This window comes from Zosterops lateralis (genome assembly GCF_965231275.1).
Source record: "Zosterops lateralis genome assembly, chromosome: 13".
Taxonomy (NCBI): Eukaryota; Metazoa; Chordata; class Aves; order Passeriformes; family Zosteropidae; genus Zosterops; species Zosterops lateralis.
Genome location: NC_139773.1, coordinates 7,323,376 through 7,376,323, shown reverse-complemented (window position 1 = coordinate 7,376,323; position 52,948 = coordinate 7,323,376). Strand labels below are relative to the sequence as shown.

At 39.7% G+C, this 52,948-nt stretch overlaps 2 protein-coding genes across 2 annotated transcripts; one reads left to right on the top strand and one right to left on the bottom strand.

Moving 5' to 3' along the window:
- The first annotated feature begins 22,605 nt into the window (after positions 1 to 22,605).
- On the top strand, positions 22,606 to 35,458 carry TEX9 (testis expressed 9). The gene is made up of 7 exons (XM_083871139.1): positions 22,606 to 22,730; positions 22,846 to 23,024; positions 26,846 to 26,928; positions 29,201 to 29,374; positions 32,440 to 32,574; positions 33,054 to 33,188; positions 34,847 to 35,458. The coding sequence occupies exons 1-7, from the start codon at positions 22,708 to 22,710 to the stop codon at positions 34,922 to 34,924; spliced, it is 807 nt and encodes a 268-aa protein (XP_083727265.1). The 5' UTR covers positions 22,606 to 22,707; the 3' UTR covers positions 34,925 to 35,458.
- Positions 34,222 to 42,135, bottom strand: MNS1 (meiosis specific nuclear structural 1). The gene is made up of 10 exons (XM_083871138.1): positions 42,063 to 42,135; positions 41,719 to 41,846; positions 41,143 to 41,245; positions 40,088 to 40,317; positions 39,157 to 39,373; positions 38,973 to 39,080; positions 37,958 to 38,215; positions 36,916 to 37,041; positions 36,420 to 36,492; positions 34,222 to 34,536 (listed from the first exon to the last, which is right to left on the bottom strand). Exons 1-10 carry the CDS (start codon positions 42,099 to 42,101, stop codon positions 34,415 to 34,417), a joined length of 1,404 nt encoding a protein of 467 aa, XP_083727264.1. The 5' UTR covers positions 42,102 to 42,135; the 3' UTR covers positions 34,222 to 34,414.
- Between the last annotated feature and the right edge of the window lie 10,813 nt (positions 42,136 to 52,948).

Below are 52,948 nucleotides of genomic sequence, written 5' to 3'. Positions count from 1 at the left end.
CTGAGACACTTATGGATGACACAATCTTAGCATCAAATCATTGCCAAGTGTGCACAGGCCTCTTCCCAGAAGATCTGGCCCGAGGGTGAATAATGTACTTGGTGCATTTGCAACACAATTACAAGGCAGAGCACAGAGCATGCATTGCCCTGCTCTTCTGTTTGCCTCAATTCAGACACTCTTACTCGAGCTACTCGGGTAGAAGAGGCAGCTTTACAATTTTTCCCACAGTACACTTTCCTCCTAAAAATCTCCCACACAAGCATTCTTACTCCTGCAGCCCCACCAATGCTAGAACATGTGGGAGGGCTGGCATTTTTGGTACAAGAACATTTGGACCCTCTCTACAGTGTCTGCTATGCTCCCCTGAATACATTTGCACTTAATCAGAGCAACATATGACAAAGGGTGGTCTGCTGTGAAAGGTACCCAGTGCACTTGGGCATAATATCCCCTCATTTCATGTGGATAATGATGCTCTTTCTTCCCCCCAGATTCCCTCTTTTCCTCAAAACTGCTGAGCAAGGAAGACTAGAAGTTCCGTCTGAGGAAGCTGAAAACAATAAAAGCTCTGGTCTACTTAGGAAAAGTGCTGTAAAAGAGCCAGGCTTCATGTTGTTATACTGTCAAATAGATTGTAATAAAATATTATTAAAATTGAAGCAGTTGAGTTAATTTTCAAAAAGATGATGTGTGGAGATAAATTTTCTTCAGATAATTCTCATTAGTATTTTACATATGTTATCCTGGTTTTCATATAAACATTGTATGATCTTATGTGGTATGTAGTCAAATAGCTGGAATCCATTAAAAGCATGCTCCAGCTGTGCAATCACTGTCCTCACAAAGATATATTTTTACATGTGGTTAATGCCAGAAAGAATCTACATCTTCAATTATGAGAACATCAAAATATGTTGTTTATTGCAGAAAAAAAAGCATTTGCAGCAGTTTAAAATATCCAGTCAACACCACATTGCTAAATCTAGATAATAGAAATCCCAGAGAAATTTGAGCTAAATCTGTCTGGATTATAGCCGTGGGATTATCTGAATGCTAAATTACTGTATATGTTTAACTCACAAACATGAGCACAGACAGTATAGGAATATGGATGACTATGCAGATCACAATAAAACCCATCCCCAAGGGACTTTTTCATACACTAGGTAAACAATCCCTCTCAATTTATCAAGCATTCTGGATTGAATTGATGCTGTCATTTACTTTGCTGTTGCTGTGTAGAGGAATATGGTTTAATATGAACAGATTTAGCACTAGAAAAATAACAAAGGTTTTCTCTGTGTACCCTTCACGACACAGAGTGCAGGAATATTAATTGGCTACTGTGTTTGTGTAACCGAATTAAAGAAAATACAACTGTTGTTTAGTGTATAATCAGAAAACCAAATTACATGCAATATTGAAAGAAAAGATTAACCCTGATTGTCTTATTAAACCTTCCTTTCCCCTCCCCCCTTGTTTACACACCAGTGTTTCTGGCTTTCTGAGGATAAACAGTGAATGAACCTGGACTGACCTGACACACAGCATCTCTCAAACTTTCCCCTTGGATGATTCACACACATGTGAGCTGGGACCAAACAAAGCAATGAGAAAAATGCAGGATACTGTACAAGCTGAGCAAATTTGGAAGAGGCGAGACTGTCCAAGTGTGCCATGCCCAAGTCCCTCCTCCACTGCAAGTGCACAGCTACTGATTACAAACACACATTCCTTCCCTTGCCAGTTTAGCTTGGTTTGACAACCACACGTGAAATCAGCTTCAGTCCTGTTCATGCAGGAATTATTGTCATTCTTATTAATCTACACCCCAAACTAGTTATTAGTGCTCTCTGGTGCTTTATTTGCTATTTTGTGTGGCCATGCTGTGTGCCAGTGCACGGCGCAGCTCCGTGGTACGGGAAGCAGTCGGGAGGGCTTTCCCAGGGAAGAAGGCTAGACACTAATTGAATTCACTCTGCTTCCTGTGAACAGCCAGCAGCTGATGTAGATATGGCCACTTTCATTTCCCTCTTTCTCTCTCAAATAATATATGTAGCTCTGTAAACAGATTAAATACAATTTTGGATCCTGGGAAATCATCAATGTAATCCTTTGGTCAAAGTACAAACAAACAAAGAGACCGGTCTTAGACAGGGAGTTCAGCTGAATCCAGATTTTAAGATACATAGTTTTCGGCAGGAAACAAAGTCTGAAAAGTCACCAAAACCTTGCATTTACACTGAGAAAGAGGGATTATTATGAATAAATGCTATGGAAATTTGGGCATGATAGCTGTTATTGTCAGACTGTGCGCATGTGCCAACACATCGCAATGTCAGCACTCTCTGGTGTTTGAGATAATGAAACGCCCGTTCCGTTCTTCAGTTTTTCTCCCTCTACCAAAGGAGCAATTTCTCACTATTTCTGCCACTATTCTGTCTGCTTTAGTGATGAATGTCTGAACACCAGCTGACCTACAACACAAAAGTTTGGTTGTTACATGAACTGTCTGTGGACTAAAGCTCTCATGAAGCTGAACCAACGGCAGCAACAACGAGATATTTTAAGAGTAAAAGCTTAAAGTCACCTAGACACAAACATCACAGCATGAATGCAAAGCTGAGTTAATGTGCTCAGGTCTACCCTGTGTGAATGACTGCAATATGCATTGCAAAGACTCCAGATCACACAGCACCAGTCCCAAAGTGGGTCTCTGCATCTTAGTCTCTGCCAGAAAAATTATATACAGAATAGCAAAACTTGAGAAATAGATAAGGCAAGTGAAGGAGTGCAGGTAGAAAACAGCTCATATGAACACTTTTTAAAATAGAGATAAACTCATATAAAAAAGTAAATTCTAAAAGAACTTGGAAAAAGACAGTACTGTTTACTTTTGAGTTAGTAACTTTACCATGTTACTAACTCAAAGGATAAATCATTAGACAAACTGAAGCATTAGGAACAGATTTAAAGCAAAAGAAGAAATAATTTTTAATTTCAAACAGTACAGCATAGCCATAGTTAAGATAATAAAACAGGGTGCCTTATATTACTTGCAGGAACTACATATGCTTCTCCCATCTCTCACATATTCACTACAAATTTGTTCTACAGTAGCCCAGACACAATTTAAACTATTCCCTCTGCCAGGAGAAATCAAACTTTAAAGGCAAATATTAACTCAACTAGCATGGCTTTCTGGGAAAATAAATATATTTTGATTAGCATGAGCAGTATTTCAGAAGATGGATCAATTTCCAGTCAAAAAGAGATGAGACAAATCTGATCAGCAATCTAGTTAGGTAACAGCTAACATGCTTATTACTATATATGAGCCTAACCACTTTGCTGAAACAGAGTTCCAACATTAGAATGAATATCCAACAAAACTTAAATCTTTAGATTTAATGAGATGAGATCTACAAAAGTGTTACGCAAGTTGGGAAAAATATGCTTTCAGATTTACACAAGTATTGGTTTCTTCAGCACAGCCCCTTCAGGTGGACAACTGCCCTTGTCACTCAGGTAGCTTTGTAAAACTCTCCTGACACAAGCCTGGGTGCTGCTCTGTGAAACACTGAATCCTCAGACACACAAGTGCCTGGCACATATTAAAAGAACTTACAAAGAGTTGTTCAGCCCAGAAAAGAGGAAGTTAATTTTCATTCCCTGTTGGACAGCTGACCACATAAGGAAAAACACAATTATACATAACATGGAATAACATCACATGCAGCTTCATGGTTAATGTCAACACAGTTGGAAAGGGTGGAAAATAAACCACAACCTTAATGGAGGTGGTTTCTCTACTACAGGCCAGCACTAGGTCATGGTGCCAGAGGAGCACAGGGAAAGGAGGCACGATTGCTGTTCATGCTATACTGACTTCAAAAAATAAAAAGGAAAAATGAACTTATTTTTCACTGCCATTACCTGTTTTTTTCCTCTTTCACAAGCAATACATTACAAAGACTTTTGAAGTCCTCTATTTTCCACTGTGTGCTGGTGAAGTGATTTCTTCTCTTCATGTGCTTGATTTGAAAGAGTCATCAGGCAAACCTCCACTAACTGCTCATTGCTACTCACAACTTATGTGCTCAAATCCTAGCAGCTCTCTTTGCTGTCCCAGCCTGGCTTTGGAGACCCTTTCTTTAGATCATTCACCAAGGCTAAATGAGCTCTGACAACCTTTTCTGGGGATCTGTTTTTCTTTTGCTCAGTTCTTGTGATCTCTAGCATCATCCCCCAAATCAGCCAGAGAAAGTTCCTTCTCTCATTTCCTCTGTGCATGGGACAGACAGTGTTGTACTGTGCCCCAGGCCAGTGGATGGAGCAGAACACAGGAGTTACTCAGGCCCACTGCAGAGATGTTACACAGCAAGAGAACAGAAACCAGGGATGCTGTGAGCAAACCACTGTCTGCTACTGTCTCAAAAACTCCCCTTCTAAGTTGGGTTGTTACAATATATTAAGATGATTTTATTGTGTTCAGTATCTCCTTAACCTGATTTTAGTTTAAAACTACTCCACTTCTACTTGAACTAATCTTATAATATTAAAAAGAAGAGAAAGATTTATAAATAACTTCAGCAACTTTCCATGACCAGCATCACACATTGCTTTTACCTAGCTAGTTCCTAGGAAAAGTCTCAATGTTTGTTGCCACTAACACATTAAAATTCAGGTCAGAGATAATGATTTCCTCTACAAACAGTGCCCTTACAGTGAGTACAGTAGCTTTTCATGCTTCACAATATCAGCTGTGTGAGGTTTTAGTGCACTTTTGGACTAATTTTGCATTAAGGCTATCTTCTGCAATATAGCTGTTAGTTCAGCCTGGTTAAGAAATTATAGGCAGGTGATCTTCACAGAAGTCATTGTTCTGGAGGTATCAGTTTATGACAATCTCAGTCCAGCATTTATTCATTTAAGTTTTAATTCTACCTAAGTATCTTTTAAGACTCAATTTACAATGAAAAGAAGTACTACAGAATTATGGTTATACTCAGAGCCGTTTAACATTCATTAAAAAAATTACTAAATGCAATTTAACACTTAATGTTAAGGGTCAATTTTTCAATTTATTGATACAAGCAACAATTTTACAATTAATATTTTCACTCTTCAAATTATCTCTTTATAGTAAAAATTCAACTTTTCTTTGATAGCAAACAGTTGCTTTTATCTCTACATTCCACTTGCTGCTTCTTATGCAGTGGCATGATCTTGCAAAATCTGAGCTGCCAACACCTAAGAAGAATGCCCAAATCTAAGTAAACAAAATAGTTGTTCCAATGGATCTTTTTCTTTTGATCAGGTTTTACAGAAAAGAACCCACAACCTAGTCTCTGAATTTCAACACCTTTGGAGTGCTCTTTTCACTCAGGACAGCAAAAGGTGTAAGAGCTGAATTCATCAAAAATTAACTTCAGACAGGTTTTGATTCCCTCCTACCTTCTTAAATAAAGATTCAGAACATTTGAACACAGACATTCACTTAATAATGCTAATTAACCAGTTGACAATAAATTTTAAAGGATTGAATAGTCATTTATCTGTTACTACATTGCTTGTATATCTGTTTCTATAACAGCCAATGAATATACAACACCTAAGTAAAGTAGGAATTCATCTTTGTTTGAGAAAGAAAACAGTAAGGTGTGATGGGATGAAAGTAAGGTAGTTTTCCCATTTTATTTGCAATTTGCAATTTTGTATTTATGTACTTGTTTTTGTTAGGATTTGAAATCTTAAGTGCTTTGGGGTTTAGGTATTTCTTTTTACAGAAGACTTTCTCTATTAACTGTTACCTCACGAGACACAAATCCTGGGAATACCTTTGTTGCAATGTTTTTTTTGACCACAGAACAGAAATCTTTAAAGCTCTGTCAGATGGGCCTAGCCTGGGAATTGAGCTCAGTGTTCAGTCTCGGGTTATTTTTGCCATAGATAGTTTTTTCATAGGACAGATGTTTCCCTGTGCCTGAATGTCCTACAGTGGTTATGCTGCAATCTTACCTCTGCATTCCACCTCACAAAGGAACTCCCATTAGAGAAATCCTTTAGTGTAAGCTAACTAACTTTAGTGTAAGCATCTTACTACTAAGTCTGACTGCTGAGGTGGTAACTTGGCAAGTTTATGAACACATTCAATATATATACCTTCCAAAAGACTCAGTCCAATTTGTGTTCATGTATACACAACAAAGCCTTTGTGTTTTTCCTGGTGACTGTGCTCACATCAGAGATGTTCCTAATGCTGTACTTAGATCTTAAATCTGAGGGACTCCTTAGAGTGCTCTGGGGCATCTGCAGCAAAAGCTGACTTCAATAGAAATTATGGGGCTCAGCATGCCTGAAAACTAGGCCTTGTATTTTTAAAAGCTATCAAACATTCTGTTGTTAAAATAACATCTCTTTTTTAGTGTGGCAGTACAACAAAAAGAAACCCCCTATGAATTTCTGCTGGCTCTGCAAAAACAACAATTGCCGTCGGCATTTGTTTATGAAAACAGGCAAAAGATAACAAACCAGCATTCTCCCTCAGCTGACAGGGAGCTACACATCTTTTCCTCCAGCTAGTGAAAAAGCTCCTATCTCCTCTAAGCCAAAATAACTTTTCAGTGCAGTTTAATACACAAACAAGTCATGTGTGCTCATACTGGAGGTCTACACAGGGGCTCAGAGCTTGACTTTTAATTCCTTTTCTTACACTGGCACAAGCTTCTCACAGAGCGCAGACATTGTCAGGGAGGCCAAGGGCTGAACTGGGACTACAGACTCAATGAGCATTTCTTTTATCAAGTAACACAGTATACACAGAAACATGTATTTATGCTGTGTAGCAGAACATAACCTTCCAAGTAAAGAGGAACTGGATGCAAGTGATGACACACCTATGCAGATAAAATATTCACAATGCGCACAAGAGGATTTGGCTCTTTCAGGCTCTGTGGTTTTAGTTCTAAATACCCAGTTGGATTTCTTACTGACAATGGCAGGGACAAGAACAATAAACGCAGCCCAGCAATGAAAGCTGGAATGAATAGGAATAGCATGGAATAGCTCTTGCTCCTGTTATAACTCCAGGGCCCTGCATCTAGGTGACAAGATTGTTTCTTTTTCCAAACCTGCCCTGTTAATTGAAAGCCTCTCCATTGAAAATGAGTGATTTCTCAAAAACACCTTGGTAGCTCTCTTTAAGTCAGGTGAGGTTGTCTTCCTTAGACAGAAATCTAACACACCAAGTAACAGTCTTTTAGAATCCCAGTGTTCAAATATAGTGGGAAATACTCAGTTTAACTTTATTGCTAGTTTGCAATAAGTAAAAATGAAATTTGTAGAGCAGGAGTCACTGTTTTGTTTCAATTTATGTAGCCTTTGTTTAAAACAGGACAAGGACATTACCACATTTAGGGAAAAACTGTATCCTTCCAGAGCAGACCAAGGAACATCTAACAAAACTAGCTGGTAGGAGAGTCTAAGAAAGAGATTTTGGTCCACGGGTGACATGCAAGATTCCTTCCTTCTATGTAACTTCACACATGACAGTATTTCAGGCAGGAAGTGGCATAAGATTTCCATTTGCAGTGAAATGAAAGGTCACTCTGTGGCTTTGGGAACAAGCTCGGAAAAGCCTCTGTGTATGTTGCAGCTGCCCTCTGAGGGTACCCTCCATTAGAAAGGTTGTCTCTCACATAGTAGGAGGAATTTCCATCATCAGTGAAAGATATTTCTCCTTTACTTTGACATTGCCATGTTCTCAAATCCTCTGAACCTCTATACTGGAGGACAACATGCTTTTTTTTTTTTAAATTTTCAGTGTGGCAGACCAATGCATTGATAAACTAATTTCTCTGTTTTTTCCAAAAATACCAGCTACCACAAAAAAAAAAAAAAAAAAAAAAATCATACAATTGTCATAACAACCTGGTAATATTACAGTGGCCACTTTGAAGAGTGGTCTGAAGTGTATTTGCCAAACCTTTTGATCCCAAGTAATCAGAACAGAAGTGCCCAAAATCCAGAGATTAAAGGATTAGGCCTCAAGAAAGACTTGTGGTATTTCAAGAAAATGTGACTGATGCTCACCACTTATTTTTTACAGTGCTGATGAGATTTAGTGTTTAAGGTCCTTTCCTGTTCAGACATAAAAGCTGCTGTAATCAGAGTATTACTAGGGAAAACTACTCTGGTTGGGGATTCAATATGTTTAAATTGTTGAGCCAAGGTTATTGTTTGGATTAGGTTAGGAAGGATGACACTGAAATAAGTAAGCCCCAATAGTGCAGTGAAGCAGAGAAGAACAAAGAAAAATGCTTATATTTGTAAACAGGAATCTGGATAGCACAAGGATGCTGGTTATAGCTATATATATAAAAAAATAACCTAGACCAGCCTAGAAATTAGGTGTTGTATATGTCTACGTAACTACTAGACATAGAAAAAAAATATTTCCATGGCACTGAAATCTATATGAAAGCAAAACTGGAAACTCTGGAGATAGAAGAGACTTAATAGGTCAGTCTGCCCATCCCCAGCTCTGCTGTCCCTCAAAATCTGTGTACATGGCTCCCACACACCTCCCTGAGTTCTGCCCCACACGACTTGGCATACACCACTGACACCCATCAGGGTTATCCTGCCAGGAAACAAAAGATACCAGGGTATAGTGGTGCTAAACCAGCTTAGGATGTCTGTCACAAAGGGCTAAAGAACTTGTATAGACTTCATGTATTCAAACAGCAGCTTTTTCACAGGAGATCCATGGCTATGAACAATACTTGTTTGTCTTCATATTTTACGGAGCCATTAGAGATGCAGGAGAAAATATCAGCACAAAAATACCTTCCAATATAAAATCATGCCATTTCAAACACTACTGGATTATTATTACTGATTAGGGGAAATATCCAACAGCTGTCTGGGGAATTCCCTCAATGTCTGGATTATTGATTTAATAGCTACATATTGTCTAGATCCTACTATCCCACTAATGTCTGAAAATGCTGTACACAGGTCTGTTGGGTTTTTTCTTATGATTGCACAATAATAATGTATTTTAGTCTGATTTTTAGGTGAACTCAAGATTAGCCGTTATACACTCCATACAACAGAAATATGAAATAGCAATTTTATCTTTTAAAGTAAGAAACAAGATAAGCATTTAAAGCTAACAACAAACAAAAAAAAACAAACACCACCACCCCCCCAAAGCCCAACCAAAACAAACCCAAAAATACCAACCCATCCAACTTTCCAGAATTCTGCTAAGTACTAAATCCCACTTAAAATTCATTCCAGAATTCTGCTCTTCCCTTTCTCCCCTCCAGGAAACTGGAACCGGAAAAATGAAGGAGAAATTTAAGGTAGGGAAACCATTGAAGTGTGAAGTGGCTGTAATGGTTTCAGTTGCTTAGGTTACAGTGCTATGCCTTGGATTTACGTTTGCCATCCTCCCTGGCACATTCAGAATAAGTAAGTAAACAAACAACTGCCTGCTAGGTTGACATTATTGGCTTCCGTGTGCGAGTGCTGCAGTCAGCCCGTGTGTGTTTCCCTTCCCCGCGGCCGGGCGGGGTTGGTGCGGCGGGAGGCTCCCCTGCATGCCCCGCTCGGGGAGGAGGAGGATGCTCGGAGAGCAGCTCACGTCACACCGCGCACAGACGTGGCAGCGATGCAATGGAGCGGCCTCGTGGTAACACACACACACAGAGAGCACTGCGGTGCTGCAGGCTCTGCTCCGGAGCCCCTGCCTTGCCTGCCTGCCTGCCTGCCTGCCTCAGAGAGGGGATGTGGTGTGCGGGAAACAGCCCCTCTGGGGCTGCCTGAGCCACAGCAGGGGAATCGAGGCGGTAGAAAAGGCCCTGGGCAAACAAACTTGCTGACAAGGAAGCATCAACATTCTGAGTCTTACTGCCTTGGTGAAGCATCCCTCTTCCCTAGGATGGAGGTATGGCAGACAGCTGCAAGGCCTGTGAAAGACTTCTTTTCTTCTAGAGGTGGAATCAACAGATGTATAAATGAGAGAGGCCTGTAGTAACAGCAGGTTAATCAAATTTAGCTCTACTACATACCAAAGACAATATATAGCCCTTAACATGATTCTTGATCTAAAAATAGTAAACACTTGTGGCATCTATATGTGCTATTTATTTGTTTACAGTGGGCCTTACTATAAAAAAACCCCCACAAAAGCAAAAAGCTTGACCCAGTGTATCAGCTGTTATCTCTTTGCAATGATACATTTGCAATGATTTTTATGGAAGAAAACACTGTCAAACCACTACTGTTCCTCTGTTTCTGACAAGTAATGTGATAGACAGTGAAATCCTATCCCTTTCCCTTGATAGCTTTCTAGATCTCTACTAAACATCATAACTTTTATGAAAAGAGAGGAAAATTCTGTATAATAATTAAATCTTTAAGTAAAAAAAGAAGATATTATGAACAAAAAATTGTGTCTAAAAGCATGAAGATAATAGGCTCATATAAAAATCTCATGCCCAATATTTTTATTGAGGGAGGAAAGAGAGATCACAAAATTTGTGCCTATAGAAGAAAGAGGGCCATGGGTAACAACTAAATAATGCATGTGCTTTGGTTTAATCAAAAGTAAACACTGTATATCGATCCTCAGCAGTCTTCTGCAGTAAAATATTCTAACATCCCAGCAGCTACACACCCTTCTGTCCCAAACCACTCCCAACAGCTGTACTGAGGGAGCTCCTCTGTTCTCTGACCTACCTCCTCCTCTGCTGGAAGAAAACCAAAGGCAACACAGTGCCTTCAACTTCATTTTGAATTTAACGTTTCTGTTGGAGGAATTTAATTCCCTGATCTTAAAATCCTCAGAAATCAAAAATTGAAACACTTCAAAAATATAGAATGATGATATACTACTCTAAACACAGAGGTTCCTAGAAAGAGGTCCCAAGTACAGCTCGTTATGACCACAAATATCACTCTGGTTAAAACCTGTCTCTAACCTGCTGTACACTTCACCTCAAAATGACAAAAACATTTTCCTTTTACAGTCACTAAGTTTGAGTCAACCCTTAAAAAATGATGAAATGGAAAATGGGAGTTTGCTAACAAATTGTTGGCTAAATTTTATACCATATACCAATATTATGCTTTCAAATGCCTTCCTCCGCCCCACCCCAGATAAACACTGAGATAAATTTTCCTATCTCCTTATGTATCTCCCTATTGGTTGGGGTCTCTAATATAAGCCTATTCTCTACCCAGTTACCAAGTATGTATTAGAGAATTAACCACAACTGTTAAGGTCACATCAGGTCAACTTTAAAGTGATAAAACCTTAATGGAGTAAGGGATCAAGAATGTAAGAAAATCCCTTATTTTTTCTAATTTTGTTTTTGACATCTCTGGACAAATACTTTAAAGTTCACTAAGTAATACTTCTCCAAATATACTGATCTTTTAATATTATTTCAACTATGGGTAGTTGAATTCTAAGTCCAATTAATATAATATTTCAAAAAATGAATCATATTAAATAAATAATGTTGTGGATCTTAGAAATATTGTGCAAATTTGCAATCTCAATATGTACAAATGTTATTAATCCCAGGGGGTTTTAAACAAAAAGAACCTTGTGTTGCTGTGTTTATTAACATATTTAATAATTTATGATATAATAAATTACCCCTCTTTTGTTTATTAAGTCTTAGCTAAAAGCTGGCTAGAAAACCAGTTGCTCTAATCTCTCTAATCTCAACCAGTGATTTTGTTGCCTCAGTATCTAACTAGTAGAGATCTTCTAGCTAATACTTTTGGCATTTTAAGGTGTTATGCTCATAGGTATTTTGTACAAGAACTTTAAAATCAGTAAAAATATTAGTAAGACAATATTTTAGTTCTGCAAAAAGAAATAGTACTTTTGGGGAAAAAAGTTCCTGTTCAGAAAGAGCATATTTCTCCTCTTAGCTTTCATCCTACCAACCTTTCTTTCCTTCTCTAGTTCCCTTGTTTCTCTTAAAATCCCCCAGGATGTCACTAGAGATATTTCTAAAATGTGACTTTGGTTACAATGTGTTAATGTCTCATAGAATCTACAGTTTATTTCTTAACAAAATCTGTTCCCCGTGGAGGTTTGATCTCTACTATTGACCACACCCCTTTTGTTTCTCCAAACCAAAAGCGCAAATGGTGGAGTTAAATTCTGGTGGAGTTTGTTTTTTTTAAATGCCACCATTAACCTCTTCCTATTCTTATTAGTAAAAACACAAAAATTATGGAAGAGGACTGACCTCTTGATGGATTTTTTTTTTTCGAAATCCCCATAACATTTTTCACTGGCTCACTCTCTTCCCTCTGTGTGTCAATACTTTTGATTCAACATTAGTACTAAGCACTTTCATTTTCTCTATTGACATTTCTATTTTTTTGCCTTACAGTAATCACATTTGTCCTCTCATTTCACCTTATTTATCCCATTACATTGCCTGTTGCAATGCTCAAAATCTTCAAGTATTTCTTCTATTTCACAAGCAATACTTCTGCAGAAATCCTTCAGCACAGACCTTCTACTTCCAGCCAGCTAAGCCCTTCTGATTTCCCTTGTGCAAATCTGTTAATTAAAATTATATAGAGCCCACATAATTCAGTATAGAACCATGTTATTCTTGCTCTATAGATGGATACCTGGTGCAGGACAGTTGGGCTGTTGTTACACACAGGGGCACAATCTGCTGGGAAGTTGGGAAAGGAGATGGGAGTGAATGAGCAGGTGAGTGGGTAAATAATCCACAACCTACTGGGTGGCGTTGAGCAATGGGACACGAGGCAAGGGGCAGGAACTGAGAAAGTTCCAGCTGAATGGAGGAAGAATTCTTTACTGTGCAGTGAGAGCACAGAACAGGCTGCCCAGAGGGCGGGGAGTCCCCTCACTGGAGAGATTCCAGAACCATCTGGACACAATCCTGTGCCCTGTGCTCAGGGATGGCCTGATGGAGCTGATGGAGCTGGGAGGGGGGACCAGGTGACCCCGCTGTGGTCCCTCCCAGCCCGACCGCTCTGTGTCTCGGACTTTGTGACAGAGCAGAGCGGGAACAGGCTATGGGGGACCGGAAAGAGAAATTCAGCAAATTCAAACTGTGTGCGGGCGAGGGACCAAAATAACAGAGGTATTCGAACAAGTGGTGGAGGACAAGGCTAAAACCAGGCCAGAATCACAGACATGTGCGCACAGGAAATGCAGAGGGAGGCACAGGGCACCGAGGAGCCGCACAGAGGGCGGCACAGTCGCCTCACGCCGCAAACAGGACTTTATAATGCACTGACATGAGGGGACGCTGGCAGGACAACGTGTAGCACGGCCAGAAGGGCTGTAATAAATATTTATTACACTAACGACTGTAATGGCCCCTCAGCCCTTTTCCCCTGGCCCCCACTGAACCCAGAGCACCCAGCGCCAGCCGGTGCCCGCTGCTCCCTGAGCCCGGCCTGACCCGGACGGAGGGGAGGAGAGAGGAGGAGGAGGGAAGGAGCGAGGGCGGGGGCCGCCGGTTGCCGGGGCGAAGGCGACGCCACAGCGGCCTCGGCGCGGACAAAATGTCGGCGGTCGGCGCGGCCCGGCGGGGCGGGGACGTGCCCGGGGTAAGGCGGCGGCCCGGGCCGGGCTCGGATCGGGGCAGCGGGGCCGTGCCGGGCCCGGCCCGCCCTGTTCACTGTCGCATCCTCCCCGCAGGTGCGGAGAGCGGCCGGCAGCCCCCCGGCGCTGGCGGGGCCCGGCGCGCTGAGCGGAGCGTGGCTGGCCAAGGAAGAGCAGTACAAGTAAGGAGACCCTACCCGCTGGGAACAGCCCACAGCCGGTCCCTGTGCCCGGGTGCGGCGGCTTCGGCCCCGCAGAGGGCGGAGGGCACGGCCCGGGCCCGCGGGACACCGCCGCCTCAGGCAGGCTCTGGGCCTGGACGTGGGTTCTTCTGCACTTCCACCATTGACTTGAGTCCTAAATTGTGACTATATAAAAGCTTAAGCGTGTTAAAAACAGCTCAAAAGCTGTAAAGGTTTTAATAGGCGCCCTGTCCCTGTGACCTGTTAGTGCCCAGCCCCTGTGAGCGGTGAAGGCACAGAGAGCCCCGTCTCAGGCTGTGGCAGTCACGGCACCAGGGGCTGTGTGTGCACACACCGACATGTGTGTGAACCTCACAGGGGCTGTATGTGCACACACCGACATGTGTGTGAGCCTCACAGGGGCTGTGTGTGCACACACCGACATGTGTGTGAACCTCACAGGGGCTGTATGTGCACACACCGACATGTGTGAACCTCACAGGGGCTGTGTGTGCACACACCGACATGTGTGTGAACCTCACAGGGGCTGTGTGTGCACACACCGACATGTGTGTGAACCTCGCAGGGGCTGTATGTGCACACACCGACATGTGTGTGAACCTCGCAGGGGCTGTGTGTGCACACACTGACATGTCTATGAGCCTCACAGGGGCTGTGTGCACACACTGACATGTCTATGAGCCTCACAGGGGCTGTGTGCACACACTGACATGTCTATGAGCCTCACAGGGGCTGTGTGCACACACTGACGTGTGTGTGAACCTCACAGGGGCTGTATGTGCACACACTGACGTGTGAACCTCACAGGGGCTGTGTGTGCACACACTGACGTGTGTGAACCTCACAGGGGCTGTATGTGCACACACCGACATGTCTATGAGCCTCACAGGGGCTGTGTGTGCACACACTGACATGTCTGTGAACCTCACAGGGGCTGTGTGTGCACACACTGACGTGTGTGAACCTCACAGGGGCTGTGTGTGCACACACCGACATGTGTGTGAATCTCACAGGGGTTGTATGTGCACACACTGACATGTGTGTGAACCTCATGTGAACCTCATGAACATGAACTCACATGTATGTGAACCTCACTACCATAACCTGTACATTCACAGAGCAACACATCTTTAAATATGTGATGAGTGATATAGTTGTACATGAGTCCTTCCCTATCCCCTGCTGCTGGGCAAACTGAAAAGAAGGGCTGTGTTAAACATGGAAAACCTGTAGGAAATAAAGACATCCAATGTGTATTAAGATATGGCATATCCAACAGCAAACATATCCTTCGCCTCTCACAGTTCTAGTCTAAACCTTGCTATTTAATGAGTATACATGTTTTATCACTATTGATTTGGCTGAAACACAGGAAATTGTTGAAACATTTAATACCTTGAAGTGTATTTCAGCATTCCTTTGTAGGAATCATTAAATTCCTCTTAGTCCAGGCAAAAATACTGTTGTGCTCATATTTATTCCTTTTAAATCTTTTAAGAACACAGTGATAAAAAATTTTTACTCTTTCAGGCGACTGAATGCAGAATTAGAAGCCAAAACAGAAAAATTGGTGCGTCAGGCTGAAGAACTAATGGTGAGTAAGTTATGCAGACTGTGATGTCATTTAGTCTGGATTCACATGCACACAGGGTTGAGCTTCAAAAGAAATTTAGACCCTGACTACTAAAAGCATATTGCTTTCAAATGTGAGGTAAGCTTTAATTTATTTCTTTTCAATGTTGTAAACTTGTATTAAAAACACATTCAAAAATAGTTTCTATGTAATTTCATCAGGTTGGTATTCACACACCTGTGCCTACAGCATTTATGCAGATACATACACAAATACATACACAAAACCACATTAAGAACCTGTTTAGTTGTTTAAGAAAAGTATCCGTAGCTGGTTTTATGCCTTAAATACTAAAAATTAGTATTTGAAAACCAGATCCTGTTACAGTAACCTCCTAGTGAAATAGGATCTACATTGTTCAAGCTGAAAAAGATATAAAGAATAAGCAACATAAATAGAAAACATGAACTTAGTAAGACGGAAAATTTCTCAAACCAGAAAAAGTTGCTGGTCATTATCGGTATTATCATTTAGCATTGGTGTGGCTGTGTACCAGATAGAATCAAGACTTTCTATGACAGTTGGACAAAGGAATAAAAAGGGAACAGGGCAAGTATGGTTTATACCCAAAACAGTTTGGAGGAGGTGTTCTGCATATTAGAAATATTCATTGTAAGTATACTCATTCAAATAAACAAGGCTTAAAAAATCAAATTTCTAAGGCTTCTGGAAAGCTGTACTTGTATGCACTTTTCCTACTGTTGAAACTTCAATTTTATGGGCTGTGAAAACATATTCTTCTCTTGAGCAGTGACAAGCTGAGGCTAAATGCTTGGCATTTGAACAGGAGCAGATGAAACAGCCAAAATAGCATATAGTCTCTTTCCTTTAGAAAATAGCAACAACAAAACCACTGTTTTTTTTCTTCTCTAAATATAGCAGAAGATGAAATATTCTTAGGGTACTTAATATACCACATGGCACTGCCAGATTGCACAGATATACATTTAACAACAAAACAGCAGTGTCATTTTCATTTTTAGACATTTTTCCTGTGTTTCAAAAGTTCTTTTCCACAGTAGACTATAGTTCCCATTCTTTTCTATAGTAGACTGTAGTTACTGTGATTTGTGATTTACAAATAGGTAATTCATCTTTAATGGATTATATTCTCCCCGAATCAACTGCTTTTTCCTCTTTTTTTTTTTTTTTTTTTAAATGAAGAAAGGCCAACAGAAGATACTATCTCAGCCAGTTTCAGCACAGAGTAAGTCACCTGAAGATGACAGACAGAGGTATGTGCTTTACAACTGCTGTGTATAATTGGTGGGGAGCCTCACACTGATCCTGCACACCCTGTGTCCTAATCATGCTCCTGTTTTATCTGTCTTTGCTGCATACTGCATTGATGGAGTCTTATATTTTTTCCTATTATATAAAAAATAGTGATCCTAAGCAAGTGTTGTTCCTTGTTATTTCAAGAAAGGCTGGAATTTTGCTGGAATGTTCTCTCTAAAGTATTAAGAAGTGCTGACCTTTGTAAAAGAGCAAGGTAAGGTCACAGGATTCTTTGCAGTACCAAACAGCAGGCACTTGGCAGTGAATGGTTTTCAACAGTTGAGCTGCAATGTGAAGGAATAGATACTGGTTCACATTTAACTTGGCCTAAATGTTCCTGGGACAGGGAATGCCTGATGAAAACAAACACAAAACCCTAAGACAGGCAAACATTGAGCTGCCACCCTCTGGAATGTGGATACCATTACAGTGCTGGGGCCCTCATGCCTTTGGCCTGGATGATCACAGCCTGAGTGTCCAAACCCCTCAGCTCTCGAGAGGAGACATGGCTGTGTTCCCTTATCATTCAGGGTATTATTATTTCCTTAGTTGTTGGAGGGTTTGTATATTGGTAGTGTGGGAAATGGGTGAATTTAAGATAGACTAATACACAGTTTATCAAGGATCTGATCTGTAGGTTCCTAAATTTATGATGCCACTAATCTGGATAGGAAAGATACAGAAACAGACAACAAAATGTTTCAAATGTTAAGCTGCAGTTGGGAAACTTTTCAGATAGTGTATATGAAATTCTGATAAAGATGATCAAATAGTTACTTTTATGTAGAATAGAAGCAAAGTCAAGCAGTTTTTCTGAAAGTAAAAGAGGTTTTCAGTACACAAAAAGGTGTGACAGCAAGTCAGCTTCTATGGTAGAAGCCTGACTACCAGCAAAGTTTGCTTCTACAATTAAAATTATTCCTGTCCTATTTTATAGCTGAGGGAGTAAGGGGCAAGAAACTTAATGTGTTATCAGTGAATATAATCAGTGAATATAATGCTTTTTAAAAGAAATTTGGATCTCACTTTAGTTTTATGTTCTGTTAGATGGATTTTGAACATTAGACAGAGAATTTTTGAGAACTTCAAACTGGAGTTGAGCTTTAGGGCTGTTTCATTAAGTAATGTGATTGGAAGATTCAGCCCTAAAAAAGGGAATTATTAGCTTTGATAGTACACATTAGAAATAAATTGAAGTATTGGAAGAATTAAAAAAAAAAAAGAAAAAAAAAGGGCAGTTAGCATCTCAGAATATCAGCTGACCTACCAATTACCAACATAAATTAAAACACCTTAAAACAACCACAGTCTGGTCAACATGGTGTTCCAGTAAACATTTACGTGAGAGAAGATTGGAAATCCCATGCTGTAGTGAAAAAAATTAGAAATGTGTGCTAGGAATTAGGCACACTGATTATCCATGAGTGAACATTGAGGCCATTCAATTAGATTAGTTCCAAGTATTTAATATTTAATTTAAAATCCTTTTATTTCTAAATTGTGCAAGCAGATGGGCCTTAAATCTAAAGGAAGCATTTGAGATATTTTTGAAATATCTCGTTGAAATTTCTATTGATTCCTTTAAGGAGAATGAACACTAAAGCAGCTGGAAAGAGAGGAGGAACTGAAGCAAAGAAAGAGGTGGAAAAAATGACAGGTTGAAAGGAAAAAACAAATGAGTAAGGAAAGTAGAAAAAAAGACAACAAATATCTACATCACTCTCCAAGTCAGAGTATATTTTAAATGAAGTTGTTCTGGAGTCCTTGCAGCATATCGTCTGCAGGGGAATTTGAATTACTTAGCAACAAAGCAGCTGCGGTGAGAGCGCGCAGCGATGAGCTTTTGTTTACACTTTCCCTCTGCAGCCGTGGCCCGGCTGGCGGCGCTGGGCAAAGCCGCGCATGGGCGGCCCCGGCCCGGATGGAGCGGGAGCGGCGCCGGCCTGGGCTGCTCATCCCTTCTCCGCGGGAGTTACACAGTCATTTCACCAGCCACACAGCTGGAAAGGGGGCTTTCAAAATGGGCTGCCGTGGCTGGGCAGCAGGAAAGAACCATTAGGGTTAAAACAAGTTGAGAATTTGAGATACAATGAGGTTGGGGTTTTTTTCTGTTTTGTTTTGGTTTTTTAAGGCGACCCTAAGACAACAGATACAGTAGGAACAAATCAGTCTGTTGAGAGAAAGAACATAATTGTTTTCTTGAGTATAGAGCGTGTTGTATTTTCATATTTTTCAGAATCACATATAACTGCTATTTCTGTGGCAGCAAATCCTCACCTTCTGCATGCTGCTAGAGCTAGCCAATAGGGAGAGAGCTTGAGGAAAATAGGGTAAATAGACAAAAACTAATCATCCTGTTCTTGAAGTCTGTTGCCAGCCACACACAGATGATTTTTCCAGTTTTTTGTGGGTTTGGTTTTTGTTTGGGTTTTTTGGTAGGGTTTTTTTGGTTTTTGTTTTTTAGGTTTTTTTGGATTAATAAAATACGGAGCTTTGTGCAGATAATTCTTGTTGATGAATGTCTGTGAAATTTTAAAAGGCAAGATCTAAACATTTGCTTAAATCAGCCTGGCAAAAAAAATTAGGTGACTCGATGAGCCAGAAATTTAAATTTTATTCAAAATCTTTTATAAGCCAGCATTTTAATTGAAGTAAAAAATTTATAAAGGGTGGTTTAAAAATAGCCTTTCATTGCAATAATATACATTCACATAACTAATTTTGAAAGCAAAATTATATCTGTATATCTATCTGACAAGGAATTTGACCTGAATAGTACACAGCATGCTAAAACTTTCTGCTTAATTTCAGTAGATTTGAAAAATAATAATTTAACCTGATATTCAGTTACTAAGAAGCACAGTTGTCAGCCAAATAAGCAGATAAGAAGGCTGCTTTTTTTTTTATTCTTGGTTTTATTCCCCATCTTTAAAATGGATACCATATTTATAATACTTATTTCAGAGAAAATTCTATGAGGTTTAATTTATAAATTGCTCCACCTCATATTCTTCTGACAGTCCCTGTCAATTGACCTGACAACAGTCAGTCTGATCCTGCTCAGGGAGGTGGAGCTGCCTCCTCATAGGATGTAGAGGACACGGGTTAGGTTTTCCCTTTGTTTGTATGAGTTCATATGACACGTAGGTGTTACCAGTGAGCTGATGGCAGTGTTTGTTTCTGGATTGTCTGGGGAAACTGTAACTGCTTCCTTGGCTGAGTACTCCCTGGAACAGGGAATCATTGATCTAACGAGTCAGCAGCCTGAATTCCAAGAGACAGGATCAGGGTTCTGGTACACGAGCACTGTTGTATTGGGTACCACAGACTCACCAGGTGGTTTGGGACTGGACAGACTGTGAATGAGACTGAATTTATGCTTGAGCTCAGTATATGTTCCTACCTGAGCTATGTAGTTTATTCTAGACATATGAAATGCAAATCTCCTGTTTCTGACATGGGGGTTTTATTTTAACCGCAAAGTGTTTACATTAATATAGATCAGTGATTTATTTAATTTTATTTTTTTTTTAATGCAGAGATCCACTCAGTCCCGATGTTTCATCTCTTACACACTCACTTGCAAAGGTACCAAAACTATCCTGGTTAAATTCTTTTCTAGCATAATTTCAAAAGTATAATGACTTGTGGTTTTGAGGCTATGCTGGGGACTTACATGGGTGCCAGCCCAAAGGGAAGTGGTGCCCAAAGCAGTGCTACAGGGACAGTGTTACCAGGGCTCCTCAGTGCCACTGCTGGTCAGGGGGACTTACATAATGTTTAATTTTTGTATTCTGTTTTCTCTTCAGCATTGAGAGAAATGTTCAGTGTTTTGAACATCAAATTAAGAATTCCAAGTGAAAAATATTAGAACATAAGTAATTTCTTGCTTTCTTCCCTCCCTCACCTGTATAATACTAAAGGCAAGTACTAGTGTCTTCTAGATCTTGAACAAGTAGTCAGAGTAACTGAATTTTGAAATTATAATGGAAGAATGAGATTAGGAACATTCTTAATAGTCTCTAACTGCAACTTATATTGAAACTTTCATGAGGTGAGCTGAAGCTTCTAAAATACTATCTGCAGTTATTTATCAGAATACAGTAGAAAACCCTCTAACTTAAGAATATTTGCATAAAAGTAACAGAAATATTGTTAAATCTTCCTTCAATAGGGACTTTATAAGATTAAAATAATGCATAAAATAACATATTTTTGAAGGTATGATGACAGTCCAATAATTAATACCTTGCACAAGCTCAGAATCTTGCTTGTGCATAGATTTATTATGAGTATGTGTGTGGAAAAGCTCCCACAAGCCAATGACCATTAGGTGTATTACAATTAGGGTATATAAACATAAAAGCTGCAAGCTAAAGATGAGTGCAAATAAAATTGAGAAGTCATTTTGAAAGCATACTTTGAAAACTATCCTTGAGTATGGATATATGAAGAAGAAAAAAAAAAGCTAGAAAAAAAATTTCAATAATAATAATACCCCACTAATTTCTGAAAAAAACTTTTAGGTAGAGAACAAGAAGAAATTTCCTTCTGTGCCCACAGCTCAGAACAGACCATACTCAGCAAGTAAGGGAAAAAGATCAACTTCAAGGTATATCAAACATCTCATTTGGTTTGTCATGAAATCTTTTAGTTGCTATTTTTGTCTATCAATTTATTTTATAGATGTATGCTTTTATATTTATACAAATAAATGTATCAAACTTCTGTTCCTCCTCAATCAGCTCCACCATGTGGCTGTCTCTGTTTACTTGCACCAAAATTGTCCCTGGACTTATGTGATTAATATTGCAGAAATTGCAGTATTGCTTTCTGCTTTAGTACTTTTCAAGGCTGACAGCTGAATTCTATAGACTCTATCTGAGAAAGGAGGCCCAAGGAGCAAAAACAGAGCACCTGAGGCAACCCGGGCCAGGAAACTTGGGTGCTACAGCCTTATTTGTGATCAGACTGGTGCTGGGAAACATGAGGCCTTGAAGGGCTTTCTCTATTGTAGTGAATCTTGGGCTCACAGGACAAGAGGCTTGGAAATACAACACAGCTTCCAGGGGCTCCCAGCTGGGAAGCTTGAGCCCACTAGGTAGCAAATTCAGGGTTGTAAAACCAAGAAATGGAGATCTGGACAAAGACAGAAGAGCTGAAAAATCCGTAAGATCCTGGGACCGATATAAAAGTGCCATGAATTATGGCATAATACCAAAATAGGATGAAAATTGTCTGCAAGGTGGCAGGACATGGAACTGACAGAGGCTGAGGCTGTCTTACAGGAATTGGGAATCTCTGGAGACTCTTCAGACCTCCCTTGGGCAGTTCAGGGGAGGTTGTCATGCTGGTGCCCCATCATGAGCTTTGGCAGTGAAATTGTGCAGATACAGAGGCTGTGGGGCAATCCAAAAGTTGTGGGAGAAAGTTAGGAGCTAGGAGGAGTTTGGAGGCTGGAATGAGCATATATTGGAATAAGAACTTAGGAGCTTCAGGTCCTGTGAAAACTAAGATCACCTTTCCATGGGAGCAAGCTGAGGAGATAACCTGTGTAGGTGATGTGTAACCCTGAGTGTTGATTTTATGAAAATACTGATATGCATCTTCTAGGATAGTGAAGTTTCATAGGCTGAGCATAGTGATGCAGAAATTGTCGTAAGGTAGGAATACAGCCAGGGGCAACAGAGTTCTAAAAGATAATGTGGTGGGGAGTGGACAGAGCAGAAATTACCACAGAGGATAGAGGATCACCCCAGGACAGTACCCAAAGCCAATGGAACTTTTGTCTCCTTCTTTGCTTTACTCTGATTTAGTTACGGATTTGTTGGATGAGAAGACCACGCCAGAATCTTCTCAGTTGCAAATGGTTTCACTGCCTTCTACATTATAGTATGTAAAATCCTGTAATTATTTATGTGGGATGTGGTAAAGGCATTTTACAGAAAGCAAATGAGAATTTGCCATCAATGCATCTTTCATATGAATGCAGGTAATGAAATTGCATGAGGTAAATAACTACACTCTTAAAAATAGCAAATACAAAAAATATTTTGCAAAAATATGATGTATTATAAATTTAAAATCTAGGGTTTTCATTTTTTTAGTTCAAAAATAAGAAACATGGAAGTACAGAGTGCTGATGGTGTTGCAGTACTGGAAGATTGCATAGGTTTTTCTTTAACAAAAACAATAAGCAAAGTTGAAGAAAAACTAAAGAAAGGAGTCTTACCAGACTGTCAAGACGATGATATTTTTCCAAGGGCTGGAAATGAAATGGGAGCAGGTAAGTTTCCTTCCATGGTTAGTACCTTTATTCTTGCTTCATGTCTGATAGAAATGGGTTTTCCTGGGCAAAGAAAAAAGGAGTTTCTGTAAAAATTACAGGGAAAATTCTAAAGCTCTTAACTTAAAGGAAAAGGGAAAGAAGATTTTTCTTCTTTACGTAGTTCTAGAGGAAGATCAGGTCACATATGAATGATTATGTGGAAAAGTGAACTTTTATCTTCCTTTCTACCTTTGTAGCGTGGTAGTTGGATGGTTACATATGTGGAATAAGTGCATAACATTTGATTAATTTCACTGGGGAAACAGAACTACAGCATTCTAAGCTTGTATTTCCAAAAAGATGAGCTCCAGTCTTTGCACCGACCCTGCCTTGAGAGGCAAAAGCCTTTCCTCAGACCAGTGCTGTGGATCTCAGCAAGTGGCTGAAACGAGGTAATGTTTCAGCTACAGTGCTTGAATTAGAATCCTACAGATATTTTCCCACCCCAAATGGTGTGTTTATGTCTGTCCTAGAAACAGAACAGGGGAAGGATTGCAGCATTTGCTAGCAAGGCTAAAGGCATGACACACATCCGTGTTTTTGGTTCTGGTGTGATAAAAGTGAGTTTATGTGGTTCCTTACAATGCTGAAGTGAGCATGAAGTCAGAGATTCCCTGCAGTAGCTGGAAGTGCCTGAGCCCTCTCCTTTTGATCTAACAGCTTGATGTCAACAAGCATGCCAACACAGAAATAGCTTGGTTTCTAACCTCATGTAATTCTATGCACATCTTCTGTTACCAAGTCTCCCATAACAGATCCTCAGATAACTTTTAAAGTTTTCTTCCTGAACCAAAAAGAAATTGCTTTGGCTTGCATTGGAAACTTACACCAAATTAATTCAAGGCAACTTAAGAAGAGTTATTACTGGTGCCTTGTAATCAGGGACCAAAGGCATGTATTGGAGTATTGAGAATTGTTTCTGTAACTTTAAAGATGAAATAAAAATCCTCTGAATTGATTTTTGCCTTTTGGATTTGATATTGACTGTTTCGAACACTCTGAATGCCTCCTTAATGCGGTAAATAAGCAATTGCAGAGCATTCCAGCAGTGTCAGACTCTCAGAACAGTTAGGGTGTTCCCAAGGAAGCAGGCACAGGTATTTTGCAGGCCCTGTTACAGAGAGGGTTCAGTGGGAATCTCCCTAATAGATTCCTTAGGCCTGTGTGCCTGTGCCCAGCTGTTCAGGCCAATGTGCTGATGAGGTTCCATAGCATTTGCCTTTCCTTGAGCTTCTTGCAGCACTCCTGGAACTGGGTTCCCTGTCTTTATTTCATGATCACAGATTACCACCGTACAGCCATTTTTCTGCCAACACAGTAGCTTAGACATTATTTTAGTCTGGTTTTGGGGGTTATAATTCGACTCTGCAGTAACTCTGTGCAATGATAGAAGCACACAGACTTAGAGAAGACTGAACACGCAGCTCTATTTTTGCTACTATGCCCTTATGCACAGGAATAAAACACCTGAATGTATTGTTGTATGTCACATTAATCTTCATCTTATCTCAAGATTTCAAGAAATCAGTTCTTTCTTGTAGGGTATTAGAGTCTCTCCAATGTCCTTTTCTTGTTTACCAGTCCCTAAATATTTGGTTATTTTATAACCCAAGACCATCCTATGAAGTGATACTCCCCCTTTTCAGCCTCATCAGGTGATTAAAATTGACTAGTTGGGAAGCTAATGGTTTAATTATCTTTACCCCTTATCAGAATTCAGATTATTTGGCTCATGGGCACCTCTCAAGACTCTTCTAGCTCTAGTTGTACACTTGCATTTTCACAGGTTTTATTACTAAGTGCTCTTAATGACACACAGCTGAGTAAGACAGAAGCTGTCTGTGGACTAACAGCTGAGTAAAAGAGGAAACAAAATGGTAAAAAGAACCAGTTTTTACAGGCAGCGGTATAGCCCTAGAGGAATCTGTCATGGAGCTTACCTTGATAGCTGGTAAAGAAATTTGTCTATGAAAAAATGATTTTGGAGTAACTAAAACTGATGCTGAAGTATTGCAAAAGAATTTCATAGTACTGAGTGAGGTGATAAGCACAAATTTATATTCTGTGTTAAAGAGTGCAAAGTAACATTGACAGAAAACACAGCTTTCCAATCCCACTTACTACACAACTCCAGTTACACCTACTACTGAGCTGGACTTACCTTAATTGGTGATAACTAAATAACTCCAAAACCATAAGCTTACTTCCTGTTCACAGTGGAAAAGGCAATAAATTTTTAGAAATCCTTCAGAAGACAGCAGAAAACAGAATATTGTACTGTTACCATTATGCTATTATATAATTGATGCTACCTCCTCTTGAGAATGGCACAGTTCTGCACACCCATCTCAAATCCAGGATGTAGAACTAGCAAAGGTAAATGTTCAGAGTGTACAGTGCAATGAGAAGTGTAGAACAGCTTGAATTTGAATCTTCAGTTTGAAAACAAAACAATTAAAGGCAGTATGAAAGCTCTGTAATGCAAACAGTAATGGTAAAGGGAAAGCTGTCTTTCTCTAATGCAAATACTAGTAAGTGCCACATTAAATGGGATTTAAAGTGAGCTACACAAAGTGTCTCTCTTTCACATAAAGCATAATTAAATTAGCCAGCTCATTGCCACAGGATGTGGTAAATGCTGAACTACAATATGTTTTATGAAGAAAATCAAATAACTTAATAATATAGAAGTACCTGAAAGAGGAATAAACATGAAGGTTTCATTATGATCTCTGTCTTGATAGCTACTGTTAGCAGAAGCTAGCAAGGATATAACAGGAGGAATAAAAGTCAGCCTGTATCTTATTTTTTCATGATGTTTTCCTAAATTGTACTTATTATTGGCCTCTGCAGAGGTAGAGCTTAAGCTGCAATTGATGAGGGAAGGTGGGTGAAATTAAACAAATTCCTGTTAGAGCAAATGAAAATATGTACCCATCCATTTCTCCACTCTTAGCTCTGGATCCTTCTCCTTCACTTTATTCTTTTCCTCTTGTAACTACTGTGAATAATGGTTATTCCTCTGTTAGCCAACTTGATCCTCAGACTGTTTCTGTGCTTGGTGCTTGTGGAAGTCCAGGGGAGGTTCCTTGTGAATGATCTGGGGAATAGGAAGTATGAGAACAGACTGTTCACACACAGCTTGTTTTGTCCTGCCAGTCCATTTCTTGGCTGTCCAAGAGAAAGAAAGTATTTCATGTGGAAAAAACATCTGATTACATGGATTTAATATTAAACTATTAATTGAAGAATGTTAGCAGTGTACTTTTAAAAAGCATAGACTACTGTGTGGGAGCAGAATCTACCTGTTAGGAGGGGTTTGCAGCCTACATTGAATTCCTTGTTGTGCACAGTTTACAATTATACTTTGGCTGTAACTACAGAAATCCAGGTGGACAGGTGGATTGCAATGTAGACATGCCCTACAATATAGTTTTGTTGACTGCAAACTCAGGAAGTGCTGCCATGTACAGCATGGTATGATGCAAGTATTCATTTCAATTTTGAGCATTATGAGTGTTACATTTTAAAGATGTCAAGTTCAGTCATTAAAAGGAAAAAATCTATACAAAGCTTTGCCTAAGAATGAGAAACCTGCAAACACTTTTTTAGAAATCTGAGGTTTTATTTGCCTATTTCTCTTCAATAATTATAAACTGCGTAATGTGGTTTTAAATACAAGAAGATGAAAGTGAGTTCTTGGATCAGTTTTTTTTTTTTTTTTCTGCATTGAATAATGAGTACTTGTGTATATTAAATGTTACTTTTTATATTCACAGAAGCTCAAATCAGACTTCTTAAGGCAAAGTTACGTGTGACACAGGAAGACCTGGCAAATGTAGTGTTTGAATGCAGGAAAAAAGTAAGAGATTCATTTTTTAATCTAGAAATGGAATAGGTTCCTCTTTAACAAATAATCCCAAACCAGAATTCTCTCAACTTTTCTTTTTCAAGTTTTAAGAATTAAAGTTCTATTTTGTTCAAATACCATACAAATTTAGAGTCAGGGGTGGTAATTTCTGTGTAACTGTGATCTTGGGCTAAAAGCTTGTAAAATGCACTTAGTGGAAAATAATTTGGGACAGGAAAGAACCACTGGGAATGAAGACATGCCCCAGCCACTGTGGTGCTGCAAAATCTCAAACCATCACTGCTGGGAAGGTGAGCAGAACCTGAGGAAAAGGAGGAAGAAAAAGTAGCAGTGAAATGCAGATTGTGGAGTTCAGAGAGAAGGAGAGTGGTGCCCAGAGCCAGCTGCTGGGATGAGACGGATGTTTAGGGTAGAATGAGAAATAGAACAGCTTGAGAAATACAGTCAGGTGCTTTTGGTGTCATCTGTGGATCAAAGTGTGCAAAGAGCTTCCATTTGAAGTGGAATATTGTAATCAAACCAGAAATTAGGCTTTCTCTGTTCTCAAGAGTACAGTTGATGCAGAGGACAATGTTTGGAATTACATACTTGGGCAGATCAGAGTGAACTTAGAGCATCGTGAAGCTACACTGATAATTCAGTGTTACAATGTACAAGTGAGTTTTATGATCTGCACTGCCTGGCAGTGATGCTCTTGAACTGTAAAAACTTTAGTAGTTCATATCTGTCTGCCAGAGAGATCACTTCTTATTCATGTCTTTGTAATCAAGCAAGGGTTTTGAACTAACTTTCCGTTTTACATAACTGGTTTATTTTTAGTTGTGGTCTCTTAACTTCAGAATGCTTTTTTCCACCTATTCCCCAGGCCCAAATGTGATGATGACATTAAGGACATGTGGCAAAACACCTATTTATTTTCTTACAAGCTTTTAATTTAGTGTTAAGGAGCAGGATGATAGTAAATGAGTTTTTTGAGTGAAGTACATGAACAAAATCCTTACAACTAATTAGATTTTGGTGTTTTATATCTATATTTTATTTTATTTTTATCAACACAGGTGCTTCTGCATTTCATTACTTCTATGCTGTGATCAGAAGAAAGTTGGTACATTGGATTTTAAAGACATTTTCATTTTAAAATCAAATATAATTTTGTCAGTAGCTATTGAACTTCATCATTCCATGCCAAAATCACTACAGAATTCAGTTACTGTAGCAGATGACAGAAGAAAACCTTGTACTTATTCTTGTCCTGCTCCCTTAGCACTTTGTATGTAAATGTATCATTTTGGGTTCTAGTTTTTCTGGTGTGAAAATAACATTATTACATTCAGAAGGTCGCAGAAATTTCATTTTGGCAAAGCCTTGGGATAGATTTTGGGTTTGGTTCCATTTCACAGTTCAATTGTTATAAGGAGGCAGTAAATCTGTTTAAATTTAAAGAGGTGGGAGTTTCTGAGGTGCATGAAGTCATGAGAAGCTTAGGATAAAGCACACAGATTTCCCAGGTGGGAAGCTTGTATTCCAAGGGACTGAGAGAACCGCAGAGAGAGATGTTTTTCACAGAAATTCCATTTCTGTATGTGCCTTGGTTTCTTTTTCTTAAAGAAAAGCAGGGCATAATGTGTCTCTGAAATAATCTACATTAGTATTCACTTACAACGTTTGAAAGGTTAGAAAAGAAAAATGCCTTGAATTATAATGCTTAATGTGGGATGTAATTGCCAGTAGGTCATGAATCTAAGACAGGACTTGCTTCATGTTAAGAGAATCTTAAATTTGAATACTTGATGTATCCTGGATCATTAGCTTGCTTTTAAGTCAAAACCAGATAATCTCCTAAAATATAATGGAGTGGTTTATCAGTAATTATATTCTTTTCTTTTCCCCATAATTTTTCCTAATATGTGCATTTAGCTATTCTCACAAAAATATCACAAAATATCTATGTGCCACCATTTTTCATATAATTCTATAACATTTTGATTATTTTCAAAACCTTTGAGCCATGAGAAGTGTTTTACATACTGCTACAAGACAGTTTCAAGTAAAAGACTGCAGAAAATTAAATGAGAAAAGTGTTACTGGTTTTTAAAGTATTATCTTGGTAAAATGGTGTTTTGTTTTCTTACTTTTACTCGTTGCTATTTCTAAATCTACAGCACATATATTCTTACTGCCTTTTATTTGCATTGTTACTGCATTACCATCCTGCTTCCTTGCAATAATTTAGTTGAGTTTTTTGCTAATTACTGCCATACAGGCTGATGAAAATCAGAATTTAGAAACTCGGCTTAAAGATACTGAAGAAGAAAACGCGAGACTGCAACGAACAATCAGCCTGCAGCAGTCTCAGACTGAGAAGTACAAAATGTTGTCACAAGAAGCAAACAAAAAAAATGAAGGGTTACAACAAGAGGTCACTGCACTAGAAAAGGTATTGCAGATAGTCTCATTTATCTCAAAAAAGGGAACAAACCCACATCAAATTACCCTCTGTTGCCTGATGGATTGATAGAGCCATGTCCAAAGATCTGATTAGTGTTTCAATGCCTGTAAATTTATAAATTGTATTTTTAAATGGCCTATTTTTTTAAAAAAAAGAAGAAATTATATATTTTCCTAACTGCTTTTTTTCTGCTTCTACAAACATATATTTCTGTGTTTTAAAAATAAATTCCTATGTAAAAGACACATAAGAGACAGAACTATATTTTCAAAAACTGCTGTCACATTTAAAAAGGAATCCTGAAAAGTACAAGGAAAATCCATTTCCCGGGTTTTAATTATACTTTTTAAAAAATTGCTTCTGTAAATTCTACTGTAAACTGTAGAACCTAGTGAACATTTTTTTTAAAACCACCTGCAGATCACAGTATCTTCTGCAGGTGAAAGGAGGGATGTGTGTTGCTGGAGCAGCAGGCACTGCTGAGCGCGGCCGCTGCTGTCCCACAGCGGTGCCCGTGCCTGGCGCAGCAGATGGCTGCACACACAGCTTGCTTTGTTTGCAACTTAATCTTAAGGGCAGCATGTGTTTTTCTTTAATTACTCAGAGCTAGAGAGGTTGACTTCGAAACCATGTCATACATACAGTGTTGGGTAGTACATGTAACAGCCAGGAGAATATTTCAGTTAAAAAACTCGGGAAAACATAACACAGCTCAGCCCATTAAAGTCTCATGCTGCCATTATATCATAGCATGGATTTGTGTGGCCATGCCTGTCTCTTAATGTTTTTTAGTTCTGGCATTTTAAAACTAACATGGTCTTTGTGGTTTTTTGTGCTGATACTTGGAGGTTTTAAATTTCCTTATACTGATTGTGATTCTGTGAGGAAAAAATATTCAGTACTAGTTTTCTGTATAGCAGAGAGAGCACAAATGAAATTTTGGGGCTTTCATTGCTTTTTCTGTTGTTGCAATGCAGATGATGGTAAACCTAAGGTGTGATACTTGCTTCCCCAGACTCCTTAGATTATCAAGTTTTTGTAAGTTCATTAATTGCCCAGGTACTTTTTATATGTGCCCAGGCAAAGATTCTCACCTGCTTTTCACAGTTTACCTGAAATATGGTAACTACTTTGTTATTTTTACATTTTATTCTTTTGGTGTTTAGTCTCTGTAAACATTACTGCTGCAGCACCCATCTAAGGCAGTAACTGATGCTCCCAAAAATTTCCATCTTTTTCTTTCCAGCATTCCAATTATTTTTTCTATCTAGGTGGTCTAATAAAGGCTGTCACCTCTCTCATCTCTTTCTCACCATTGGTCTACAAGAACATTCCTTCCTTTGTGTTCTCTCTCACTTTTTCAGCCTATATGTGTTAGATAGTGGTCTGGGAAACACCAAAGTTGTACTCTTACTCTTTTTAAGTTTTTGTGCAGGGGTTTATCACTTGCCTTGAAGAAAGGCTTGAGGCTAAATACACCTTCTCTCAAAACTGTTTTTTGGGGAGGTGTTGCTGAGCTTCCTAAAGATAGCAGTGCTGCCTACACTGCTGCTGGGAGGACAGAAGGCCTGGTGAGGGTTACTCATGGGCCATCACAGCCCCTGCTGCTACTCAAGTGCCTCAGCCATGGCAGAACAGTGGGGAAAATCCAGAAACTGAAATGAGATGCAATTTTAAAACACAGTACTTTATCCTCTCCCCTCTTAGAGAAACATTATATGAGAAAACTAATCCAGCTTTGACTCAAGTATTGAAGAAATGGCAGAAACCTTGCCTAGTTACAAAATAAAAAAAAATATTTCAGGCATTTTTAAGATTATAAACTTGGAGTTGAATATATTTAACAACATACCTTCACTGGATGACTTGCAAAAAAGGTCCTTGATAAGGTATTATGTGTGACAGTAAATGTCAAAAATCCCTAAGAGAATTCTTACAATTCTTTCATTAAATGACCTGATTAGCTGATAAGTAAGTTGCATTGCATGTAGACTATTTTTTTTGGTCATTAAATGCCTGAAAGACTATATTCCAAAGCTTTTCATATTAATGCAGAATAAAATACATAGCATGAAAGATGTAATAGTCTTTATTCACAGCTCCATCATCTTGATCCAAGACAAAGAGGTCAATTAGTTTGTATTTCTTGGATAAATGATGTGGAAGTCTTGAGTAACCACCACAGAACAGGTGTGGAATTGAGCAAATAGAACAATTACTCAGAAATGAAGCAGTCCGAGGGTTGCCTCACTATCAGTAAGCCCCCTCTCTGCCTTGATTTGGTTAAAAGAATCTTCCTGTGGCTGTTACTAAAAATTTGATACTTTAAAGAAAAACTCTATTTCTTTTTCATAAAACACAGGATGTGCCCTTTCTGCCAGAACTGTTTATTTCTTTTACTTTGTATGTTATCTATATTCCCTGATCTTTAGTCTCATTATTCTGCTCCTCAACTTGGTCTCTTTCTCTTATTTCCCCACTTACAGCACTATGAAATACTGTCAGAATCAACTGCTTTGATTGGTGCCATAACACTTGAACTGTTTTCTCCTAGATGAAGTAGTTACTACCCTCAGCCATCTTCAGTAGGCTGCTTTAACTTCTTGTGGTAATTGCATGTAGTAATCTCTGGGGCAAAGAGGTGAAAGGAGCAGGTGGGAAGAAGCAGCTGAGAACATGAGCCACCATTCCAAAATCTGCCACAGAGTAGACATAGCGATATTTTTTTTCTCTTTTTCTGACTGATCATACAAGGCTTTTCAGTCAACCCTGTGGTCTTATACGATCAGCTTCACAATTACTCCCAGAGAAGCTTAAAAAAAATAAAGATGAGAAAAATCCTTTTTCAAGATTTCAAAGGAGAAGGGGATGTTTTAACAGTAGAATTGTCTTTGAGACAGATTCTGTCTCCAGGCCATAGAAGTTCACAAGACCCTTCAGCTTTCAAGGGTGAGCTTTTTGTGTGCTGTTGATACAGGATTCATTAGAACACCACAAATCTATTTCATTATTCATTATATTTTCATTGGGTTTGTCCTTTGCTTCCTCAACAGGAACTGGAGAATCTAAAGCGTGCCCAAAAACAGGCTGCAGCCACTCAGAGTGCAACAGAGGTTCGTTTAAACAGGGCCTTGGAAGAAGTGGAAAAGTATAAAGTGGAGCTGAATAAATTGAAGCAAAGCAACAAGGTACTATGACTCAGGAAAACAATTTCCAGTCTATAATCACTCAGTAATCAGAGATATAAAAGCTTGATGGGCTTTGGAAGCTTCATATTAGGCAGCCCCAAAATTAACTTGGAGCAAGTCACAAAAGGCCTCAATGTTATCTTAGAGGATACTGCTGCAACCTCTGCAGGAAGAAGAAATGTACAGAATGAAGTTATAGCCTTTGTGATTTTCCTCATTTGTGTGAAAATTAGACATGTTTAGAAAGAGGGAGAAGTACACATACACACCTAATACAAACAAAGGCAAACCGTGGCTCTTATTGCCAAGATTTTTTTTCTTTTTTAAGTTGTAGTGTGGGAGTATTTTGATTAATTCCATTTCTTTTCAGAAGTGTCATGTGTGGCTACTGTTTGTTATTTCCTTATGTAATGCCAGGTTTCACTGGTTAAAGCACCATTTTCATAATTAATACATTTCTCCTTTTCTTCCCTTGGTAGGATGTAGCTAACCAAGAACTCAAAACCATAGAAGAATTAAAAACAGAAAACAAGAAACTGCAAAAACAAAAAGGAGAGCTAATTACAGGTTTTAAAAAGCAGTTAAAGTTAATTGATATTTTGAAGAGACAAAAGGTAAGGAGCAGACTGTGGATGTATTTCAGTTAACAGCCTGTAGCTAAATGTGTCTGTGTCCAGTAAAGTCATCCTGAAAACTGAGTTTACATGGAAGGAAATTAAAATGAGAGGACTGTATACTAAGAGATATTGCCCAAATCAAATTATTTTCCACTTACTAGTTCCATCACACTTTTCACTTAAAATACTTGGGATGTGTGCAGTCATTTCCTTCAGTTTTCCTTCTGAGGCTGCATGAGACATGTGGAGCTATGGGCTGGACAGGACCTTAACACAGAGTGGGTCACCTCCAATTGCTTACTCTGCTGAATCTCATGGGATTCATTTTGGGATGGAGTCAATGCACTTCTTGCACTCTCAAATCAAAGCTGTAAGACAGCTAAAGCAAGCAATGTATGGTGGCTTGTTGAGCAGAACCCTCTTTAAGAAGGGCCAGGCTTAGAGATAAGAAAGTAGAACATTTTATTTACCCTTTGTGTACTCAGTGATCACCAGACATTTAGTAAACACTTTTGAAGCCCTTGAACCCCTAGAGGAAGAATAGTTTTGTATGAAATGGCAACTTCAGGGTGCAAAATACACACACTTATCCTTAGAACTGGGAATTGCAATATGAAACTACACCCTTGAGTCTGGAATACCTCCCCAACACAGGGCAAGGGAGGACAGGTGAGTGGAATAAGAGGAAGTGAGGTTGCTTATATATTCCAGTGCAAGAGAATTCTTCTGGCAGTAACAGGATGCTGCCAGAGGAGATCCTGGGGATTCATCTAACAGCAACAGGGCTAGCTTAGCCTTCAGCTGGCCCTTCTGTCTCTGGAAGTTTATTTTGACAATGAAAACTACACAGCATTCACTCAAAATATGTTATTTCAGATGAGGTAGTTTGTTGTCCTCTGTAAAATGAATTCACTGAAATGAGCAGCATTTCTGTTTGACTGGGAACCAAACCCGTGGTCTCAGACAAATGTCACAAACTGCATTAAATACATTTTTAAACAATTACAAATGCTGTATCAGAACTGCAGATAGGAAGGAAAGTCACTTACCTTTTCTTACAAAAAGTGTTACTCACAGAAGAAGGATGCTGTGAGTTGTCCTTTCTGAAGAGACTCTGTGTGGAGGAACATGGAAGAGACTGGGGCTGACCCTGCCCCTTGCAGCTTCTGGCAGAAGGCACGGGGGAAGGGCAGCTGAAGTTCACATGTGCTCAGTATTCACAATCAGTGGAAGAACTTCAAATCTATTTCAAACAGGCCTTTTGTTGAATGAATTAGAAAACCCTGATTTAGGCTATTTGTGTAGTATTTGTGTGGCAGGTTCAGATGCACAGAGCAGACAGAGCCTGAAGAATGATAGAGGGAAAAAATTCCCTGAAGACATTAAATACGAGAAATAAGATAATTTGCCTTGTAATAGTTTTAATGTTAAATTGTATATTGATCAGCTTGAAAGAATGTGGACCAGTTTTCTTATATGTGTTCTTCAGAAGTCACAAAAGTTCTTTTTCAGGAATTTCTGTGCTTTATTAAAAGCCATAAAATATCCCAATTAGCCAGGATTTTGTATTGGTCATTCACATTATTTTACCTTCTGCTCTCTTTTTTTCTTTTTTTTTTTTTTTTTTTTTTTTTTTTTTTTTTTTTTTTTTTCAGATGCACATTGAAGCTGCCAAGATGCTTTCTTTTACTGAAGAGGAATTCATGAAAGCCCTTGAGTGGGGAAATTATTGATCCCATTAAATAACTTCTGTTTGAAGGATGAGTCAGATGGTACATTATTTTGAGACTGTATATGAGTCCTTGTTAAGAGTTAATAACTGTATATCCCACTGAATTGATTTTGTTGATTTTGCTCATATTTAAATAGTTTAACTTTTTTAAGCCTGATAGCTTGTGTTGTCATATGAAACACAAATTTCTACTCCATTGTCAGGCCAAACTGTCCATTCTGTAAGGAGCAGAGAAGCACAGACCATGCAAGGAATATTCCACCAAGTGAACTTTGTTATCAGTTTGCTCTGTTGTAGCATTTTAAACTGTGCCTTACCTATGGTAATATTCACTCCAAGGAAGTCAGGATTTAGTCTAAGAAAATTCCTTGTTGCAACAGAAATAAACTAACCAGTGATCCAGTTGAGAAGAAAATGTCATGTCCTTTTTAAAACACGTGGTTGGAAAATTGGCCTTGTCTGTTCTCTGTAACAGATCTCCCCACAAAGCTAGCTGGTCTGGCATCTAATTTAAGCACCAACAGCTCTTTTATAGAAATGACCATAACTTGTTTTAGCCATTACATCTTAGCCCCTGGCTGGCCTAACCATACATGAGACTTGCTCTTCATTGCCCAGACAGACTCCACAGTCCCGTGGAACTATATTGTGTATAACTGTTTCTTTAGTCAAGGTAAAAGTATTAAACTTTTCCCTGGCCATCAGCTGCTTCTTTGGGATGTAGGCAGGAGCAATAACTCCATATTCACAGGTGCTCTACAAGCATTACATCTTTAAAACTTTCATTAGTCATCATTGTAATCAATAACTAAAAAACAGATTCAGGGTAGATGAGCTGAGCCTGTTGTGTGTACATTAACGAACAGGAGCAATACAAGCCTGTGCTGCTTGCATGAACCTTTGCCAGACCTCAGCTGTTTCAATGGATTCCTCTCTCAGTGTGAGTAGGAACATGGGAAAAAATAGTCAGTTTATGCACTTAAAGAGTGGTATAAACATTAGTTCTGACCTCAGAATGACACAACTTCTCTGCTTAGATCCTACCAGTGAAGTACCTCAGACCTACCTCATGGAGATGAGACACACTACATTTGGATGAGGATTGTAGTAGTGTGATGCCAGTACAGCCACATCTTCCCTGAACTAGTGCATTAGGAGAATCCCTTGGTCCAGACTGGAATACACATGCTAGGTGAGGGTTGTGCTGTGTTGCTGAAGAAAACATTTCTAACATTACTACATGACTAACTGAGAATAATTGAGAACTCCAGAACAGTTTATTGGTGAAAAATGCAAGTGGAGCACACACTCGTATAAAACTAACTGCTCATCTGTTTCGAACTCTGGTTTTAAAATGAAGGCTTTTAATGCTATAAAAAAGGAATTCCTCACTGTTAAAAGCAAATGGAAGTTTTCCCTGGGAATCAGCTGACACCTAGTGGCAAAACAGGAGCTGAGCTGGGGGAAGGTTCAGCTCTCTTCTGAAAGTTCATTACCTCTTCTCTGCTGGTAAGCCAACCTGAAATCTTCTCCAAGCATGTTAATGTCATTTTCATCTTTGATTATTCCCTGCATTAATGGGAAAGAAACATCAGAAGGTAAAACAAAGTAGAGAGATTACTATGGATCTCTGCAATTTTCTATGGAAGAAAATATGATATCCATAATACTGTTATATTATCTTTAAAGCAAGTCTGAAAACCATCACAAAACCTGAACAGGTGAGTTACAAATCAGTGCTAACCCAGAGTCCCCCTTTTGTTCTGCCAAAAGACAACATTTAGCTGCATTCTCTTGCTCACAAGAGTGATTACAGTCAGTGCAGCACAGGAGCAGGTTCAGTAAAATCAAGCAACTGCAGTGAAAAGAGGCCCTGGCTGGGCTGGGGCTCTGTCTCCACCTTTTACCTGTGTTGGAATTACCTCATATAAAGAGATAACTTGGGAAATCAAGTAATGCTGGACAGCTTAATCAAAAAACATATAAACTTACTCGAGGAAGATAACCCAGCAATTTCCATGCATGCTCTTTCAAGAGTTTCTGTCTCTCTTCTTCAATAATTGCACGGATACTTTCTTGTCTCCTCTTCTCTATCTCTCTTTCTTCAAGTTCACGCTCCTACAATAAACAAGTTTTCCTAAATTCTGTTTCTGCTCTGTGAACATTTGTTTCCTCTACTCTCCACAACAGCATAAAGAGAAAAAAAATTAGTGGAATAAATTTTGAACTTCCACTTACTAATTCCTGGTCACAGGAAATTCTCTTGAAAAGGATGGAAAAGTGTATGTAAAACCCCACAAAGCATTGTTTAAACAATACCTGTCTGGCAACTGGAAGGCGATCTCAGACAAAAGAGAAAACTGAATGGCAAGACATGGGGTGAATCTGTTATCCAAGTGTTTGGTGTCAGAATCCCTTCTGAAGGCAGACAGTGTTGAGTTCTGCTGGCTTTTTGGCTCTCAAACAACTTAGTCTGTTCCAACCCTACTGCCCTAATCCAGGAAAAGGAGCAATAGGTATGAATTCTCACATTGGTGACTGGAAATTGCAATTCATGCTACACAAGTGATTTATACCTTATAGAGTATATAAACAGGTCTGAAACCAGCAGTATGGGATTCCATGTCTTGCTTACACCTTTTCTTCCTGAGATCTTTCTTGCTTTGAGACAACCTCAAAGCAAGGCTAGGCCTTCCCCTCCTCACACATCATCATCAATGCAGTTGGCCAGGGATGTGGAACTGGAGCAGTTGTGCTGCTGATCTCATGGCTCCTGAGGAGCCAAGGATATTTGCAGTACACAGCTACACAAGGGCCAGGGATGTTGCTTACCCCAATCTCTTGAGCTACAAAAAAAGTTGGCTCTAAAAATACTTTTTTCTTGTCAGAAACCAAAACAAAGTCCTGGTTCCCTTCACTGTTCTCTGCAATTCCCATCACCTTTCCCTAACAACACCAGCATCATCCCTTGGGATAGTACAAGTATTCCCACATTAAACACTGCTCAAACCAAAGGTGCACGAGGAACTCTCACTTTCTCTGCAATGCACTGTTTGCGACGCTCCTCAAGAATTTTCTGCACGGCCATTTTGTGCTCGAGCTGTTTCATCCTCCGTTTCTGTGCGTTCAGCTGCTCAATGCGATCGTCCTCGGCCAGCTTGGCCAACATCTGCTGCCGCAGAGCTTCCTCCTCTTCTCTCATGGCTTGTTGTGCTGCTGCCTTTAGAGCAAAGTGCTCTTCATACGTCTGCCTTAAGTCTAGGCGCTGCCTTATTCTCTTTTCAATTTCTGCCTATAAAGGAAATTTAGTAAAATGCAGAATTACTGAACATACTGTGAAAAATTCTCAGCAGCAGCAGCCAATCTACTCAGTTTATCTTAGAATAAATCTACCATAGCTCTTAACTCCTAGCATAGCTAACTGGAGCAAACATTCTATATCTGACAGCGCTCTCCAGTATTAATCAGCTTGACAAATGTCACAAGATTCTGAAAATTAAGTCCAAAACCAAAGGAGATGTTTTTTTTCCCATTATGATGAAGGGAATCAACAAGACAGTCATCCTGAGCAACACTCTAAAAATAGCAGTGTTTGCTATCTCAACCTATGTTACATTTTGTTTGTCACTCACAGCAAAGTAAGATGAGTGTGGCCAGGCCTATAGGAAATAGACATGCAGAAAAAGAGCAATTAATTAAACTGCTTAGCTTAAACCTAAACTTGAAAGTTACTGGTATTCTCCTTCACAACATAAATAAATATATAAATGGGGCCATAAGGGTATTCAAAATCTTCATTTGTTTTCCCAGTTGCAATGAAAACTTAAATACATTAGGAACAGAAAAGGAAACTCAAAATACAACATTTTCCCTCCAAAACCTAAGCTAATGTACAAACTGCCTGTCTGACTGAGAACATTTAGGAAATTGTGTTGAAAATAAATACTTTGTGCTAGAACATAACTGGAAACCCCAAAGTCATAAACAACATTGCAGACTTAGAAATCCAGTGTGGAAAAAAATCCCTTCATGTACCTGCCAGTACTTACCATCTCCTTCTGCCTTTCCATCACTTCTTGTTCTTCCAGATACAGATCTTGAAGAATTTGTTCCTTTTCTTTACGTCTCTGTTCTTCTCTTTCCATAGTCTTGGCAAGCTGTTACAAGAAGGAAAGGTTTCTAAATGAAAGACATACATACAACAATTTTTTCTACAATTTCAAATTTTGATACCATGTTTTGAACTCTCTGTTTCTTCTCCTCAGTGTCTCGAACTTTAGCCATCCGATCATCTTCTCTTTGTTGCTGCATGTTGGCAAACTCCATAATTTTCCTATTTTCTTCTTCCATCTCTTCCTGTTTCCTTTTCCTCCAGAGAGCTTGTTCTTTTATAAACTCTTCAATATATGTCTGAGTTTCTCGCATTTTATCTAACTTCCGTTGTTTTTCCCTGTAGACGATGGAAAAAAAAAGTTCAAATAATTATTTTACATACTGCAGAGTAACATTTAATCAACTAGATGCTCACCATTAACAACATATTCCTGAGACTAAGATTTAAATTAATCTCCTTAACCATTCAGCTAGAAACTAGATAGCCAAATTGAAAATACTCAGTAATGAACTGCCCCAAGAAAGGAATCTCATGTCTAACACCTTTCTGGAAGATAGACTGTACACAAAAGTACTCACTGCTGCTGCATTTTATACACACCCCATTCAAAGAGAAAGAAGAGAAGAAAGCCCAATAGCACCACAACCCCTAAACTTCTTGTTTACCCTAAACTCTCCCTCCCACACACAATACCCTGCCCTCAGAAACCTCCTTCCCTGTTCCTAAGACATGCAAACAAAGCATCTGGTGGCAAGGCAGGGACACAAGATGAGGCAGAAATGTGTAATACGCAGTTGTGTCCAGCACAATGGGCCCAATGGAATCCCTCCTGCAAATCAGCTGGATTTCGTATTTGGGGAACAAGGACACGAGACTGACCGTGACATTCTGAATTCATGCAAGTTAGTCTCTTGTTAGCAAAATGTGACCAAGGAAAACTAAAATGGGCCTTCGTCTATATGGAATAGGTACATGCAAATTATCTGTCTGTGCAAATTATGAGTTGCTTTTTTAAAAATGAATAAATAATAAAAATTCAAAATAACTAACATTTGGTCTTCTTCATAGATCTTTTTCACAATTTCATCAATCATAATTTTCTCTCTTAGAAACTCTTCATAAGCCTCTTGCTTCTTCTTCTCCTGTTCCTCAATCTGCTTGTCCAGTTCTTGATGGTATATTTTCTTCTCCTCGTTTCGCTTCAGTTCTGCAGACATTTCTTCTTTCAGGTACCTGTCATAGTCTTCCTTCATCTCTTGGGCCACTTCATCCTCCCATTTCTAGGGGGAAAAAGGCAACACAAGATTCCTTTTCACTCCCACTACTACAACTTGTAATGAAAAACTACAGTATGGAAAGGAATTATGCAGCATTAGCAGAAATTAATGTCTTCCACCTCAATCTATAAATACAGAGCCTTAACACACTTAATAGCTTAATCCAGTCAGTAGAACCCTTGAAGGGCACTCTCAAGATCTGACCAACTTGAGAAGCACTAGAAATACTTAAAGAACAAAGTATTGAGCATTTGAGCACAGGTGGGACTCTCTCACATCAGCACAATGACTGGAATGAGGCTGGGCTACAGAGAACCCTCAATGAGCACATTGCTGTACAGCAACTGCTGCACTCAACCCTCTGTAAAGCATTAACAGCATCAGAATCACCTGCCTGATCACCAGTATCTTTCTTTACATAAATACAAACTTGCAAGTCTTTCTGAAGTTTCCCAGATCACTGTTTAACAACAGTAACATTGTTTTCAACAACCAGACCCTGAGGTAAGGATTCACCACTGTAAACACTTACTGTACAAAGGGTATCATAGTTTTGACTTGGATAAATATTACAAAACCAGTAAAATAACAACTATAACCAGTCATACAGCTAATTCAATCACTACTCCTTCGATTGCAATGGCAAAGTAAACCTTTTTCTTATAGCTAGTTCTTACTGGTTAATTAATCCTTCATAATAAAAAATATTTTTTCAATAACACTGAATGCTTGCACAATATTTTAGATGAAAAAGGTTGAAGGAAAAAACTCTTCTGCACAATCCATACAAAGAGTTATGGGACTCAGGTGCTGGGATACACAAATTACCATGTTCTCATCGTATATAGCTTTTTTTGCAGCAATCTGTGCAGCTCGTTCTTTATTCATATAAGCAGATTTCAGCTTTCTTTCTAACTCTCGAAGTTCAAGACTGGAGGGGAAAAAAAAATTATCCTATTACAAAGGAGTAGGTATCTAGGGGAAAAAATTAAGTTTCCATCACTATTTAAACATAGTATTTTTCATCGGGGCAAACCTGATGAAAAATATTGTTCTAGTTAAGGGGCAGAAAAAGAAAAAAAAATCCATTTAAAACCAAGAATTACCTATATTTCTACATGTGCTATCAACAGTTCTGCATACTTCACCTCTAACTGTATAAGCACAGGTACACATACATACACATGTATGCTCACAGATATGCCCAAGTGTACATAAATATATATTCAAAACGAAAATTTTGCGGATCAACCTTTTTTATTGACAAAATTTTCTTGAAACTAACTTTTTATCTCAAAGTAACTTTTCCTTTCAGGTCTGAGTCGTCTCCACTCCTGCTACAGCTTTCTCAAATCTCGATAACAGCAGCAGCCAATTTGATACAGCTGGGAAATTCTGAATTACCTGTTTGCTCGGACTTGTTGCCTGATCTTCTCATCTTTCATTTTCTCGAGGTCCCGCCTCGCCAGCTCAGCCGCCAGCTTTTGCTCTCGCTCCAGCTGCAGCGCTCTCTGCTTTCTGCTCTCCTCTGCCTGATCAGAACAAACGATTTCTGTACCAGCCTCTCGCACACGCACACTTGGGAGAACGCAAGGAGACCGTGCGGTCAAGCAAGACTACACAAGTCAGTAAATGGTCGTTAATAAGGAAAGTAATAAGGAAAGCTTTAGACAGCCAGAGGTAAAGCCAGGCGAGCACTCCCCCTCAGCCTCCCCCTCCCCGAGCGCGGCCGCCCCCGCAGCGCTCACCGCCCGCAGCGCCTCGTCCATGCGCCGCTCCCGCTCCATCTCGGCCCACAGCCGGGCCGCCCGCCGCCGCCACTCCCGCTCCTCGGCCGCCTGCGGGGGACAGGGTGGCACAGGGCAGCGGCGGGGCCCCGCTCCCGCTCCACATGGCGCCCCCGGTCCCGCTGGCCCCAGCCCCGGTCCTCTCACGGTCCCGCTTTCCTCACTGTCCCGCTCCCCATGCTGCCTCCAGTCCCGCTCCTCGCCGGGTCCCTCTGCCCTCAGTGTCCCGCTCCCATGCCAGCCCCGTTCCCGGTCCCCTCAGGGTCCCGCTCCCTTATGCCAACCCCGGTCCCTGTCCCGGTTCCCTCAGGCTCCCACTCCCCATGCCGCCCCGATCCCGGTCCCCTCAGGGTCCCGCTGCCCTCACGGTCCCATTCCCCATGCTAGCCCCGATCTCGGTCCCGGCCCCCTCACTGTCCCGCTCCTCATGCCGGCCCTGTCCCGTTCCCGGTCCCCTCATGTTCCCGCCCCGCTCCCGCTCACCATCCTCCCGGCCGTTGCTGTGGCAACGCGCGGCGCCGCCGGGCTCCAGGGCGCGGTTTCACTTCCGGGAAGTCTCACTCGCTGATTGGCCAAGATTGTGACCCGACCCTGGCACGTGACCCCTGAATGGGCGGGGTCAGGCCGACATGACGTCACCTCGGGGGGGGACTTTGAAAGATGATCTTTAAAAGCATTTCTTGAATTGTGACTTTAAATTAATGCGCTTGACTCACCTCTAAACACAAACCCCAGGTGGCAGCGTTTAATTAAGAATTCCTCTCCTTCCCAGCTCTGACGATGAGTCTCCAGCAGTTGTGGGAGTTACAGGCACAGGGCAGAACATGAACCATGAACATCACCGGTACAGATGGTTCTGGTAAGTTACTTGGTACAGAATATGCTTTATTCAAGAAAACCCAGGCCTCAATATTCCAGAGAGACCTCACACAGAGCACAATTGCTCCCTACAGTTTTTTCAGATTGACTCTACTCCAGTAAGGAAATAACCTTGTGGCACCAATTCCCCAAACTCTGCCCCCCCACTTTCCTCACCTTAATGTTCCTTCCCACATGGTTAAGTAAAACTAAAGACATTTAAGCTTATTTAAAGCGGTATTTCAAATTCATTAATGTTACCTACTTTATAAAAATTAATTAAAATTAATAAAGCTTAAGAGAAGAACACCTCTGAGAATTAGGTAACAAGTCTGCTTGTTTCTACTGGTACAGTTCTAGATGTGTCTATATCTTTTTGGGATGAAAACACTTATTATTTTAAATCTTTTACAAATTTTCCCAAATTGGTGGAATTCTTTCTGAAGCTTTGGTTATTCTCTGTCCTTTTAATGAGAAAAGTGTTTTCCCACAATGCTTTGGGAAGGGAGGAATAAACTACAGGAGGCCATGTCTTTAAAAAGATACAAGCAGAGAGAGATGAGACAGAAAAAGGTCATAAATGTTCCCTAAATCTTTGCAAGTGGTGTTACCACTATACTTCTATTTTCAACATTAGACAAGGAAACAATTAAATGTCAACCCCCTGCCCCCGTCCCCCAATGATTCCAAGGCACTGACACAGAAAGAAGGAATCTTTTAACTACTCCAGCACAGCAGTGACTTGGAGTGCTCAAGGAGGTGGCAGGACTGGGGGGATAAACCTGCAAAAGATACTTTTGCTGTCCCTTCTCCTCAGTAAACAGATATGTGCCTCACTGGAAATAAATGGAATTTTCTTTCTTACCAAACAAAAGAACAAAATAAAGTCCTTGCCCTTCACTTCAAGAAATAAGAGTGAATTTTACACCTTGAGACCTAAAATGTCATCTTTGCTCACATAATGTGCTCCTTTTGGAACAACAACCCTCTAAAAGGAGAATACAAGCATACTCTGAGTCAGTCTCTAGGACAGCAAGGCACTCCTACAGAAAAGAGGGAGTAAAAATGCTTGAACAAAATATATACAAGAGACCAATGGGTCAGTTCACACAGTTATTTTTAAAACGACAAGGTGGCTCGTATTTGCATGTAAACTATTTGTTAGCAGTGTATCTTTCACAGAAGAGACAGAACACAGGACTATGACCCTGAAAGATTCCCAATGGAAAAATATTTTGAGGTTTCCAGTCCTTGGAACCTCACTGTTCTTTTATTCCTATACATTTTACATTTGCTGAAGTGTGCTTAAAATACAAAGAAGAAAAAAAAAACGCAACCAGAGAATTCATTTGTCCTTGATACCTTATGGCAGTTTGTGCTCAGAAACTCTTATCTTTAATGTTCTGATTGTTTTCCCCAACATAAATTGAGTCACAGGGACAGCTCAGTAAACTCTGCCTGCAGATTTCCAAAGGAAGGTAAGTAACCCTCCAGCACATAGTTACTCCACAGAGAGAACAAGGAGGGGCAAATAACCCAGGAACTCCACAGAAACACCCAATACACCTTTGCCTTGTTTCTTCACTAAAATGGAATAGGTAAGAAATGGAAAACAATCATTTCCCTCAACTTAGATGCAACTGCTGGTTTCATCTCATCTTGAGAGCACCCCCAGGAACAGCAGCCTGCTGTCCTAAAGCTTGGGCATCTTAATTTTTTTGTTCCCTCCCTTTGCATCCAGCCACAAGTTTCCCTTATTGAGTTGGTAAGCACTGCTGCTCTCCAGCCCCCGGGCACTGACTGCACCTCCCTGCTGGTTCTCCGCTCTCCTGCACCTGGCCCAGCATTTCTGTACCAGGCCCTCTTAGCACACCCTGTTCTCCTCATCACCAAGGTCATCTCGGTCTGGTGCTCCTCCTCCACCTGAGGGGGAAGCACCTGTTTTTGCTGCTCCTCTTCTCAGCTGTGCAGTCACAGCAAGTCACTGCTCCCTGGAGGGGCCTCCCTCGTACCTTCTTATTTGGGAAGAAATCAGGCACTGTGCTGAAAGCAGACCTACCTTCTCCTCAGGTCAAAAAGCAGAGCTCCTTGATGGCACTGATTAATTTAATTTCACACTTGCAGAGCAGAGTTCAGTCCAGGCAGAGTTGCTCTGCTCTTCTAAAGAATGAGAATAAAAATACACTGTTTGTGCAACAGACTATGTCAGCTATTTCTTAGAAATCCAGTGTGTTTGTATTTAAGTGTTCTTTCCAGTACATAGTTTATGAAGTTTTTAGAATAACAGATAATGAAATATCTACCTTCCTATAGTATGGAAAGGAATGAGTTCCAGCTGCATAACTGCTATCAAATTCCATACAGCATTTCTTCTTGCAGCAGCCAGGTTACTGCTCTGTCAGTGCTCATTTCTTTTTCCTAAGAGCATTAAACCCTTGTAGAACCTGGAAAACTTTAGGTAATCAGCAGCCAAGTGTACAAATGTAGAGTTAAACTCAGCAGTCGTTTCTCAGGGTTAACACAGAATCAATAAATGAGACAGTTCTTAAACTCAGTATCAGCACCCACTGATGAACTCTTGACAGCAGAAATGAAGACTGCTGAGGAATGCTAATGGTAAAAACAATGAAATGGAGAATTAAAGGGAAAAAGTTGGTTCCCTTTATTTAGCAGTTTCAGTTGAAGGTGATCCAGGAATACATAGCAGAAAAGGTCATTAAATGAAAACGGTGAAGCCATTTTGCAGGTTTACCTCTTTTCTAGGGCATTTTACCAGATGATCATAACATGAGACAGTGACAAATGCATTCCAGCTGAGATAAGATATGTGGGTCATGCTGACTTTGCAACATTATAAACCACTATTGGGGATAACACAGCTTCTCTGTGAGGTAATTTACCTTCTTTGGATGAAAAGATAAATGCGAATTAACAGGGAAGAGACTGAAACATCTGAGCTGTGCTATTGATCTACTAAGGACCTAGATAAGTCACAGAGAAACTAATGCTTGCTTTGCTTGAGATTAGTGATGGATGGGATAGCAGATTTAGCAGCTATGGAGCTATCACTGTCAACAAAGTCTTTGCACTATTTTTTTTTATTCTTAATTATCCTGCAGTAGTAGGGAAAACGTCCCATAGCAGCAGTAGGCAGAAGCAATCTTTTAGTCATGACATTATGGACTCTAAATGAAAATATTACAAGGAACAAAAATACTCAGTGCTTCAAGTGTGTTAAAAAAACCACATCTGTTTCTGATAAACAAATGTGGGTTTAAAAAGTATTTAGTTGTAGCACTCCATTTTCTGAGGGGAGCATACGAGAGCTTTCTGCTGAGAATACCAGGCTTCCTGCTTCACCTCTAAGAATTTTTTTTTAAATGCCTGGTCCAGGGACAGCAAATATAGTTCTTCTGCAAAGAATGTTGTAAAACACTGCTATAATGACCCTTCTGATTTTTGCAGTAAGGCCTTTATCCACTTACCTATCTGACCAATGAAAGAAAACAGAGATCATAAATTCAAGCACAAGGACTGAGTCCTTTTAGGGAAGTGAATGGAAATGATTTTTAGTAGAGAATCTAAAGGTTTGTGAGTATGAAAGTTCTGTTTGTAAAAGGTTTTTTAAAACTTATCTATTTACTGAGATTTTGACATGGGACCTCTGATACAAGGATTTGTCAAAAAGTGCCCCTTCAAGATAACAAGTTTCATTTGTAGCTGTTAGTTTGAAACAAAAGATTAGATTTTTTTTTTTCCTATTCTAGCCTATCCTTGTTTTTTCTGTGAGGGGCATAGAAGGAGGTGTTTGAGTAACCAGTCTGCAAGCTCATCTGCTGAAGTGCCCAACTGAATGGGTAAAGGGAAAACTAAAATCAGTCACAACCTCCATCCAGTGATCATCCCCCAGCTGATTTTGGCTGTCATTAAGCACTGAGCATGGCTTCCTTTTCAGTATTTTGTATGCGATGCCATCAGAACATTCACCTCTGGAAGGAAGATCTGTAATATCCAGGCTGAATGACTTGGAAGTCCAAGCTATTAAGTATTAAGCATTACTACTCTTCCCATAGCAGCACCTATAAAGAAGTATTCACTCAGCAAAAGGGGGAGATGGCACACACTTCCTGGGGACTGCCCACTCCCTGGAAGCACCAAGTCCTCATGTTGGCATCTGTTCTAACTTGAGTGCAGACTTGGGAGCACCAAGAAATGTACTTAGAAGAAAGCAGAACCCCTTTCATTCTTGCAAGATACTACCAAACACAATTAATTCCTAAGAGTTCAGTTCAGCTTTTGTGAATAATTAAAAAGCTGAGGAGCTCCAAAAGGGGGCTTAGCAAAGAGCAGAATACTAAAAAAAAAGAAGTCATTTGCCAACAACAGAGTATTAAACAAATTAATCCGTAGCCATAACCTCAAGCCAACCAATGGAAAGGGCAACTGAAGGGCAATAACAAAACAAACATCAGTCCCAGAAAGGGCTGAGAGCAAAGTGAAAGTCATTCTGCTGCCTGCATCCATCTCTTACACTGGCATTTCCTCCTGCCCAGCAGCCTCGGCAGAGCATCGTGATGAGCCCCAGGCTGGTGGAGGCTCTGCTTCCCTGCCCCACACAGGGATGTGTCTGGAGGAGTCCTCGGGCATGTTTAGTAAAATCACTGATGTTTTATTCAAGAGCTTTTAGAGAGGAAAAGAGTGCACAGTGGTTACTGATACATTTTGTTGCTGTTAAAACAGCAATTTTGTGCTCCAACAACAAAATTCCTCAGTGAAGCAGTGAATTGGCTCTGCATTGCTCTGGGCCAGACAAAGCTCACAGATTTCTGTCTGTGAAATGTTCCTGCTAGTGTTACCCACGGGCTTTGCTGTGCATCAGTCCCTGTGTCTGCTTCCAAAAACGCTCCTGTAAGCCAAGCTCATTGGTAGTACCAAGATGATCACAGAAGTGGTACAGAGGCACCAGCTGATTCTGGTTTCAGAGCTCCTGCAGGAAAGCAGGGCCTTTCTCCATGTCTGCACTGAGATGAGGGAGAAAGCTGTCTTGTTTGATTGAGAAAATACCAGGTCACTATATGGAACTGTTAAAAATAAGAAAGACAAGATTATCGATGGATTTCCACCAGTGAGCAACATTTGCCTTCCCCTTAATCTTAAGACAAGTTGCTTTCTTGAAATCAGAGAACAGTGTTACACACATGTACAGTAATGAGTAACTACAGAATTTGGCTGTGTGCTTATGCCTTGCACAATAAGGAACCTAGTTTTGTCTCTAGTTATATCTCTAGAATTTAGAAATCAAAAACCTAATGTAATTTGCTACAGCTGGACACCACCTGCAGGGTACTGTTTAAGTACTCTGAACATTACATACTTATCTTTTAAATATTGATAATGCCATTTTTCATTTGTGTGACATGAAGTCCCACAGGGAATAATTATGCTAATAAACCTTAATGATTCTTGCAAATAAATGATCAAACAAAATTGCTACTGTTGATTTATATTAATGGATGCCTTTAGGAGAAGATTTGTCAGGATGTGCTGCTTCTTGAATCCCAATTCATCTTATTTAGCAGAAGAATGTACATAGTTTGTAAAACAGATTAAGTGTTTAAAATATAATGTGTTCATGCAGTTTCTGCAGTTCATAACACTCAAGGACTATTATCTTGCCTTATGGCAAATCTTCATTAAAGGCTTCTTTATATACAACCTTTGTGAGTCCTTTTTTCCCCTCCTTTTGTCCCCTATGGCTAAAAAAAATTCTCCTTCAGAAGATCTCTAGTTTAACCTTTCTGTCACTCACACAAGAATCAGTGATCCCTATGCTCTCCTAACAGATAAACACCACTGCTGAACACCTTTGCTTTTACTGTAATTAGTCCAGAAACATTCTTGGTGCTTTAATAAGGGCACACAACCTGAAACTGGGTGACCTACGGAATTTTACAAGATGTGTTAAGATGAGCAGTTTCTACTTTTCCTCTACTGTCAGATATGCTGTAATTCTCATTCCCAACCACCCATACTTTTGAAATTTTAACCAAGTTCATTTGGAAAACATTTTACATGGGCTTGCCCTTTAGATAGTATGAATGTTTGAAAGCAATACCCATGGACTATTTGCTTTAGCTTATAAATAACCGTATCTATTCAGATATATTCTGGAGCAATGCAACTGTAGTTCAAGAACCTAATTTTAGTATTTTCAGAGGAATTATCCTTACCCTCTCTGATCTCCATTACCTGTTCAGTATTTTATTCCCATCCCACACATGTTTGCACTACAAAGTACTCTTTTGGGCACTCCTAATTCCTCAATTTTTCCTCTTGTTGTGAAGCATTTTTCAGGGCTTGCCTCACTTCATTTACATGTGAGTAGTATTACTTCTCTTCCTTCTCTGTCTGTGGGTTTGGAATGACATCTTTCATCAGGTTTCTCCAGGATCCAAGAGCTCTGTTGAGACCTGATTTCCACAGACAGAAGCAGCAAAAAATATGACTAACACAGTATCTCTGTTAAATGAGATTTTTCATTGCTCCTCCAAGATAGAAACTTTTCTCTTAAACTGCCTCATCTCTTCTTTGCAGGTTGTTTTAATGTGTCAGGTGAATCGCATTGCACATGATTTCTAGTGGCTTGTTTTTTGAAGTCTAGTCACTTCTCATTCTCACACCATCTGGCCAGACATGTCTGCTTTTATATACTGTAGATATTCTAATTTAAGTTACTTGATCCTTAACAATTAGTTTATGCATTTTAGTTAAAATGTATTTACAGTTAGATGATGAAACATTCACTTACACCTTTTTAATGTATGTAAACTGAGATTCCAAATGGATGTCACTATCAATTTTCTACATACACATACACATTCCTTAGTGCTTATACAGTGGATTAATTCTGGTTTAATACTAATTCATTTTTATCCTGTCTTCTAAATAATTAATGTAAGTCATGTTTATTGACTTTCAAGCTATCACTGCAGAAGGACTCTTCACTGGCAGTGGCATAAAACAAAATCACTTATCTAGATAGCAAGATTAACTTTCTAAGTATTTTCCTCTTTTTAAAACTGACTTGAAAGGAACAATTCATTCTTATCTGTTATGCAATGCACACTAGTTTCCTGAAGGACTGTACATTTTCATTTTATTTCTAGTGGGAGGGCTTTCTTCTGAATTTCAGTATTTTGCTATTCAGTATTTGAAAAACTTACTCTCTCTGCCTTCCAGGCAGCAAAGATCCACCTTGCCTGGCTCCCAGGTTGGCTTAGCAAGTCATAGCAAAGCATCCTGTTCTCTGCACACAGCCTAGGATGGGAGAGGTGCCCAGCCAGGCCAGACTAAGGTGTAGAAGGGAGTCCCCCTGTGCAAATCCTCTGTACATCTTGAGCTTGAGGACAGAAGCCTGAGTCCTGTAGCAGTTTGTCCTCAGCTGAAAGCAAGAAAACAACCAACCAATAATAATGAAAATCTGCCTTCAAAGTGGGATGTGAAAATGTAGATTATAGTGTGATATAGATCTTAAATAATAGATAATATACTAAATAGCTAGTAATTTTGGATGTAGAAGATCCACCTTTGTCCTCAACTGCATCAGATAGAGAATTTGTCCTGCTTTTCCTCCAGAAACCATTAAAAAAAAGAGATTATTTTCATCCCAAAATGTATGGAAACCCTACCTAAATAGTAATTTTCTGGCCAGCCCTGGTCAGTGATGAATGAATGTTAAGAATGCTATATAAGATAAATATAATATCTCATATATATGATAAATGAGTGTTATATTTATAGGCTCTACTAAGCTGTATCTTATTTTATCCAAGATTTGAACAGTTTAAACTGATCTGAGTAAAACCTGAAAAAAAAATCCTAGACATTTGTAGACATTTTCTAAATAATGTTGCTCAAAAGGTATAACTCAGCAATAAAATAGGCAGAGCTTAAAAGGAAATGATTCAATAATAATGCTAAACATAAGCTTAGTCATACTGTAAGGCAAAGCTCTGTAATGAACTCAAAATGAAGGATGGTGGAAACATAACAAATAGACAAGAATAACAATGCCAGTACACAACAAATACCAAACCACACATTTTTGTGTCATCTCTACCTACAAACAAAAGATGTTTACTGTGGATTCTTTTCATGCTGTGCAGATTTAATTTACACAAAGTTTTGAACCTGTTCTAGTTGGCAATCTTCTAAGTGTAAGGAGATGCAGTAACTAAGATGCTTAAAAGTAAAGCCATGAAATAACATGACATTCATGACATACACCCAAGCTTTTCTGTAGGTCTCTTGCAGGTACCTTTTTAATTGTTGATATCCTGGAAAAAGTGACACTTTTTAAATAGGTCAAGTAAGTTTTAACCTTAATAAATTAGAGAATTAACATATTTATAGCATTCCATGATGTTGTTCAGGTGGAGGAGCTGTCTCTCATGTCCCTTTCCAGGACTAACAGAGGAAAAGGGTCTCCCCAGGCTACAGGGGCATGTTGCCCAGGGAGTGAAAGTCACAGTGTACAAACACTGATTTACCAAGGAACACAAAGGGAAAAGGAGCTTTGGCACCTGTTTGCATCAGACTGTCCAGCCCTGGGAGAGCATCCTGGCCTGGAGAGACCTCTTCTACTGGCACAAAACCAGAACCTGAAACAGCACAGCAGAACCATATTCCTGGACAGCACCCTCTACACCCTCAATTCTGACTCCAGTTGTGTGTGGTCATCTGGTCTCAGGCTTCATAACCACCTACTTTTCTCCCAGTAACATGACAGGCACTTGTCCTTGGACCTGGGAGCAGAGGCTGCACTGATTACATTCAGCACTGTCTGAATGCAGTGCTGCCTAGGTCTGCCTGAAAAACTACCAAAGTGACTATTTTCCTACATAGCATATCTTTAAAATTCACTATTAGAAGACACTAAAATACACTCTAGGTCTTGGCTTAATTTAAGCATTTGCTGTGCCCTGGTCTTCTTTTAACAGAAGTGCCTTGTTTCCCTGGGTAAGTTTCTGTATGACTCACCATTTCCATAACCTCAGCCTCACATTCATGAATGCACCAAGGCAATTGAATATTTATCAGATTTTAGAGTTTTTTTCCTGAAAGATTTGCATTTAAATAAATGACAACAAAAGGGAGAGCTGAAAAGAGTCTTCCAGAACTCCCCCACATTACCTCTTTCAACTTTTGTACCATCATTGCAGTCATTGTCTACCAAATCTTCCCAGGCAGACAGAGAATATATTACTGTTGCAAAAAGCAAGATGCAGTTTAGGAACAATTACTGCAAAAATTAACTTCCACAGCATAATCTTTTTCTATCCTCTCCCTAGGTGATAGCCACTCTTCTCACAAGGGAGTCTTCTGGCAGCATGCCCTCCCCATTTTTGGCGCAAATGCCACCAATGAGGACCTGCCACTCTCTTTGGTGCCAAGAGAACTGAGATGTTTCAGTTGGACTGGCTCCAACAAGGGTGAAAATCAGAGCTTCTGCATGTTCCTTCAAGCGACAAAAAAGAAGCACCAAGATCTTGCCTGCCTACTCTTTGCACAGGCTTTTCCTTCCCCACAGGCAACCCAGACATCCACAGAGCAGTGAATAAGCTCAAGACCAGACACATGGAGATTTGTGCTGCCAATGGAAATGGCTGCTGAGGACTCAGAGAGCTGTGTGGAAAAGCTTGGAATCCATTTTCCCTTCACCCTCACCCAGTAATGCAGAGAAAAGGAAAATGAAAGAGAAAAAAAATTATTTAAAAAGCAAATTGGAAAAAAAAAAAAAAAAAAAAAAAAAGGCAGTTTTGAGAGCTTGAAGCTGCCTCTGAGGGTCTGCAAAACAGAGGCAACCTCTGCTAAACATCTGCTAACCTCAGAGCAACAACTGAGCTCATCTTCCCATCCCTACCCAAACTCCACAGAGAAACAAACAGGAGCAACTGAGCCTTTTCCTCCCCTTCCCATGTCCCACCTGA

What these genes read in the sequence shown, in the direction of transcription:
- MNS1 (XM_083871138.1), bottom strand. Translation starts at nt 42,101, where the DNA reads ATGGAGCGGGAGCGGCGCATGGACGAGGCGCTGCGGGCG. An exon ending in CTATATACGATGAGAACATG is followed by an intron (nt 40,318 to 41,142) that starts GTAATTTGTGTA and finishes TTTTCCCCCTAG; the next exon opens with AAATGGGAGGATGAAGTGGC. An exon ending in GGCTTACCAGCAGAGAAGAG is followed by an intron (nt 34,537 to 36,419) that starts GTAATGAACTTT and finishes ATCATTCTTCAG; the next exon opens with GCTCTGTCTGCTCTGTGCAT.
- TEX9 (XM_083871139.1), top strand. Translation starts at nt 22,708, where the DNA reads ATGCATCTTTCATATGAATGCAG. An exon ending in AGGTCACTGCACTAGAAAAG is followed by an intron (nt 29,375 to 32,439) that starts GTATTGCAGATA and finishes CTTCCTCAACAG; the next exon opens with GAACTGGAGAATCTAAAGCG. An exon ending in AATTGAAGCAAAGCAACAAG is followed by an intron (nt 32,575 to 33,053) that starts GTACTATGACTC and finishes TTCCCTTGGTAG; the next exon opens with GATGTAGCTAACCAAGAACT.